The sequence below is a fragment of the Lepus europaeus genome, chromosome 11, assembly GCF_033115175.1.
Source record: "Lepus europaeus isolate LE1 chromosome 11, mLepTim1.pri, whole genome shotgun sequence".
Lineage (NCBI taxonomy): Eukaryota > Metazoa > Chordata > Mammalia > Lagomorpha > Leporidae > Lepus > Lepus europaeus.
In genome coordinates this window covers 106,686,809-106,758,355 of record NC_084837.1, presented here as the reverse complement: position 1 = coordinate 106,758,355, position 71,547 = coordinate 106,686,809, and the positions used below count along the sequence as shown (strand labels likewise).

Below are 71,547 nucleotides of genomic sequence, written 5' to 3'. Positions count from 1 at the left end.
ACTTGGGGGTGAGCCAATGGAAAAGGAAGACCTTTCTCTCTGTCTCTCTGTCTCTGTGTCTCTCTCTCTCACTGTCTAACTCTGCCTGTCAAAAAAAAATTTATTTATTTATTTGAGAGGCAGAGTTACAGACAGAGAGACAGACAGACAGAGAGAGGTCCTCCATCTGCTGGTTCACTCCCCAGATGACTGCAGTGTCCAGAGCTGGGTCAGTCCAAAGCCAGGAGCCAGGAGCTTCCTCCAGGTCTTCCATGAGGGTACAGGGGTCCAAGCACTTGGTCCATCTTCCACTGCTTTCCCAGGCCACCAGCAGGGAGCTGGATCAGAAGTGGAGCAACTGGGACTTGAACTGGCATCCATAGGGGATGCTGGCGTTGTAGGCGGAGGCTGTGCTATGCCACAGCACTGGCCCCTAAGCACATCTTCATCCACGTAGTTCATATGGCTCTGGGTAGACCTGTTCCTACTGACCATTGCACAGACCTATGCACAGCCCGTGGGTTCTGGCACATACAGTGTGAAATTCCCACTGCACAACTCTCTCAGTACTATGTCTTTGTGTCACACTCTGCTTGCCCATAAACACTTTCTCATCAGCGGCCTGTATCTCTGATCACTACGTTGCCCTCGAGGGAGGTTCGGCAGTATCTTTTTTTTTTATTTTTTTATTTTTTTATGTTTTTGATGAAGGGAACTGTTTCCAGGCTGAGAACAACTTGAAAATGTCTCCTCCACCATGCAGACATCATCAACTTTCCCAAGCTTCCTGTGGCACAGATTCCCAGGAATTTGCTGCTTAACCCTTTCACAACCACTCTGTGTGGTCAGCAGCGCTGCCGAGGATGGTCTGGAATCAGTGTGCCTCTGGCCATCCCGACTTCGCTTACATCCTCAGTGGTGCGGGACAATGACTTGCACGTCGAACAGATATTCAGTGGATGAATGAATGGAGTTGGCATCTTTTCCCTTTAATCAAATCTCCATCTCAGACACACTAGTCTTCAAGGAAATAAACTTGGGTGGAAAAGAAAACCACAACCAACAGAAATGAGGTTTCTTTGCTATGTTCCTTAACAACGGGGGTGCTGGGAAGGAGAGTGTTGAAGTGCACACTGGTTTTCTCCCCAACGAGTTGGTTCTTCAAGTCACTGGTAATGAGGTCAGTTATCTATGAATTTTCACATTCTATTTCCATCTCATCCCCAGTTCTGAGAGCGCTCTTATGCCTGCTATCCAAGCGCCTCCCTCTCTGGGAAGCCTCCTGGATCCCCTTAAACTCCCTTCCTGACAGCATCTCCTTGGCTTTCACGGCACTCTGCCCTGCGTCCCAGCCACCTGGGTGCTTGCTCCTCACTATGCCGTGAGAAAACTCCTGGGGAAGAAGCCAGGCTCTGCCTGTAGAGCTTTGCACGCAGTAGGCAGCCAGTGGACAAGCAGGAAGGAGTGGTTTCAGCGGGAGATTTCCCTGGTGCCTTCTAGTAGAAGTGATTCAGCTTGGCTCCTGGGAACATGAATTTCAATGGTTCTTACGACCTTTGGGTCTCCTTTTCCAGGTCTGAAAGCTAAGCTGTGGGAGACAAACTACATAGTTTGTCACTCTGAGAGACTTACCTTTACACAGTCATAGCTGGACTCTGTGTAATAGTCCCAAACTGGAAACCATCCAGGTACCCATCAGTAGTAGAACGGATGATAAATAAATTGTCGGATTTCACACAGCAGAATACTACAGGGCAATGAGAATGAGGGATCTACAACTATACGCAACAATTTGGATATATCACACACATGTTATGTAAAAGAATCCAGATAGAAAAGAATGTGAGTCTATTCAGGTAAAGTGCAAAACCAGGCAAAAATAAGATTCTCTTAGAGGTCAAAATAGTGGCCGCCCTTGGAATGGTAACGGCTAGAAGGCTGGAGAGGCAGTTCTGGGCTGTGGTGGTGAACTTTTTCTTTTCTTTTTTTTTTTTTTTAAAGATTTATTTAGTTGAAAGTCAGAGTTACACAGAGAGAGAAGGAGAGGCAGAGAGAGAGAGAGAGAGAGAGAGAGAGAGAGGTCTTCCATCCGCTGATTCACTCCCAATTGGCCACAACGGCCAGAACTGCACGGATCCAAAGCCAGAAGCCATGAACCTCCTCCGGGTCTCCCACGCTGGTGCAGGGGCCCAAGCACTTGGGCCATCTTCTACTGCTTTCCCAGGCCATAGTAGAGAGCTGGATCGGAATAGGAGCAGCTGGGACTAGAACTGGCACCCATAGGGGATGCCGGTACTGCAGGCGCTGGCCTCACCCACTACACCACAGTGCCAGCCCAATGAACTGTTTCTTGATTGGGTGCTGGCTACGCAAATCCTACTCAGTAAAGATGTATTGAGTGCTATGACAAAGGTCCTCCCTCTGAGGACATGTCTGTAGCATGTACTGTGTCTGTGAGACCTTGTTCTGGTTCCTTCTCTCCAGATAGGTGTCTAGAATCAACAGGTGTCAGGAATCGAACTCTGCGGAACAACAGTGGATCCCATATTCATTATCTATTGCTGTATAATAAGTTATCCCCAAATATAGTGGCTCCAAAAAGCAAACATTCATTCTCTCATAGCTTCTGTTGGTCAGGAACTTGGGAGCTGGATAATTCCAGCTCAGAATCTCTCGCGAGATTGTAGTCGAGACATTGACAGGAGCGATAGGCATCAGAAGGCTTAACAGGGCCCATGAATCCACAGCCAATAGAAGAGCTGAGTCACGGGGGACTTGGAGGGAGGCCTCCGCTGCTTGCCATATGGACCTCTCCCTGGAAGAGCCTGAGCACTCACACAGCACAGAAGCTGGCTTCCTAGAGTGAGTGAGAAGGAACACGAGGAAGAAGGCACAGGGTCTCACAGGACTCAGTCTCAGCAGAAACACAACATATTGACCTCCGTATTGTATGCCACAGAAACAAGTAACTGAGACCAGCCAGCACTCAAGGGGAGAGGAATGAGGGTCCACCTCTTAAAGGGAAAAGCATCAATAAATTGGTGGATTTATTTTTTAAATCACCAAAGTCCACCCTCTGACCACAAATTCTTTACGTGCTCCCTCCCCGTCAAAGACACTCATCACCTTCCAAGACCACCAAAGTCTCAACCAATCGAGCGCCAGCTTCAAGTCCAGAATCTCATCTTCTCCATCAAGTCTAGACATGGCTGAGGGGTGTGGTTCCCTCAGTGCAGCTCCTTGAGTATACTTCTTCCCAATGCAAAGACCTGTGACCTACAGGTATAGTTAGCTGCTCTCCCTCCACACCTACTCCCAACGTTCGCTGGTAGCACAAGCATGGCAAACCACAAAAGGTTCCTGCCCAACAACAGCTAAAAGTTTCTCTATAGCAGGAAGGAAATCTGGCTGGGTCCATGTGGGAAGCTCCTGTCCTAGGATGCAATGGGTCCTATTTCTGATCAGGATGGACTTTCCTCCACTCTTGGCTTCACCCTGTTGGCTCTTGATTCCAGCCTCCAGTTGTCCGTATTTTTCAAGGAGAGGTGACCTTTATCTGCAGTCACATATGTAGCTCAGCTTTCTTCTCACCAACAGAATTCAGAAAGACCAGAGACTTCTTTTCAGTTTGTACTGTCTTGGTCCCTTTCAGTCCTCGTGTGATTGTCAAACCAAAATGCGGTGGAGGCAAGGCCACAGCTCCTGAGACATGGATCCCTGAAGAGAATGGGCCACTGTTTCAAAGGGGCCTCTGGCCACCAACCCCAATGCACTCTCTCTCAGCTTGTCACTAACATGCCCATGAAAAGATGAGGAAGGCTTTATTTTTAAATTCACAATGCTGGAAACAAAGACCATAAAGTATAAAATGTTGGAAAAACAGATATTTATTTATTCATTTACTTATATTATTCAAGGGGAGAGAGAGAGAGATAGTGTTCCAGCCAATGGTTCACTCCCCCAATGTTTGCAACAGCTAGGCCAAAGCTGGAAGATAGGAATTCAACCTGGGTCTCCCAGGTGGGTAGCAGGGCCCCAGCCATTTAAGCTGTCACCTGCTACTCCCCAGGGTCTGCATTAGCAGGAAGATGGAATCAGAAGCAGAGCTGGGACTCAAAGCCAGACTCTCCAATATGGGATGCAGCCTCTTTAACCACCACCCCAAATGCTCCCTCCAAGGAAGAACAGACATAGAGACATAAGGTGGGCAAAGAGGAAGTTTTGTACTCTGACTTTAGTTTGCATCTCATGGCATGATCCCGCTTCACTTCTCAAAAGAGAGCCCAACAGGATAAAGAGACGAATGAAAGCTGAACTTTCCTTATTATCACCAGAGGACCAGGCAACGAGCCCTCCCCAAGTTGGGCTCTGTGCCATAAGGACACTTGTGTGTCCCCTCACCCACACACCAGGCACCGTCACCGTCTCTCTGCAGCCTCCCAGACAAGGGCCACACTGGCCGTAAGGGAGTGGACACATGATGGCACACACTGTATCCCTGGAGACGTGATCTCTACAGCTTGGCGGTGAAGATGAAAGAACCCTGTGGCAGTGCATGTTGGGAATTGCAGTTTTTGTGTTCTATAGTAATTCAGAAGTTGAAAGAGAATTAAGAGCCCAAGAGCAGGAAATTATGATGAATCCTAAACCTAGCTAAGACAGAGAAACTTTTAAATTAAATAAAATTGAATGCAAATGTGAATGCTTTGTCTTGAAGAATCTGTATCTTAAAAATAATATTGATAATCTGGATCTAAAACCCTAGACTGAATTTACAAACTGAGAGAGCAAGGAAAGGAAAATCTAAAACAACAGTTAACTATGGACCCTAGCAATGAAAACAGTGTGGGTAAAAGAAGACTTTAGGAAGACTATAACACCACTTGGAACCTGGGTATATGTGCCAGAGGAATTAATAAATGTCCAAAAACCAAGACAACGATCAAGAAGAGTAATAAGGTATAGCAGCGATTCTCAAACAATCACGCATCACATCCCAGGCTTGTTAAAACACCACTGAGTTCCACTTCCAGTTCAGAAGGTCTAGGGTGAGACCTGATAATTGGCATTTCTAACAAGTTCCCAGGTGATGAGAACGTCTGAGGGCCACATTTTGTTTTTGTTTTTGTTTTTTATTTGACAGATAGAGCTAGACAGAGAGAGAGAGAGAGAAAGGTCTTCCCTCTGTTGGTTCACCCTCCAAATAGCCGCTATGGCCGGAACTATGCCCATCAGAAGCCAGGAGCCAGGTGCTTCTTCCTGGTCTCCCACACGAGTGCAGCCGTCCAAGCACTTGGGCCATCCTCCACTGCCTTCCCAGGCCACAGCAGAGAGCTGGACTGGAAGAGCAGCAACCAGGACTAGAACCCAGCACCCATATGGGATGCCGGCGCCACAGGCAGAGGATTAACCAAGTGAGCCATGGCACCAGTTGAAGGCCACTTTTTTTTTTTTTTTTTTTTGACAGGCAGAGTGGACAATGAGAGAGAGACAGAGAGAAAGGTCTTCCTTTTGCCGTTGGTTCACCCTCCAATGGTCGCTGCGGTAGGCACGCTGTGGCTGATCCAATGGCAGGAGCCAGGTGCTTCTCCTGGTCTCCCATGGGGTGCAGGGCCCAAGGACTTGGGCCATCCTCCACTGCACTCGCTGGCCACAGCAGAGAGCTAGGAAGGCCACATTTTAAGAACCATTCTGGCACACTATTCCCCACCGGAAAATATATAATCGATGAAGGGATAAACAAAACATAGTGCATCCACACAAAAGAAAGTAGGAAAAGCAGCAAAATATCAATCCCTCCTACATGCCAATGGTGACCATGAAAACAGTGTGCCAAGTGAAAGGGGTGGCCGGGAAAGGCCATGTACTGCGTGATCTCATTGATACGGAGGATCCCACATAGGCAACTCTCTGGAGACGGAAGGCAGATTAGTGGTTTTCAAGAGCTTAGAATAAGGGAGGATGAGGAGTGATGCTAATGGATTGGGGGTTTCCTCAAGGGGTGACGCAAACGTTTGGGAAATCAGCCGGTGGTGAGGGTTGCACAAGCTTGAGTACATGCTAAAGACCACGGAATTCTACACTCTAATGCGGACAGCTTCATGGTAAATGAATTAGGTCTCCATTTTAAAAATGTAACTGTATGTATTAGCAGAAGAAAATAGTAACTGGCTCTCTCTATATTGGGGTAAGGATTAAAACTAGAAAGCAAAAGATTACAGATTTCACTCCATGTGAAATTTCATCTTAAGACAAAACTGAGAGGTGAGTAGTAAGCTACAAATCAGTATGTGCAGCAAACACGGGAACAACTGTGAACAACTGTGAGTTTACAAATTATTTTAAAAAATCAGAGCCAGTGCTGTGGTGCAGCAGTTTAAAGCCCTGGCCTGCAGCACCGGCATCCCATAGGGGCGCCAGTTCGAGACCCGGCTGCTCCACTTCCAATTCCAACTCTCTGCTATGCTTCCGATCCAGCTCTTTGCTATGGCCTGGGAAGGCAGTAGAAGATGGCCCAAGTCCTTGGGCCCCTGCACCCACATGGGAGACCATGAAGAAGCTCCTGGCTCCTGGCTCCTGGCTTTGGATAGGCTCAGCTCCGGCTGTTGCTGCCATTTGGGGAGTAACCAGCAGATAGAAGACGTCTCTCTCTCTCTCTCTCTGTCTCTACCTCTCTCTGTAACTCTGTCTTTCAAATAAATAAAACAAATCTTTAAAAAAAAGCTTTAAGAAATCAAAAAAGACTAACCACTCCATAGAAAATGCACTAAAGACCCCAACAAGTAGTTCTTACAAGCTGTACAAATTTACATGTCTGGAAAACATATTTTAAATGTTCAATGTAATGGCTACCAAAAATAAGAGTTAAATTAAGGTACCTTGTTTTTTGTTTTTGTTTTTTTTTTTTTTTTGCCTAATCAGCAAAGACAAAAATGATACTTTCAAAGGTGAGAGTTCAGATTTCCAGAAAGAAGATTTGGCACGTGAAATCCATGCATGGTTTTTGCATCATGCGCATTTTCATAAACCTTTTGAAGATCCTCTTATGTGAGACAATCGATTTATACCAGAATCAATTTAACTTTACATTTCCTTTTCCATGCACTTTTTGAAAGCCCCTCAGATAAAAGATCCAGGAGGCTGGGCGTTCACGCACCACAGAGGGTGTGTCTGGGTCAGGAGATGAGGGAGGATGGGTTGTTCTTTTTTTTTTTTAAGTTCTCTGGGTTTTTTTTTCCCCCACAAGTACGGTGCTCTTGTAATACGGAAGCAATTATTTTCCACCTTGAAAAGGAATATAACATAACAATGGGGTGGCCACTCCATTTTCTGGGATGCCACTCTGATGTACAAAAATGGAAAGCAGCCGCAGGCTACAAACCACAGAATAAACCGGGAGGGCCATGGGGGCCCCACTCCTTCGGCTGCATTCCTACAGTAATGGTCTCTAGGCTGTGCTCCTGCCATAATCGCACGTAATTCTGCTAACCCAAGGTGCTGGGCTCCGAAGGAAAACTTGTCAACTTCCAGGAAAAGATGCTTCTTAAAGAGTAACATGTGTTCTTAGAGAAAGGTTTTGTTTCCTTAAATATCTTATCTTGGATAGCATCCAGAGACCCAAAATCGGTGAGTAAAGGAGCAGGTAGCCACATCAGAGTTGGGCAGCCTCCAGGGAAGCTACTTCCACCAACAGTAACAGCGTTTACTCTTCGCCTACCACCTCCAGGCTCCGTCCCAGTCCCCGGCACTTCATGGATATTAACTCGTTCCATCCTCACCACAGCCCCGCCAGCTCCAGCTACTGTGACTATCCCCATCTTAGCATGAGAGCTCGAGACCCAGGGGAGTTAAGTCATATGGCCAAACTCACAGGACTCACACCTAAGCGTCCTGGCTGTTAGTGTCTTCGGAGGCTTCGTCAGTCTCTTTCACCACAACTCTGTGCTTCTGGCTTCAAAGAAACATCTGGCCACTGTGATTTAGGCGTTTCCTGGCCTCCTCGGGGCTAGGATGAGTCCTCCTAAGGCAAGCAGAGAGGCCCCTGGGAGACAGCCTGCATCATCTCAAATCTGTCTACTCCTGTCCCTGAAGATGAGGGGTTCCTAAGAACCCTGTCTCCTTTCCCATTTCCCAATGCCAGTGCCCCATGGGGTCACCTCCAAAGAGCAACCGTTGGGCCTAGGGCGTGATGGGCATCACGACACTGTACCCTCAGGGTGGGTGCAAGCTGAGGGTGAGGGGTCAGGGGAGAGGGTGCGCGTGTCAGAATTTGAAGATCAAGTCCCCTGTCTCTCACCGGCTGCAACACACAGGGCACATGGAGAGCCGGAACCTGCTAGAAATCCAGAGCCGATCTTGGATGTTCAGTTTTGTCTGAGCTTTCAGAAAGCTAATTCACTGTTTGACAAATGGGGTGGGGAGCCTGGGAGAACTCCACCTGGGGTGCAGGGACTTAGAGACTGCATTGTCTGCAGAGAATTTAAAAACAGAGAGCTCACTGAACCTCTATCTGCTTCTTATTATCTCCATGCAACAACAATTCTAAACAATGTCAGTGATAAAAGACTCCAACCTGGTGGATTGGACCTCTTCCACCCACCAGCACTCCCCCATCTTGCAACGCCACAGCTTCCATTCTTAGATGTCCCAATGTTCTACCATTTTCTTTATGAATGGGACCACTGACCACTCCCCCCGCCCCCAGTACTCTGTATCTCCACTGGCATTCTTGGTTCCCCAAGTGATAGGTGAAAGGCACCAGGGTCTTTCTTGGGGGAAGGGAGAAAGGGGACTGGCCTTCACAGCCTCCGCCCTCTTTCTCCCCAGAAAGGTGTCCAGGTGTCTGGCACTGGGGCAGACATTGTCCCCAGACTTGGCAGTCAGGCTCCTGCTGGGAAAGGGAGTGTCTCTGAGGCCCAGCCCTGGTGTCCCAGCTTCTGAAACTTTCCCTGTGCCCTCGGGCATCCTTAGTCACTTCCTCCCTGTGTGCCCTCAGCCCTGTGTACATACACCCCTTTGTTAAAGGGAGCCTGCACTGCAGGCTCTTAGATCACCCCACTGTCCGCGAGCCCCCTGAGGGCAGGAACTTACTGTCCTGCTTTGTTCCCTGGGTCTGACATAGCCACCGACTCCCAGCAGAGGCTCCAAAATGCTCACGTAAGTGGATATGTCCTCATCCGTTCCCCAGTGAACCCTGCCCTGCCAGCCCAGGGTAACTATGTCCCAGAGTGAGACACTTATTCACTCATTCATCTCATCCCAGTGCACTTGCTTATCCCTCTGTGAGCATCATCCCAGGAAACCGCTGTTTTTCGCTCTTCTTGATCTGAGTAATTTCATTGGCGAAAGATACTGGATTGCAAGGCAGTAGCAGTGGGGATGTTTCTAGACATCAGTTCAGACATTACAGAAGGAAAGCAGATGACATGGATTCCCTCCGTGGTGGTGCAGGAGGTCTGTGGAAGGAATGCCCGGTCACCATTGATCGGATGAGAACTGGGGTGACCTTGCGATAAGGACATGGCGGAGCCCTCGGCTCAGCGAGGCAAGGGAATTACTTAGTAATAACGGGTGGGGACGGGCTGGGAGGAAAATGGGACAGGATCCGTCCAGCCTTGTCCCGGCCACACCCAGTTTAGTCAATGACTTCTGAACCTTCAAAAACGTGCAAAGAACAGCACGGAGGCTGGGACAGAGGCAGGAAGAGAGGGAGGCTTAAAGAAATGTCAAAGGTCAGCTTGCTCCTGCAGTGACATGTAGGAATCTGTCAAAGGGTCGCGAGGAAGGCGTGCCACGAAAAAGCTCTGCGTGGATTTCAGACACCAAAAGACACGTGTCTTTGCACTGCATGCTTCCACGCCCTTTTTGAAGTCCCCTTGTACAAAAGGAAAGGGAACACCTCTCGCCTTCCTGCAGAACATCGGCTGGTTTTGCTTGCAGCGTCGGCGGTTGACCTGATCCACAGACAGAACTGGTACCATAGCTCCAGCAAGAGCCGCGGTGGGCAGCACTCACCGTGAAGACCTGCTTTGCCAAGATGAAGCCCAACCTTGGTAGGCACGTGCTGTGGCAGCGTGTCCCGCGGTATTTTCTAGGCATCTGGAGAGAAACGTCCAAACGCGTACAATAAATAAATAAAAGCCAATGAACAATAGCGCCAGGGGAGTTGCTGCTTCCGGAAGAAAGAATGGCACTGATCCCAACTGACTCATCCATGCCGGGCCCCTGGGGACAGCTAAGTCTCCGACCTCCTCCATGCCCTAGACTCTGATTCCCAAACTCAGTGCGCCTCTGAAATCATGCAAGGAAGCTTTGGAAAATGCCCGCATCTGGGTCCCACTCGCCAAGATTCTGATTTAACTCGCTTCCGAGCCAGCCTGAGCAGCAGGAGGTCCCGAAGCTCCTCCAGGTGATTCCAATGTACCAGAAAATGTGAGAACCGCGATCTTTGAGAAAGCAAGCTGGCTGAAGATCAGTGACCCTGAGCTGTGTCCCACCAGGCACTACCTGTCCAAACTGGCTTCCTCTACCTGCAGCTGGGCCCCTGACCATCAGAGGGACCACCCACCTCACCAAGGCCCCCACAGTCAGCCATCTCTGACACGCTCCTGCCCAGACTCTCCAAACCATCCCTGATGATGTGGAAGGTAAAAATGACCGCTTTTTCAAATGATGGGTTAGGGTCATTTTTCTAGAACTTGTAATTGTCGACAGGCGATTCGGTCTTGGGCACCGAGTCAATCAACATATGTTAGGCATGAGAGACTTTTCCATTTGACATAACACCACCATGGAGAAGGTGTTACTCTCCCATTTCACAGATGGGGAAAAAGTGACACCTGGTACTCTAAGGCCATAAGAGCCCCACGGGATAGACTCTGTGGCTCGGGCTACCGTTGGATTTATGGCAACAAACATTCGCCGCCTCCAGGCAGTCTGTGCAGGACTGTGCATCCCAGTAGTCCTGAGCCTTGTTCGCAGCCAGCATCTGCCCTGATTGGTCAGCGCCTCTGCCACACTCGTTGGTAAATACTTGACTCAGTAGACTTGGGCGAGCACTAGTTTTTCCCATCACCACTGTAACGACAAAGGCGATGAAGAGGTAGGTGGCCCAGGGCTTGCAGGCTCAAGCTGCCAGGAGAAACGCAATGAAATGCTTGCAACAGGATGTGGAGATGTGAGGGCACGGCACAAAGCCCCTCTCTCTCCCTCCGCAACACCGAGGAAGTCCCACCGAGCCAGAGCTATTCCCGCCTGGAGCTTGAAGGATGCGTAGGAGTTCTCCAGGCAGAAAAGGGGGTGGATGGAGTGGAGCTGTATCCCTGCACAGGGTTTGGGAAACTTGGCTTTGAGTCAGGAGAACTGCAGATTCCCTTGAAGATCAGTTTATCCTGCGGACCTACAGACCTAAAGGTTCTGAACGATCGTCATCATGTTTTCAGTGTTGGGACCGCTGCGTTCCCCAGCCGCAGGGACAGAGATCGTGACCGTGGCAACGTCCCTCATCTGTCACCCAGTGCCTCTCTGTTCAAACAGCACTCCAGCATCTGGAGCATCCTTATCTCTCGCCTAAAGTAATCTTTTCTTCTCTCTCTCACTCTGTACACTCACTGGTGCCGTTAATTAACTTACCTTGGCTGATTCCAAGGGCGGCATTATTTTCCCCAAAAAAGAATCACAGGAAGTGACAGAAACCCCAGAAAAAGGAACACAGAGTGTAACACTAATACTTTGGATATTTGTTTGAAATTGCCTGGAGATAGTTATAACTCAAGTCCTTCCTCTACACCTTAGTGTCTGTGATTCCTCTGAGCCCTGCCTGTCCCTTGCCCGGGACATCTTTTTTTGTTTGTTTGTTTGTTTGTTTTAAATGCTGTTGAATCCAGAAGTTGTGGGACTTTTAATATTCAAACTTGCCGAGTTATCTAAAGGCTCCCATTTGATCTAATTATGGCTACACCTTCCCCGGGAGTTGCACTGTCCAAGATCAGGTGAAATGTCTGTGCATGTACCCGCTCTCCGTTGTCACGTGCACGCCTTGGAGCCTGCAGCGGTGTGCATGGCTTTGATACCCTTCAATATTTTCAAGCGGGAAGGTCTGTACAAGATTAATTACAAACGTAAGGCCTCGTGCAGCTCAGCTCCTCATTATCATTAATGAGCCTCTTCTGCACTGAGAAGCGACCTGTAATTGGGTTTCTTTCTTGGAGTCGGTATAGAAGTAGCCCTCAGGAGTTTACTTTGACGGTGTGTTTTGCTCAGTAACCCTGCTAATCCATGCAGACCGGAGGACCCACTGCACGTAAATAAATCTGTGACATTAGATGCTTGGGGGAAGCCACAATGAAAACCCACCGCATCCCAACATACACTTGGTTCATTAAACCGTAAGTAGAACTTGACCTTAATTATTCATGATAATAGCCCTTCATATACTAGTTGGCTGCAGCCTATTTCGTAGCAGTAATGGGGGTCTCCATCCTTTCAGGCCCTACTGCAGGTCTCCACTGTTAACGCTTCCCTGAGAAAGAGGGGCGGGAGCCTGCCCAGGGTTTTCATGGGAATGTCATGTTGGCAGCACATCATCCTGCTTTACAGTTCTGGGGAGACTTTTATCCCGAGCATCTCAAAGCGCTTTATGAGCCTTCATTAGTGCCAGGAATACCCCGGGGGCAGCAGAGTTTTACTATCTCTGTTTAAGAGGTGAAGAAACAAGACAGGGGCTGGGCAAGTGACTTGCCCAGGGTCACATAACCAATCAGCAGGACAGGGCGCAAGGGCGCAGGCAGGTCTAGGCGGGGACTGCTTCCCTTCGGCCTCCACAGAGACGCCTCCACCGTCTGGGTGTCTTCCGAGCTGGAGGGCCCATGGCCTTGGTGGTCACTGTTCTGGTGTCCCGGGTGCCTGCTGAAGGAAGGGAAAAACGATCATGTGACCTCCACCTGGGTCCCCGACGGCCTCTCTCGCAAGTCTGTGCAGCTTGTGGGAAGCTCTCAGAAGGCTGCAAACATCCCGCTGCTATCACCCGCGCGGCTGTGCCCTCTAAACAGACTTGAGTGTTTGGGGATTTTTGTTCTTACGAAGAGCGACTTCCATCTCCTGTATTATTATGGGATTTTAATAAAGGAACTCAGCCCAAGTCAAATTCGGGTGATGTGTTGGGAAATTCTAGATAATTAAGTGGTAGTGTTCTCCTTATAAATCCAGCTCTTCTTCCCAAACCCTCAAGCTTCAAGAGAACGGAGACGGAGCTTTGGAAAAATTATTGTTCATTGCTCGCCGCGACATCTAGAACTTGGGTCCTGGGTGCGGCGGGGTGGGGGAGGGGAGGGGACCTTTCTTGTTTGTTTTGCTATCCGTGTGTGCATTTGATCCCAGCTCAGATTTACATTTAAAACATTTTAAAAGTGTGCGCGCTCCCAGTTGTATGGAATGCCAGGAAACGAGCTCATTCCGGGAGGAACCAGCTTTCAGCTCTGTCCTGCGTGACAGATTCCAGAGCGGCTCTACCTTGAGGCCGGCGGGTCACCGGGCCGCTGCGGTGACCCCCCCCCTAACCTGTACCAGGCTGCCGGCAAGCACTCCTGTCAGCTCTGTTTACTCTGGCAAGACTGATGGCATCCAGGTGGATTTCTCAACCCCCCGCGCCTCCCCCTTCCCGCCCCCACTTCTCTCCAGCCCACTAGAAAGGACAGTTGCATCGGCCAGCGCACCAGCTCCGCAGAGAGCCGCTGTGCAAAACGCCAGCGTGCGAGACCCCGGCCTTGGCTTCTAAGCGTGGGGCCTCCACCTGATCCCCTCCCCACCTCCATCCCCCACCTCCAAGCTTTGGGCAAACGCGCCTCTCGGTGCCTGCGTCTCCCTGGATGGAGTCCCTCGCCTGGGAGGGCTGTGCTGTTAGGCAGATAATCCTGTTAAGCATCTGGAGTGCCTGGCCTGGAGATGTTCTGTTCAAGAATGTTAGGAGCAGATACAAGGGCGCGGGAGGTGGGATGGGGGCAGCGCTGAGGGTAAACAGGCTGCCTCCCTGGTGCACATCAGCCTCTAGCCTGCCAGCTCCCACGGGCCGGTGATAAGCCACTGCCCACAGGACCAATCATCGGTGGGCGACTGTTCCGTGTTACGTGTTGGTAGCCCCCTGGACACAGCCCTTGGCACTAGGAACTAAGGCAAGAGTAAGCCGTGGTTCCCAGGTAATGGGGGCGTGGGAGAGGGCAGCGGGGAGGGGGCAAAGTTAAAGTCGCCAAGGAGTGAACAAGGGAGTTTGCAGGGCTGGGGAGAAGAAGGGAGGGTGGTTCCCCATAGGAGAAATTGCATAAGCAAAGGTGCCGGGCAGGAGCTAATACGCCATGCTCGGGGAACAATGATAAAGGGATATGGCTGGTGTGAGCGTTCACCCTGGGAGTAAAGGAAGAACCGATCTGGAGAGCCAGGGTGGGGTCAAGTGTAGAGGGCCTGCAGTGCCAGGCAGAGGGGTTGTTCAGCAGGCCAGAAAAAAAAAAATTCTAGAAAGATTAGCCATGAAGGTGGGAGGATGACACGATCCAGGTGGTGTTCTAAAAAAAGTGAATCTGGCATCAGCATGGTGGGAGAAAGAGACGGAAAGCAGGAAGCTGCTGGTAGGCCTCGGAGGGATGCGCAAGGCCTGGGCAGTGGCTGTTCCAGCCATGTATTGTCCCCCGGGGCTGTCAGCCCCTGCCCTCCACACGCTTCTGTGGGTAACTGCACTCAGCCCTGAGGCCTTGGCTTTACGCCACCTCCTCCGAGGAGACCCCCCTGGCTGGCCCCAGGTTAGGCAGAGTCTCCCTGCTGTATGTTCCCACAGAAGCCCCTTTTGTCATAACTCTCCACCGTGTTGTATTAGGTGTTTTTTAATTGTGGTTTAAAAAAAAAAAACCTGTATGATAAAAAAATGTATCAGCATGAGCATTTCTAAGTACACGAGTTAAATGGTAATTCATGCTCTTGTGCCACCGAACTCCAGAACTCTCAGCTTCGAGGATGTTTTCCAAAAGCTCGTGGGAAAAAGGAGTGAAAAGATAAGTTTATGTTGTTGCAAAAATTCTTAAAATCCACGCATAACATGCAATTCCACGAACATTTCGAAGTACCCTCGATTATCCGTGTAGGCCGAGTAACCAACAGCTCCACACCCCTTCCCCTCTCCCTCCCCCTGCGCCCTGGAAGCCACTCTCTCCTTTATCTCCCTGTGAATGTGACGACACTAGGGACTCACACAGTATTTGTCTCTGTGCATAGCTTGTTTCCCTAGATGTAATGTTCTCAAGATTCACCCATGGTTAACATGGTACAGATTTCTTCCCTTTTTGGGGCCAAGTAATATTCCTTTGTATGTATGTACCACATTTTTTTATCCATTCACTCATCAAAGGGTGTTTGCAGACTTAAAAAATAAAACCTCTGATAAAGTAAAATTGAATGGAATAAAATATCAGAGTGTATGGTTGTAACAGGGATAAATACTGAGAGGGAGAGTCACTTGTCAGAATTTCAGTATAATGAGGTTAGCAAAACAGCAAAGAAAATTTATACCATGTACCCAGAACTTAGGGACAGGCGCCAGATCCCCTCTCTATCCTGCGTATAGTACAAGTGTCAAGGCAGGTATTGATGCGTTTAAGTCTCTTCTCACCTTAAACCCCCAACATAGAAAACAGAAGTGAACTGCAGGGTGAGAAAGTGCTGTTCCTCCCGGCCACCTCCTCCCAGGCGTTCTCCAGTCTGTGGCATCACCTGTCTCAGAAGATGCACCGGCTGGCTGGGTAGCACAGGTCCCCTCGGCCGCGTGGACCCGGAGGACCTCAAAACCAGAACGCAGGGGTGGGTGTGTAGCTAACAGCTAAGACACCCATATCCCGTATGAGTACTCATGTTTGATACCTGGGCTCCGGCTCCCGATTCTCACTTTCTGCCAGTGTAGACCCTGGGAGGCAGCAGGTGATGACTCAAGTAGTTGAGTCCCTGCCACTCACAAGAGAGACTTGGATTGAGTTCCAGGATCCCGGCTTCAGCCGGGCCCAGCCCCAGCCATTACAGACATTTCGAGTGAACCAGCAGGTGGGTGGGCAATCTCTCTCTCTCTCTCTCTCTCTCTCTCTCTCTTTCTCTCTCTCTCGGAATGCAGCTCTCTGTGACTTGTCTTCATTGTCTGCTGGAGTTTGGAGCCAGCTCCTGACATGAGCCCAGAGTTCATTCTCCCAGCACGTCCTGTTAAACCCAGGATAATGGGGGTCTAAGGCAGCTCTCTGAAAGGTGTGTTACAACCTTGCAGTTACAAGGATGTATGGAGGAGGATACACACACACATACACAGCCTCTGGCCAAGGAAGCAATGAGAAGAGATTGTAACCATACCTTGGTGACTGTGAGAGAGAAAGGAGGGGACCTGGGTGAATGCCGCCTGCAGTCCTCCCCCTGGTCATCAGCACGGACATCATCGTCCATGTCAGACGTGTGCTTGAGGTCCTGAGCGCCCTTGGGACAGAGAGGGCCTTGATGACCTATGCCTCGACTCTCAATTGGCCCCAGGCCCCAGTACTACGCTGGGCCAGGAGCAAAGTCATCAATAAACATCTCTGCCTGAGAGACCCAACGAAATCTGTATAAACAAGAAGAACCACGGGCTGGAAGAACTTACATTGGTAGTTGTTTAATATAATGGTCACATCGCTTGACATACACCCACGGTTCCAAGATTCATAAGGCATTTAAGTTTAGATAGAAACAGCAGTTTGGAGGATAAAGTAACAAGATTGTGCTAATTTCCAATATAGGCAATAAAACAGGAATTTTACATTAAAGATTCATATCTCATGCTTGTTTTAAGTGAATTTCAAATTGTTATTAGAAATCAGAACACCTTATTGAAGTACGGAGACACTGAAGTAAGATTGATACTGAACTTCTAACATAAATCATACATTTGGAAGAAAGACTTAAAAGTCAAAAGTGAGTTCTTACTCTGAGTCCCTCTCCAATTCCATACAAACAATGACAAATAAAATGTAAAAAGGGGACACTACAAATATAAAGCCATGCTCAACAAGAAAATCAACACCTTCTTGGACTGGATGTTTCTCAGAAATACAAGCTTACAAGTGATGAGTAGAGTTGATGGGTCCAAAAGTACTGACAAGAGATGACAACCCGAAGGCACAGTTATTGTGGGACAGCAAATATCCAAATTCTGGGCAGTGGATGCTTTTCTCAGGTCCTGGGTGCAAGGTGGAGTTTCCCCTATCTCCCTGAATTTTTAAAAGAACCCTAAGTCCAGGTGGCAGGCTTAGTATTTTTTAAGCTTTATTCATGGCGGGTAGGGAGTCCCACCTTACTGTCAGAGTTACACAGTGATCATGTCTGGTCCCCACTCTTACATGAAGTTCTGAATCAACAATCAGTGGATGAACTCATTCTGCATAAAATGACAATAATACAGCACTCTGAAAACATTGAAATAACTAGTGGGCCAGCATGGGAGATCTGGAAGAAGGTCCTGGCTCCTGGCTTTGGATCAGCACAGCTCCAGCCATTGCGGCCATTTGGGGAGTGAACCAGTGGATGGAAGACCTCTCTCATTCTCTGCCTCTGCCTCTCTGTAACTCTGCCTCTCTTTAACTCTGCCTTTTAAATACATAAATATTTAAAAAAAAATAGTTTAAGGCCTTTAAAGAGATAAATGAGGGAATAACCCCTATAAAAGAAGAAAAAGTTATAAAGCAAAAGCAGGCAAAAATGAAATAATAGGGAATATGAAATTTATAATAATTTATAATAAATCTCAGAAATGAAAAATCTATTCATTGACGACAAAAGATCCTCTATACTGGACACAAAATGAAATGTAGCAAATTGGGAGATAGTGCCAGGAACCTACTCAGAATTGAGAATTGTAAGATAAAGATAAAAAACAACCGAGAGCAATTCAGAACCCCAGGTGATGGGCAGAGAGCTTGCAGCATATATCTAAGAGAAGTTTTGGAGTAAGAGGACAGGGATCACGAGGGAGAGCAGTGGTCAAAGGAATGTTGGCTGAGAAGTCCTTCTTATTTAGAAAGAACACACCAAATGCTGAACAGCATCACTGACAATAAATCATTCCTAAACATATCATTATGAAACTGCTGAAAATCAAGGATATAGAGAAAAATTAAAGCCACGTCAGAGACTAGACACGATAGATTATTGGCAACCAGTATTGATGGTTAGGCCAACAGCAGGTCAATCATCAACACTATCAGAAACCACGAGACTGATAATGGATTATCATCAGTGTGCTAAAGAAAAAACCCATCAGCTTAGAATTCTTCACACAGCCATGTTCATGCGTGAGGCCTTTTCAGATTTAGCAAATCTGAGGGCATTTGAACCTCCCTGAAAAGACTACCGAAGCATTTACTCCAGCAAGAAGAAAAATGAACCCAGAGTGATGGTATGGGATGCAAGGAAAGACACGGAATCCAAAATAGGAGAAATACATGAGTGGATTTACTACTGGCTGTAAGTTTGGGCTAGAAATTACCCGAAGAAGCGTAAGAAAAAGAGGAAATGTTGAAACATGAGCCAGTACAAAGAAATAATTGACAGCATTAGTACAAAAAGAAGTTGGTGTGCTCCAGATGCTCTTTCGTCAGCCACTCAGCAGAGGAGGGATGAGTGACCTACATCTACTGATTGATTTATGGTCCAGTCTTAGTCCAAGGAAGACTTAGCTTAGCTAACCTGCAGCTATTTATGGCCAACTCTTCAGTTTCGGATCCAGGAACTTCCTAAGGGAGCCATTGGCAGCTTTTGATTGAACCTTTGGCACTAGTCCCAGAGAGAGCTCTTGGTGTTCAGATGAATCATGGGATGTAGGTTTTCTAGGCATTCCAACCCCTCAAGTCTTCCAGACAAAAACAGTAAAGACTTTCAGAAACAATCAAACTCAAAGGAAAAGGGAACATGGAACCTATGAAAAATTTCTGCATCAGTAAAAGAATATGTAAGATTTCCTCAAAGGAAAATCTTTCTCCTGAAGTAGGTTAACTTGAAGATGAACTTGCTTTATATTTCCAATGAGACAAAAGGAATCTATCACATCAGTCGATGAGAAGGTTGCATAAAAGGAGAGCACAACAAAATTATAGCCGTGCTGGCTGAAATGGGGTCGTCATGAAAACTACAAAAAATCTATTCATCCAAATGAATGCTCAGTCAAGAGTGACAAATGCAAAAATGAGTGAATAAAATACCTAACAGCAATGAAAGAAGCCCGAAAGATATGAAGAGCAGGACATTCACACTGAACAAAGAGAAACAAATAGGGACCGGCACTATGGCATAGCAGGTGAAGCCGCCGCTGGCACTGCACCCATGTGGGTGCCAGTTCAAGTCCTGGCTGCTCCACTTCCAATCCACCTCTCTGCTATGGCCTGGGAAGGCAGCAGACGATGGCTCAAGTTCTTGGGCCCCTGCACCCAAGTGGGAGACCTTGGGGGAAGCTCCTGGCTCTTGCCTTTGGATTGGCCCAACTTCAGTTGTTACAGTCATTTGGGTGGTGGGTCAGCAGATAGAAGACTTTCTCTCTCTGCCTCTGCTTCTCTGTAACTCTGCCTTTCAAATAAATAAATAAATATTTTAAAAGAGAGAGAGAAACAAATAGTTGAGACATGTTTATCAAAACAAGTTAAGTGTGGGAGGAGGCTGGTATTGGAAACCAAGAAGACTTAACTTCATCACAGATAAGATCAACAGAAACAGTATTGCTACAAATCCTGGTGTCTATAAACCTCAAGAAAAAAAAGAGGAGAAGAGAAAAGGTCCTAGACAAGTAAGTTAAAATCCTGCTTCTGAAGCTTACCTCAAAAGAGAAATGAGAAGCATCTTCGGTTCACTAAGAGGCAGCTGTGACCCCAAGGACCTCATCCCTAGCCATGGTTGTTCCTATGTTTGTCTGAGTAGCATTCTAAGATTTGCATTAACAAGCTCGGTTCTATTTATGCAGAACTTCTTCCAGACATTCAAATTGTGGTCAGAATTAATGAAAGAACTATCAGTTGGGAAGCTTTGACTGAAAAGAAATGGTGATTGAGATCGAAATCAAGTTACAGAGGTACATCTAAATATCTATGTTAGGTTTTTACAAGCAGCAGGAAGAGTGTTATTGATGTCTAAATAACAGATATTGGACAAAAAGGAAAAAATGGTTTGAAAGAACAGAAAGAGGAGTTTTATCCTGTGGTAGGCAGCATCTGATTTCTTCCTCCCAGTGCTCAGCCTTTGTGAAATTGTCCCTGCTCTGTGGGCTGGATTCCTACTCACATCTAACACAGAAAGTACAAGTCCAGCAAGAGTGAGGGACTCATGTCTGTGATTGAGTGACCAAATGATACTGGTTTCCATCTTGCTTCTCTCTCTCTCTCTCTCTCTCTCTTCCACTGAGCACTGCCACGCTATAAGCTACCCCAAAGACAGACCCATTTGGCAAGAAACTGACATCTGTGGCAGCCAGCCAGCCAGGACCTGACGCCTGCCAACGGCCATGTGAGTGAGCTCGGACGTGGATCTTCTGAGGCTGCCAACAGCCACATGAGTGAGCTTGGGAGCAAATCCTCCCCTGGTTGAGCCTCCAGATGACCACAGTTGACACCCTGACTGCAGATCACAGGAGGCCCTGAGCCAGCGGGCCCAGCTGAGCCACGTTCTGGGAGATGACAGATGTTTGTTGCTTCAAGCTACTCAATTTTAGGAAAACTTTATACACAGCAAGATACTAATAAACATGTTATCTGCCTTATTTTAAATTTTAGGAGAATGAGGAAAGGGGAGAAAAGAAGAGGTAAGCCCCCAAAGGGCAAAAATATTTCTTGTTTCCATGAAAGTGAATCAAAAAAAAAAAAAAAGAAAGAAAAGAAGATAGATACAGGCTTTGATTAATTACAGAACAAAAATAAATTGAAAGATGTTTTAAGGAAATTATTACTAGGGTTAACAACATGGTGATTGGCTTCCAAATAGCTAAAAATAAACAATATAATTCATATGTCAGCGTGAAAATAAGAAACGGAACCCTGAGAAGGCCAGCAATGAACACTCTGAAGTCAGAACAAGGGTAGCGATTAGGCCAGATGCCATTGTAGAGAACAAGGAATGTCAGTTTCAAAAACAAGAATCCAGTATTATTGATTATTTGGTGAACAAATACCTATTGATTGCCTACTGAAATAACTTTAATGAGCAAAGCAGTCCAATCTGATGAAAAACGGATACAAACGAGCAATTATAACAAGAAGATAGTTAAGTGCAAAAGTTGATTGATATAATTTTTCTGATCATAGTACAATAGTGAAAGACCATAATAATTAAATCATTGATCAATGACTTCTTTGCCAAAGACAAATGTCAATAAATTGGAAAGCCTTATCTGATATCATGTTCAAAGGAAAATAATAATACAGTAAGTAATTTAGAAAAAAAATGATTATGAAACATCATGTAAGTAAACATAGGCAATACTAAAGAAATACTCAGTTGACTGTATGGAGTTTTGTGATTTTTTTTCTCACTTATTCAGTTCAAAGACAGTGCTCTCACTCACTGTTTTAGTCACCAAATGCCCACAACAGCCAAGGCTAAAGTCCAAAGCTGGGAACTTAATCCACATCTCCCCCATGGATAGCAGAAACCCAACTGAGTCATCACCCACTGCCTCCCAGGTTACACATTAGCAGCAAAATGCGATCAGGAGCCAAATCTGGAATGAGGAGTCAGAGCTGGATATAGAACCTGGGCACTCTGATGTGGAGTGTGGTTATCTTTTCCTAAAAAAAAAAAAAAAATTTATTTATTTGAAAAGTAGAGTGATACACAGGGAGGGAGGGAGAGAGAGAGAGAGAGAGAGAGATCGATCTTTCATCTTCTGGTTCACTCCCCAAACGGCCACAATGCTCAGGGTGGGGCCCGGCTGAAGTCAGGAGCCAGGAGCTTCATCCAGGTCTCCCACATGAGTACAGGGGCCTAAGAACTTGAACCATCCTCTGCTACTTTCCCAGGCACATTAGCAGGGAGATGGATCATAAATGGAGCAGCTGGGACTCAAGCTGTTGCCCTTACATGATGCTGGCATCGCAGGTTGTGGCTTTACCTGCTAAGGTAAATCTTAACCACTAGGCTAAGGTCAGCACCTATGAAGTGATTTTTTTGAAATGAACTCAGAGTTCCATTTAAATTTCTAGAAATAGAACACAAAATAAATCCTTAGGGAAATAAGAGTAAGGAGATAATAAAGAGGAAACTGACACTGTTGAAAGAACAAATAAACAATCTAGTGGCAACTCTAAGAAAAAAGAAAGCAAAATTAGAATTGAGACAAGGGATACAACAATGGCTATAATAGCTTACATAACTGCCCACAATTACGTGTTATTGAATTTGAAAACAGTGATTTGATGAACATTACTTCCTAAAAATAAACAAAATAACGACAAGTGGTAGAAACAGAAAACTTAGAGGAGAACAAATAGAAAAAATAGCAAAACCTCTACTCTTACTGCTGGGTATCAGAAATATGGGGGGCCGGCACCACGGCTCAATAGGCTAATCCTCTGCCTTGCGGCGCCAGCACACCGGGTTCTAGTCCCGGTCAGGGTGCCGGATTCTGTCCTGGTTGCCCCTCTTCCAGGCCAGCTCTCTGCTGTGGCCCAGGAGAGTAGTGGAGGATGGCCCAAGTGCTTGGGCTCTGTACCCCATGGGAGACCAGGAGAAGCACCTGGCTCCTGCCTTCAGATCAGCACGATGCGCCGGCCGCGGCGGCCATTGGAGGGTGAACCAACGGCCAAAAGGAAGACCTTTCTCTCTGTCTCTCTCTCTCACTGTCCACTCTGCCTGTCAAAAAAAAAAAAAAAAAGAAAGAAAGAAATATGGGGAAACGTCAAATCTTAGAGAAACAGGTAACTTCTATGTTTGATTTTGCAAATTAAACACGCCCATGGACTCCGAACTTCATTGGCTTATGTACACACACACAACAATAGGTTAATTTCCCCTATGTATAAAGATAGGGAAACCTCAGGAAGTATGGGATGCCATAGGACATTTGAAGGAGAACCTTCAAGGCAGTGCTTCGAAATCATTCCTTGAACACCCACCTATTACTTAGCGCAAATGATACAGTGAGCGGAAGGTTAAACCCTGGGTGATACTAATTTAGTAAAATGTGGTGTTTGCCGTCACGGTGCTCAGGTTCCTCCAGCGGGGAAGGGAACACGTGAGAACAAGTCAACTGTGTTGAATGCAAACGAAATTTATTCTCAGAGGACAGCCGTGGCATGGGGACATCTCACCCATCGCAGAAAGGGAAAACAGGAGCTGTCAACCAAGGCTTCTTTGAGGACAATGTGCTTGAATAAGTCTAAAGAAAGAAAAGAAATTCGCTCAAAAGATGTGTGGAGGGCAATGTTCTTCCTTAACAGGCAAGGCTGCTCAGGTAGATGACCAGAAGTGGAGGCTGGAGGCAGGAAATGGTTTGGTGTTTACAAGAAACTGTTATGCACTCGCTGATCTACAGGTCTGGGACTATACCTGATTTTTCATACAGACTAAACTGATGTCCAACACTGTGATTTAGGGATCATCAGCATATGCTTATGGGTGAAATTATAAAGCAGAAGAGATCACCCAGGCCAGCGCCGTGGATCACTTGGCTAATCCTCCACCTGCGACGCCGGCACCCCAGGTTCTAGTCCCAGTTGGGGCACCAGGTACTAGTCCCAGTTGCTCCTCTTCCAGTCCAGCTCTCTGCTGTGGCCCAGAAGGGCAATGGAGGATGGCCCAAGTGCACCCGCATGGGAGACCTGGTGCAAGCACCCGGCTCCTGGCTTCAGATCAGCGTGCAGCGCCAGCCATGGTAGCCATTAGGGAAGTGAACCATTCTCTCTGTCTCTCTCTCACTGTTTAACTCTGCCTGTGGAAAAAAATAATAATAATAATAAGAGAGATCACCCAGGCACAGTGTGAAGTTAAAAAAAAAAAAAAAAACAAACAAACAAACAAAAAACAGGTGGCTGAGAAGGAATTCCCTGAGCAACATGCCAGAGGGAAAGGAGGCCATGGAAGAAATGGAACGTATCTGGTGAGAGAGCAGTAAAAAGCAGCAGGAGCTATGAAAATCAGAGGAGGATGGGCCCACAAAGATTGCACAGCAGAGAGGGGTTGGAGGAGGAGCTTCAGGATGCCTCTGAGATAGGAAATTGGGGGATTCAGGCGGCAAGCAAAGACTACTTGGAAAAGTCTGGACAAGGAGAGGGAATGAGGTTAAAGGATTGTTCTGGTTTTTGTTGTTTTGTTTTGTTTTGTTTTGGGGGCTGTTTTAGTGTTCTGCTGCTCCATAGGAAAGTAGCCTAATTGTGACTTGAAACAAGGATTTATCATTTCCTAGGATACCATCTATCAACTCTTGATATCAGCTGCTCTTCAACTGGTCCCCACTTCGGTCACTCAGAGCTTCAGTTAGTTGGTGGGTTGTCTGGCTGGGACTCTACGCTTCTTTCTCCACGTGCTCTCAGGATCTCTTTCCCAAAGTGGTCTCTCATGTTCTAGGGCATAGTCCACGTGGCCAGTCTTTCCATCAGGACAGTCTGGAATTCCTTACTCATGGTAGCTGGGCTCCAAAAGGGAATAACCCAAGAGGGATAAGCTCAGTGTGCAAGGACTTAAACTTGTGTGTAGCGCCTCTACTTACACTGCTGATGACCTTTTAGCTAAAGTAAATGACGCAACCATGCAGGAGAGACCTACACAAGGGTGTGATACTGGGAGAACTGGAGAGGGGATTTTCTATTGATACAGTAGTCCACTGTAAGGGTGGTTTTTTTTTTTTTTCTCTCCTTAACATGGGAGAGAGTTTAAAATGTTTATAGCCTGACCAGAGCCCAACGGAACCAACTGAAAGAGAGATGCTAAAGATACAAGTTTAGTAAAGAAAGCTTATTACTAATAGGGTCCCCAAGGATGTTCTGGGTAGGTGACAGGGGAGGAAAACTATCCTCTAAAACTGGAGGAAGAGAGAAGAGAGAGAAAAATAGATTTATATGTATTTGGGTTAACAGGGATGGAACTGTCCGTGGCAATGTGGTCCTGCGGTACAGAATTGGAATTTGTGCTTCTCTGTCAACACTCAGTATGGGTGTTGATGAGGAGTAGGCTGACTGGATGTTGCTCCAGGTTTAGATTCCGTTGGTGGGTGCTGCAGAAGTAGAGCAGGAATCATGGGTAACAGGAGAGAGGAATCTGATCAAGAAAAACAGGGCTGTGAGTCCATAGATAAGAAAGACCAGAAGGGGACAGATAGAAGTCAGGAAACCGGACATCTCCCGAGGCTCAAAACACGCTGTGAATAACGATGGAGAAAGAGAGCAGGCGTTTGAAGCCAGAGGAGATCCAAGGACCACAGGGCTAAATTACTGGATGAGCGAAGTATATGAACATTAAAACTTGGAATTAATGAAGGCAAAGCTGGGGCAGAAAGTTCTGAGCCAGTTCTCAAAGGCGCAGTGAAAGATGAGAAATAACCAGGAAGTGACTGCTGGTAAGGGGCAGCTCATGAGTACAAGGACTGCGTCTGTTTTGCCCCCAGGTGCCAGAGTAGTGCACAAAGACACTCAATATCAGTAGTTATGGTTGGGAAGGCAACTTCATGGCACAGTGGGTTAGGTCACCACTTGTGACGACAGCATCCTATATCCAAATGCCAGTTTCAGTCCCTTTTGCTTTGCTTCCAATCCAATGCCTTGCTAATGTGCCTGGAAAGGCAGTGAAAGATGGTCTGAGTGCTTGGGCCCCAGCCACCCACGTGGGAAATCCAGATGGAGTTTCAGGCTCCTGGCTTCAGCCTGGACCAGCTCTAGCTACTGTGGCCACTGGGGGAATGAACCTGAGAATGGAAGATTCTCTCTCTCTCACACTCTCATAAATAAATATTTGGAAAAAAACAGTTATTTGAGGAACAAACAAATAACTTTTATCCATCTCCCTCACTTTACATATGAGAAAATGGAGGCCCCAAAAGGTCAAATGTGTTGCCCAAAGCCACAAAGCTGGTGCACAGTGAGCCTTCCTGCCTCCCAATAAAGCCACACTAAATTTGAACTTCCTTTCCACCATTCCCAGAGCCACTCACTATGGTGTTATCTCACAGCTATGTAAATGGCATTTGTCATTCTTTGGGTGCTGGGATGAAATACCCTAAAGTTGAGTGAAGAAAGGGAGCAGTTACAATCTTGAGGCCTAGAGCGATTCACTCACTTATTAGAATTATACCACATGTATTTTTTAAAATTCATTTATTTATTTGAAAGTTAGAGTTACACAGAGAGAGAAGGAAAGGCAGAGAGAGAGAGAGAGAGAGAGAGAGAGAGAGAGAGAGATGAGAGATCTCCCATTGGCTGGTTCACTTCCCAATTGGCCACAACGGCTGGAGCTGTGTGAAGCCAGGAGCCACGAGCTTCCTTTGGATCTTCCCATGTTAGTGCAGGGGCCTAAGGACTTGGGTCATCCTCTACTGCTTTCCCAGGCCAAAGCAGAGAGCTGGATCAGAAGTGGAGCAGCCAGGACTCGAACTGGCACCCATATGGGATGCCAGTACTGCAGGTGGAGGCTTTACCTGCTACACCATAGCACCAGCCCCGTCACATGTATTTTCAAAGCACATTCAAGGAAGCTGTCTTGTAAGCATATCCTAGCCCAGGTTGCCAGCATTTCGTTGTTTGCTCCTCTTCTGGTGCTGTGGTCTCATCTCAGAGAATCAGGAAGAAATACAAGTATGCATGCATCCACTCACATAGACACACACACACAGGCACACTAGCTGTCGCCCCATAGTCACCACGGCTTTGTCCACAGACTCGGGAGGATTAATAAAATTAATTGGTTTTCAGCTGACTGGTTCTGAGTCTATTAAAGCCTCACTGACTACTATCCTGAAAGAAAAATGCAAACATCTTCCCCAAAGGCGATTGTCAGGTATGGAATCCAACTTGAGAAGGAGGGTGGTGACATGCTCTTCTTTCCCCTGGACCAAAATTTCAAAGCTTGCAATGTGTGGTAAATCTAACCAAAGATAAAGATTTGCAGGTGTTTTTTGCATAAAAGCAAGAGGGGCAGATGGATCTGAAACGTGCTTCTAACCAAATGGGACATCTGCAATCCATTAGGGGTGTCCTGATGAGGGAAAGTGAGAGGAGGGGTCCAGGCACAAGGCCTGCTCTGTAGAAACGCCAGCCCGAGGGCTGCCGGGGCCTCTGGCAGGAGTGGAGGACGCCGGGCTTCTAACGAAGGTGACCTTCCCGAGGCTGAACCGACACCTCCGTCAAACAACCGGCTCCTCTTCTATTCCCGTCTCCTATCGAGTTATCTTTGAGACGTCAGTGCCTTCTCTCCACTGAGTACACCTACATGTTTTAGTGTTTAAGACTTGGCAGCCACCTCGAATAAAGAGAACACTCCCTGCTGTGAGTGTGTGGACCTTCCTTTCCCAGCTCTCAGGGAGAGCGGTCTGTGTCCTGACTCGGCTCTCTCCACTCCCACGGAACAAAGCAGAATTGTCACCACGGGCATTACCTGCAGGTTACTCACTGTCTGTTATGCGCCCTGTTTTGGACTCCCAAGAAAACCACTAACTTTTATGAACGCGTTTGTAACAAAGGCTATTGCGAAATCCCCACGGCTGGGAAAATGACTCTGAGGGTATGAGTCCCAGGATGGGCACCCCGAAGGCCACTCGAGTTTGCTCACACACCGGCTCTATCATCAGAGCTTGTGTCTCACCTCCCTTTTGCAAGTCTTAGGCTGAGCTGCTTAGATTCAGGGATCGGGGCTGAATTCAGCATAGTGCGTACTCGTGGTGCTCCTTAAATGAGTTCTTTCAGTAAGCATACCAGGTCTACGTCCTGTATAATGTCTCTTCCTTGCTTACCAGTCTTTTGATAAACCATTAGTGCTGGAGCATTTTGTTAATTACTAAACTCCCGGTGACAGACAAAACTGGCCTGTTAAAACTTGCGTTGTAATTTGAGGATTAAAAGCCACACCTCTGGGAAACTTCGGTATCAAAACTGATTCCATGGTGGAGACAGGGTGTTAGAAGCCACTGTTTGACAAAGTGGATTTCCAAGTGCAGTTAGCAATTACATTTTTAGAAGTCTGCCATTAAACCATTTGCAAAAAGGTACTTCCAAGGGGCTACAAGTGAGGAATATGTGTTTAAATCTCTTCATTTATACATGTATAGGTAAAGCCCATATTTATGAGGTCCCTACTGCATACAGAAGTGCCCTGTGGTAGATATAGTAAAAAAAAAAAAAAAAAATCAACAGTTTTTACCCTCCAGGATTTCAAAGTCCAATGAAGAAAAATGTCTTCAAAAAATTAAAGTATGCAGCCAATGCACTTCTGGAAAATATTCTACTTAAGATCAAAGAGAAAATAACAAGGACACATCAACATGCTTCAATTGGAAGAATCTCCTCACTTGGTCCAGGATTTGTAAGCTGTGGGCTTGTGCTAGGAGATTTGCTCCTAATCCTGTATCACCAATATCATCTGAAGCTGCAAAAAGCAAATAAAGATTGCTATGACAAGGGACACCCCGATAATTCATTTCTCCTTCATCCCAGAATAACCTGGGAGAAATGGTGGATGTCAGTTTCTATATCGAGCTGCTTTCTATTGAAAATAATGGGGCAAAATCACAAGGAAGCCGGTGTTGTGGCACAGTGGCTTAAGCTGCCACATGCAACATCCGCGTCCCATATCAGAGTGCCAGTTTGAGTCCCAGCTGCTCTGTTCCTGACCCAGCTGGTCCAGCTCCCTGCTGATGCACCTGGGAAAGCAGTGGATGATGGCTCAAGTACTTGAGCCCCTGCCACTCATGTGGGAGAGCTGGATGGAACTCCTGGCCCTGGCTGTTGGGGAGTGAACCAGCAGATGGTAGAATCACTCTCTCTCTCTCTCTCTCTCTCTCTCCCTCTCTCTCCCTCCCCCTCCCTCTCTCTCTCTCTCTCTGTGTGTGTGTGTGCGCGTGTGTGTCACTCTGCCTTTCAAATAAACAAGTCTCTAAAACAAGCCAAAACAAAAAAAAAGCTACAATAATGAAAAGTGATTTAATTTTTCACAGACCTAAAAAGGTCAAGGACTCCGGGCGTGGATTAACCAGAACTGCAGCTGAATTTCTTTTCCATTCTCTCAGGTCTTCGCAGCTCCATGCATCAGCTTTGTTCCCATTGTTTTTCCCCTTTTTCCCAACCCATTAAACAAAAAGTCCTGAGATTTAAGCTGATTGGACCACCTGGAACCACTCATGCAGCCAGGAAAGTACCTGGGTGCTGATTGGGTTAAGCCTGGGTTACCTGAGCCAATCAGGGGTGGATTTGGGGTTCTGTAACTGTGTGGAGGACATGGCTGCTACACAGAGGGGGAGGAATGAAATGAAGGGTGAGGAGGTAATCCCAGCACAGTGGCTACCACAACCCTTTCAATGCAAAGAGTCTGGATTGCTAATTAATTTTTATTTAATATCCAAAATAGACTCAGCTGAGTGTATTTCCTTTAAACTTGCTAAGTGAGACATTTAAAGGTTTTATTTAAAAAAACACACACTCACATAAAACCAAAATGGGGCCGGCGCCGTGGCTTAACAGGCTAATCCTCCACCTTGTGGCGCCGGCACACCAGGTTCTAGTCCCAGTTGGGGCGCCAGATTCTATCCCAGTTGCCCCTCTTCCAGGCCAGCTCTCTGCTATGGCCCGGGAAGGCAGTGGAGGATGGCGCAAGTGCTTGGGCCCTGCACCCCATGGGAGACCAGGAGAAGCACCTGGCTCCTGGCTTCAGATCAGCGCGATGTGCCGGCCGCAGCGGCCATTGGAAGGTGAACCAACGGCAAAGGAAGGCCTTTCTCTCTCTCTCTCTCTCACTGTCCACTCTGCCTGTCAAAAAAAAAAAAAAAAAATGGGAAACTTTTTTAAAAACAGGTGTATTGGGGTATATATATATATAGTATTATAAAATTCACCCATGTTAGGCACACATTCATGAGTGTAGTACATTTACAGAATTGTGTATTACTATCATCATAATCTAGTCTGAGTTCATTTTCCACCTTGAAAGACCATTTTTGGCTATCCTGGCTAGCACTACAATGAACATTTATATATAAATCTTTGTGTGAACATTTCTTTTCTTTGGGTTTCATTCCTTTATTGTATACTTTCATGGGGGTATACTGTGATAAACTGATAACATGTATTCAATGTGTGCTGATCAAATCAGTTTAGCTTCCATCTCCTTAAACTTTTCAAGATTTATTCCATTTATTTGAAAGGCAGAGTGACCAAAAGAGATAGGGAGAAAAATACAGAGAAAGAGATCTTCTACATGCTGGTTCACTCCTCAAATGGCTGCCATGGCCAGGGCTGGGCCAGGCTGAAACCAGGAGCCTGGAACTCCATCTGTGACTCCCATGTGAGTGGCAGAGACCCAAGGACTTGGGCCAACTTCTGCTGCTTTCCCAGGTGCATTAGCAGGGAACAGGATTGGAACCAGGACTAGAACCAGCACTCTGCCATAGGATGCTGTCCCACTGCACCACAATGTCCACCCACCTTAAACATTTTTAAGAATATTTTTAAGAGGAGGCCAGCGCTGTGGTGCAGTGGGTTAAAGCCCCAGCCTGCAGTGCCAGCATCCCACATGGGCGCCGGTTTGAGTCTCGGCTGCTCTTCCAATCCAACTCTCTGCTATGGCCTGGGAAAACAGAAGATAGCCCAAGACCTTGGGTCCCTGCACCTGTGTAGAGACCCAGAAGAAGCTCCTGACTCCTGATCAGCTCAGCTCTGGTTATTGGGTCATTTGGGAGCGAAACAATAGAATGGAACACTTTCTCTCTCTCTCTCTCTCTCTCTCTCTCTCTCTCTCTCTCTCTCTGGCTCTACCTCTCTCTGTAACTCTTTCAAATAAATAAAATTAATCCTTAAAAAAATATATACTGAAACCCCCATAGAAATGATGTTAAGTTTGACATTAATAAATAATTGATTTAAAATCTGTCCTATGGCCCATAGCCCCTAACCCTTTCCTCCTAATTTCCAAATGTAGTATGAATTTTCAGTTCTGTTAACCCCAAATTTTCTCCCTCACCCTGGATAATGGATCATTAAATTTACAGAAGATGTCATGTCCCAAGGCATAATGAATCTTTTTGATGCATATTCACCAGCCTCAAGAAGTATCTGTTCTGTCTCATAAAATTCATTCCAGGGGGCTGGCTTTGTAGTACAGCAGGTTAAGCCGCCAGTTTGAGGTCTGGCTGCTCTGCTTCTAACCCAACTCCCTGCTAATGCACCTGGGAAGGCAGTGGTAGTATTTGAGCCCCTGCCATCCATGTGGGAGATCCTGGCTTCTGCCTGACCCAGCTCCAACTTACACAGCCATCTGGGGAGTAAATCAGCAGATGGAAGATCTGTTCCTCTCTCTCCCTCTCTCTGTCACTCTGCCTTTTAAATAAACTTTAAAAAAAATCGCCCAAATTCATCAACTCAACCTGTAAAGTGCCAGTCCAAGGGCTTTTCCACAACTAAGTGGTTCTTCCACACTTTAATTAGAAAGAACTGGAGCTCTTTGAGTTCAGAGATGTAATTGTGGTACCAAATAAAGTGTCCAAGAAGTAGTCCACCTTTGGTATTATCCTCCCACTCCCTTGGTCATGCGAGAATGAGCTGTTTGGAAGGCAGGCCACAGCCTTTATGTGACTGTTGCCAATTACTCGAAGGCCACGGAGGACATACCGAATGCGAAGCTAACTTCACACACCCCAGGTTTCCCAAAACAAGGGTAAGCCCAACTTGTAATACTTCTTCCAGGGATTACAACTGAAAAAGTCACCATAAGCCTTCAGCTTGTCCGTGTGGGAAAACAGTGATGTTTTTTCTCGCTGTGGTGGGCGCCCACTGAGGCTCACAGGTTGCATCACTGGCAGACAATGTCCAGGGAACCAGCTACAATCAGGCCCGGGTTTGTTTCCACTTTGGAATTTACTATTGTGTTTATCACTCACCCTCACTGGCAACCCCCTCCCTCCACCTCTCTGAGATTTGGCAATCCTGGCTACCAGAACCCAAAATGCCAGACACAGCCCGTCTGCCTGCCTGTGGCAGGACCTGCAGGGCAGTTTGAGCCCCTCAACCCAGACGTCGTGCGAGACCAGAAGGGACAGGAACAATTCTCCACCACCAACACCCTGCACAGCTGCCTTCAGCACGGACCCATCTCCTCTCCCACAGCAGGGAGCAGTCCTGGGGCTGGAGGAGGGAGGTTGCGACAGCTGTGCCAGGCCTGGGGCAGGCCGGCCTGCGGCCCCAGCAGGCAACTGCGTGGGGGGGCCAGCTTGGCCCAAGTGCTGCTTAGTCAGGCTCCAGTGCGGAGAGGAGCTACAGATGTGCCCAGACCTGCCCCCACCAGGTGTCTGTGTCTGGGCCGGGAGGTGACGGCACAAATGGGGCTCTTGCCTCCTGGTGCTTCCCGACACTGTCCTTGGAGGAACACAGAGGACTGGCGAGAGGCCACTGCAGAGGGCCACTGACCGGGCTGGAGCGCTCTGCCCACCCCGCTCTGTTGAAAGCCTTTGCCTGCTTGCCCCTTTGGCCTCCGCCCACTCTCCCTGCCAACAGCCCCAGGGCTGGCTCCTCCTCCCGGGCCACTGGTGGGCTCAGGTGAGAGGCGGCTACCTCTCTAACCTCAGGCAGGTTAGCTGCCTGCCTGCCACTGTAATATAATGTTCCCATCGTTACTGCCCAGACCTCCACAGCCAAAAGGTGGGGTTTTTTTCCTTCCTTTTTAATACAGCGGTTCCCAGGGTTAAAAATATTATTTAAAAAAAAAAAAAAAAAAAAACGTTTTAAGTTCCTAGATTTCCCACTGGGGAAAAACTGCACTTGACAGAATTATTAACAACTGAAAGGGGTCTGCTAGGGTGTAAATACTGGAAATATTTTCAGAGCCCATTCGTGGACTCTGAACCCAACACATAAACGTTGCGTCTGATCTCAGTGTGGCTTTGGAGAATTCTGTTTAAAATGCAGGCAGGCAAGTATTTATTGCACATTTACTGTTACGAGAGCAGCCTCACAGACACACCACTATACAGCCAAGAGTACACATCAACAGCACACTGGCCAGATTCAGCTCGCAAACATTTTGCCTGACGCACACTATATTTATGAAAAATTGGAATTCCCTGCCAGCTTTTAAATACCAGGATATTTTCAACTTCTCTTGAAAACTGGCAGGGAATCTGGCAAAACGGAGCCCCCATCCCCGGCTGATGATAAGCAGATTAACAACGGCCCACTTCGGGCAGGCACGAGCTCTCATTACACCCATCTCCTCCTGCCCTGCCTCCCGGCCTCTATCTGCCCGCCCCTCGGCATAGGGTCACAGCAAACCCACCCTAGGTTAAGGCCTCAGGCCGGGGCAGAGCAACCCAACCAAGCCCAGAGTCTTCGAAGGGCCGATTTTTGCCTCTTTAATATCAAACCACTGTGATTTTCTTCTTTGGTGTCTTCTCAATTTTTCTCTATTTAATAAAGGGAATTTTTTTGGGGGGGAGGACAGATATTTGGCCTGGTAGTTAGGATGCAGATTGGGGGACACTCACATCACTGCTTGGGTTCGGGTCCCAGCTCCACGCCAAATTCCAGCTTCCTGATAATCCATACCCTGGGTAGGTGCAGGTGATGGCCCAAATGTTGGATTCCTCCACCCATATGGGAAATCAGGAGTGAAATCCCCACTTCTGGCTTTGGCCGTGCCACACCCTGGCTGTGGTGGGCATCTGGGGAGTGAACCAATGGATGGGAACTCTTTCTCCTCAAATAAATAAAGCTCAACTAAATATAATTCACGTGCAACAAGCAAAGCTAATGACCAGAATCTTTAACTGGACAGATTAAATTTATTTATTTAGGCGAGCCATTGCTTGGGACTTAGACATTCTGGTGTATTTGTAATAAGCCTATATGGTCATTCAATAATATCGACACCAAGGGTTCCCCTCGTAACAGTTCGAAGTAATCCGAAAATCAGTTTTCGGTGCAGCAGAAGAAAGGAGAGGAGGAGAGCAGCATTTGTAGAACAGAGACTGTTTTATGTGGCCCTGCCAACTTGGCCTGAGACAGGGTTTCATACCTGATTTTATAGATGAAGATAGGGAGGCCAAGAAAGCTGAATTTCCCCAGCCAGTTTCCAGTCTCTGGGGAGCGGGCTATGCCTGGGTCAACCTAACGGCAGAAACCGGAGCTTCGTGGGTGACTCACGGCACAGAAGCCACCAGCTTGAGACGGGACCGATCACGACAGGTTGCAATAAGCAGAAACAAGTGCTTGGGGGGGGGGGGGCAGAGGAAAGCAAAAAAGCGCCCAAAGTGGCGGCGAAGGGGGTGAGGTTGGAGAGCATTCTGGGACGGTGCATTGTGTGACAACGGGCAAAGAGAGCAGGAATGAGAGAAAAGGCAGAAACCTCGGGGCTCCGAGGGAAGCAAAGCTTCATGACGAAGTGGCAAGCAGGACCCACCCCCACGAGGCCAGGTGACTGGCTGGCTGCAGAGCTGGGACACTCGTCTGGCCCACATGCCAGCCACGTGGGCCCAGCCTGTGGCAAGACAGCCATGGAGCAACCTAGACACCCCGGCTTGCTTCCTCCTGCACCCCGACGCCTCCTACCCCTCAGAGGCCTGTGTCTGCCTGTGCCTTCCAGGTCGGGAGCCAGGCCTTTGTTGTCCCAGCAGCAAGGCAGGTGGAGGGAACTGTTGGGGAGGGGGGCTCCCCTTGGCTCGCCCGCAGAGCCCCCTTCGAGGGAGCTGGCAAGGGGAGGAGAGAGCCGGCCCGATCCGCCGCTGCCGCAGGTTCTGGCCTCCGGGCTGCCCCGGGTCCGGCAGCTGCGGGCCATCTCGGTCGGCTCCCCAGGGGGCTGACCCCCTCCTCTGGCCTCAGGCCCCACCGAGCCGCTTCTGGGCAGACCCCTCCTCCACCTGCCCGGAGTGGGGAGGGGGGAGCCCGGTTCCGGTCCGGTTCCCCCCTCCCCACCATCCCCTGCCTCTAACAGGAGCCGCAAAACTTGCAATCCCGTTTTACAACGGAAGCAACCGGGGCTCCGGGGGCCACTTGGTCCCCGCGGGGCTTTAACTCCTCACACCAGGGGGCGACCCCCTCTTCTTCCACACCCACACCCAGCACACACGGACGGCCGCCACGCGGGGCCGGCGGGCACCCCGGCCGGACGCGAGCCAGGAACTTCAGAGCGCTCGCCCTTCCCCGGGAGCGGCGAACGCCGACACGTCCGCGCCTCTCCCCAACAAGTGCCTTCAAGCCCGGCCGCCGGGCAGACAGCTCCGCGCTCTGCGGGGGCCGCGGGCTCGCGTCAGCTGCGGGGACTTAGCGCGCTCGCCCGCGGCCCGGGGCCCGGGGGGCGTCGCCCGGGGCGGGGCGGGGGCGCGCGGGGGTGGGGGCGGGGGAGGCGGCGCCCCCCGGGGCGCAGGGGGCCGGGCGAGCGGGCACACGCGGCGGCGCGGCCGGGGCGCCCGCGGAGCCGCCCACTTGGCCGCGGCGCGGGCCCCGACGGCCGGAGCGTGGATGCGGCGGCGGCCGCCGAGGCGGGGCGGACGCGCGGCGGCCCGGGCCGGGGAGAGGCGCCGGGAGCCCCGGCACGGCGGCGGCGGCGGCCGCGGCAGGATGGCTGAGGTAAGCGGGGCGCGCGCTGTCGCCCGGAGAGTGGGGCACCCTCGCGGGGGGCCCCGGGGGAGCCGGCGTTCCCGGCGCGGGCCGTTGGGGCGCCCTGCACGCCCCCCGGGTTGCACCCCGCTTTTACCTCAGAGACGGCCTTGTTCGTGCCTCGCGTGTTTCTCTCGGGGACACTCAGTGTTGCAACGCTCAGGCCGTCTGAGGAGCGTCGCGGAGACGGGCAAGTGGCTGTGGTCCCCCCGGGGGCAACGACTCTTTTGTTTAAATTAAAAAAAAAAAAAATTTTTTTTTAAAAAACTCCTGCACTTTGACGTCCGGCCGGTCGCGTCCCAAAGCCTGGCGGGGATGCGGGCGGCTGTCGCCCGCGCCACTGCTGACCTTGGGACGGTTCGGCGCGGCGTCCCCGCACCCACCGGGAGGCCGTGTCCCGCCGCCTCGAGGTGGCTCAGCTGTCGGGGGTCCCCCCGGCCCCCTGAGAGCCTCCGCTTGGGGACCCCGCGAGCGCAGCGCCCCGTCGGCTCCAGGGCGCGCGCGGAAGGGGCGGCCCGCGGGGGTCCCCGCTGCCCGGCGGGCGGACCCCGAGCCCCCGCGGCGCCCCGGCTTGGCCTGTGTGAGCTCCGAAGGATTTGTCAGCCAGATGTGACAAGATCGCGGCGAGGCAGAGTGCAGGAGGAGATCTGATGTTAATCAGCGCATAGCTCCGAGCCAAACTTTCTCAACTGCGGTGCCGCAACATGTTCTTCTCATTTAAGGCATCTCCGCGGGGCTGCGGGGCTGCCACCGGTGGCCGTTTGACAGTTAAATGGAGAATGCCAGCCAGCAGCCCTAATTGTGGGCGGCGGGGGGCTGGGGGGAGGGGAGCAGCCCCTCGGCCCCGTGTCCCCCCGGTTTTATGGCCGGGCCGCGCTCACCGCAGCTCTCTGAAGACCAGGACATTTAAATGGGGCCAGACGCCTGGTCGCAGCCAGGCCTCTGCTGTTAACACTTAAGGGGCCTACAAGAGGCCCCGCTGGTGTCCTGGGAATCCCTGTCAGCGGAGATGTGTGTGTGTGTGCGTGCGTGTGCGTGTGTGAGAAAACATGTGTTCCTGCACGGGACCCCGCAGCAGATGTCGCCAGAGTTTTTTTCCCAGTTATAGTCTTCTCATCAAAGCGCCAGGAGTTTGGCTTGACAATGAGTGGATTGAAAAACAGCATTTGGCAGATCTGTCTTTTGGTGTGTGTGGTTTTGAATGTTTGGGTATTTTTTTTTTTTTAATGTCCTCTTGGCTTGTTCATTGTGTTCATTTGCTGTTACATTTCTCCGTGATGGTTTCGTAAGATTTCGTAGATTCTGGGCTTTTCAAATAGCAGTGTTGGTGCGTCTAGACTGTTGTTCAATGCTTTCTCAACTGTCCCCTCCTAGATTTCGTTTTGATAAGCACTGTTAAAACCCCATTAAAATTGTAGATGTCAAAATACAATTTTGGTACATCTCAGAAAAGGACATTACTGCACATGTTACAAGTTGTGCCCCATTTAATTTTTGCTTTAAACAGGTGAGGGAAGATATCTACCCCCGTGGCTATGATGAGCTTTGATAAATAACTTTATTCTTTTTGGCATGCTTTCCGAGTTAAAAAGAGTAAGATATGAGTCATTTGATTTCTCATCTAATAAGTTTGCTAGCCTTAATTTCACCAAGAAACTACTTGTAGTTCCACTCAACTGTCGGTCGAAAATATTCCTGTTATAGTTAAATGCTGAGTGAGAAGAGGTGGTGAAGTCTTCAGTTAGCACACATGCTGCGCGTGCTTTGGAACTCATAATTACGTTCAGACATCTGTGCGACTTGAGTTATCATCTGTACCTATGGAGACCCTTTGGACTAGTAAGGATTCCGTGACCAGCCCCCATCCGTGGGAGAGAAAGTGGTAGGTTTAAGTTATTAAATGGCGATTGATAGCCACCAGGATGGGAAACATCCTGTTTGTTATTATTAAAATGCACGTTAGAAATATTATCCAACATGCAGTAGTTGCCTTGGAAGCCTAAGTTTTACATAGAGGGTTATTTGATTTTATTTTTTAATCTGCGTTCCCCCCATGCAACCGTTAGGCCTGCGTCCCAGGCCTGTGCCCACAATCTGTACCTCCGGATCATCAGCTTGGAAAGACATCCAAACCAGTGGCTGAGAAAAGCCAGATAGGTCGCCCCATAGAGAAAATAATAATTGTCCCTTAAGCACATACTTGTCGTTTATGAATGCCTAAGGATAAATATAAACAGGGGAGAGTTTTACAAAAAATTTCAGTGTTTCGGTAAAATTCAGCTGCAGCCTATGGGGCGGAGTGGGGGGGCAGAAGTGGTTCAGCTTGTGTATGTGGCTGTAGAAGCTATTTTGACGGTAGCCATTAAAAGAGTTGCCCTGGAGGTTCCACAAGGTAAATTGCTTGCAGGAGGAGCGTGCTTCTTCCCAGGGTGAGTTTTCTCCTCTACAGATGTTAGAGATGTTAAATAACCTGAGTTACTTTTGTCAGAAACAGCCCTTTGTGGAAAGAACGAGAAGTGCCCTAGCCAAGGTGGAATCCCAATACTGTGCCACTTACTTTTTGATATCTAAGATACATTTAGGAAGTCAGAGCGTTTTTGTAATTACCTTGTTCCAAGCGTCCTGGAGAGTTTTATTTATTTCTTTTATATCTTTGTGATGAGTTACCTGAAAGATGTGGGAAGATAACAGGGTTCTGTACAGAAGGAGTGTCTGGAAAGGTGGGGCTTTCTTTTTGTTCTTTTTTTTTTTTTTTTTTCCTTTTAAATTGATTTCCACCTGAAATCCTTATTTTGCTTATCTTGTCATTCTTTGAAGTTCTTTTATCTAATTCTGGAAATTCCAGGGTTCTGGTGTGGCACCAGTCTCCACACATAAGTAGCCAAAGAGGGTGGGTATAAACAGCAGATGTGCTAATCAAGGGTCCGGTGTGGAGCCTTCTCAAACTTCTCCGTCATGGGCAAGCAGGCGATCACTGTTCCTGTCCACATATGGGCTCCTTCTTATAAACTGGCTGAACGAATCACAGGAATACTCTGCCTTGGGGGATATAATTTTTACTCAGCTAATGTAAAGTTAAAAACAAACAAAGTGTTGTAAAGGCCAGGTTCAGACAGACCTGTGTGGAGGGAAGTGCTTGTCTTGGATAAATCAGATTCGGGCTTCTAACTTTTTTGTTCATACTGGTATTAGTTGGACTTTCTCCTCCTACAGATTATATGTGTGCGCCTACCACATATTCAAACAGATATCAAAATTACTTTCCAGTTCTACACCAGCTTCCAGAAGTATTGTGTATGTTCTTGTCTTCTGTTTCTTGCATTATTCATTAGGAAGGTAAAGTTTTTGTACCATCAACTAACATTTCATGAAAACATCAAGCTGAATTTTAAACAGGGTGATCAGTATGGCATAATTAAGAGGATTTTCTTTTTTAAAAACTTAGTTTTAAATATCTCATTCTCATTAACTTCCTTAAAGAAATCTTTATGAAGTTTTACTTAGAGAAGTGTCCGTGATTTCGTCTTTATTTTTGCAGAAGCAGTAAAGTTGCTTTGCTTGTGTAACTGGCCACCTTAGTAAAGTAATCCTAAAGTTAAGTGTCTGGTCTGCTTTGATTTTTCTGTTCTTTTCCCCAGTCTAATTCAGCTATGTTCAGAAGTTCTCATGCATGAAGTTACAATACAAAGCCCAGAGAAATTGTTAAGTTTCTGAAGATTATCTCTGAGGTCTCCCAAATTTGGCTTAGATAGAAAAAATATCTGTCCATATCATTTATGTCTCTATAGTTTTTTTTTTAAGAAGAACTGTTTGGTTTCTAAGGTAATATTTGCATGTCTTTCTACTATTTTTTGTATTTCCAGTCTTCAGAACTAATAATTTTAAGAAAAAAGCACAGATGTTAAATTATTTTGGCACAGGGTTTATACTTTGATTTATAGACATCAAAAGAACAAGTATTTTCCCCATCACCCTCTTTGAACTAAGCAGCAAGAGAACACCGCAAGTGTGTCACGCATGCTTTCTACTCACAGGTAGACAGCCCAACATCTGTCACCTGAAGGGGCTTTCCCTCCCACCTGCGCTGTTCTCTGCCAGACCCCTCCCCATACCTGCTGTCTCCATTTACTGGCCTCTCCTTTCATCTCCGTGTTTGCAGTGAACAACCAGATTCTGTCATTTCTCCTTCAGCATAATTTGTATATTGCAAATGCTGTCTGCCCGGTCTCTGCAGCTTCCCCCAGTCCCTCTCAACTGTGATCGTGGTAAAGTGTCCCCCAGTTGTGCAGAATGCTAATGGTCCTATGAACCCCAGCCCCCACCCCATACTACCTTTCATGGTTGACTGTCACTGCCCATCATAGAGACCTGTGCCCCTGGGCCTAATGGTGTGGTGAACCTGTCTTTGTGCCTGGGCCTGCAGTATTTCCTGAGTGCACTGATGAGAGCTTGCCCTGTCCCTCTCTGTTGTTGCTCTCAAATTATGGCAAAAGTACAAGTTTTATTTTTTCACTTTTTATTGTAGAAAATTTCAAACAATTAGAATTGTTTGATAAAGTTTGTAATAACATATGCTTGGGGTCCCAGCAGTTACCAACATTGGACCAGTCATTTCGTTTATATTCCCTACCCATTCTCTCCACTGAATTACTTTTAAGCAAATCCTAGGTATCATATAATTTAGTCATAAATATTTTAATATATAGCTCTAAAATATAGAAAAGCATTTTTTAAAACAAAAGCAGCATAACACAGAGCACCTAAAAGTTAGCAATAACTTGTTAGTGTCGTTACAGACAGTGGACAGATTTCCTTGATTATCTCTTCAACTTTCTATTATCATTAATTTGCCCAAATTGATATCCAAGTAAGGTCCATACATTGTGTTTTGTAGTCAGTAGGTTTATACTTTTTTTTTTTTTTCTTGCAGTTCTTCTGTTGAAATGGGTCATATCTCCTGTAAGGTGCTCCCCTGCCTGGATGTGGATGGCTCCTTTGTGGGATCATTTTAATATTCCTTTGTTCACTATAGAGTATTTTCTTAAATTGGAGTTGATCAAGAGCCTTGATCTGATTCAGGTTTGAACTTTTTTTTTTTAAGCTTTGTTTATTTATTTGAAAGGCAGAGCAACAGAAAGTGTGAGGGAGAGATGGGAGGGGAAGAAGGAGAGAGATCAATCTTCCATCTGCTGGTTCACTTCCCAGGTGGCTGCCAGCAGCCAGCACTGGGCCAGACCAAAGCCAGGAGCCTGAAACTCATCAGGGCTCCACATGGGCGGCAGGGACCCAAGCACTGGAGCCGTTATCTGATGCCTCCCAAGGTCAGCATTAGCAGGCAGCTGATTGGAAGTGGAGCATCCGTGACTTGAACGAGCGCTCCAGTATGGGAGGCTGGCTTCACAAGCAGCAGCTTACCTGCCATGCCCCAGTGGTGGCCCCGGGTTTGAACTTCTTTGGCAAGAGCACCTAATGTCTGGTTTCATGTGACCTTCCATCCTCAGCAGATGACCTGTGTTGTCTTTTTCAGGAGTTGTAGGATAATATTCTGGTTCTTCATTTATCTGATTCACATTCAGAGGGAATTTCTGTATCATTCATGATTTGGTTACCCGGAAATAGATTGTGTAGAAAAGGATACATTTTTAATGCTTTTCCTGTTTACCGGTTTTCAAAATAATAGTTGGTTTCCCAGTAGTCTCTAAAAGGTAGCCAATGAGTTTTGTGCTTGATTCATTTTTTAATTAAATTTTTTCAAATTTATTAGCAATTGCACATGAGCTTCCATCCTCTCGTTGACTCCTCAGATATTCACAACAGCACAGCCAGGGCCAAAGCTGGGAGCTGGGGACTGAATCTGCATCTCCCGCCTGGGTGGTGTGGACCCAATTACTTGTGCCATCATCTGTTGGCTCCCAGGGTCCGAAGTATCAGGAAGCCAGGTTCAGGAGTCAGAGCTGGGGGAGCTGGTGCTGTGGCACAGTAGGTTAATCCTCCAACTGTGGTGCCAGCATCTCATATGGGCGCAGGCTCTAGTCTCGGCTGCTCCTCTTCCAGTCCAGCTCTCTGCTATGGCCTGGGAAAGCAGTGAAATATGGCCCAAGTGCTTGGGCCCCTGCACCCACATGGGAGACCAGGAAGAAGCACTTGGCTCCTGACTTTGGATAGGCACAGCTCCAGCTGTTGCGGCCATTTGGGGAGTGAACCATTGGAAGGAAGACCTCTCTCTCTTTCTCTCCCTCTCACTCTCTAGCTCTACCTCTCAAATAAATAAATAAACCTTAAAAAAAAAAATCACAGCTGGGCATTAAACTTAAGCACTTTGATGTAAAGTATAGACATCCTAACTGGAGTTTTAACTGCTTAGGCCAAACACCTTGTTTTTCTTTGTAGTATATTTGGAATTTTAACATAGTTGATGACTCAGGCTAATTTTTGACAAATCACGTTCTCTGCTTTTCTTGACCAGCCCAGCTGTATGCCTGTTCTTCCCAATGAAGTTGTGTGCTCCCCTTGTGCAGTGCCATAAGTTCCTCATCTTCTAGCCCTGTGAGCCCCCCGCCATGGTACATGCTACATGATAGATGATTTAACAGCAAACAGAAAACAACTTAGTGAATAATTGGTTATCCTTTGTTAAGCTCTGAACAGAAGATGGCAGTGTTACAAGCATCTTGTCTGCGTGTGTTTCCCCAGGTGGGCTGCAGCCCTGTGCTGTCAGCCACAAATAAGCCACTGTGCACAGAAACACCTCATGAGGTTCTTCTCTGCTGTTCCTGACACATGCTAATACTGTTTTTGGAGGTCTGGTTGTACCTCTGTGGGTTTGCATGTGTGAGAAAAATAGTGGCAATTTTAAAAATAAACCATGAAAGGAGTGAGTGCAAAATGAGAGGAGGGAAGATGGGGAACAAAACAAAATGCAGTTCTATTAAGAAAAATGAGAAATACAGAATGTGTGTAAGAGGCAGAGCAAATACAAAAAGCAGAGAACTCCCAGGCGTGAGTGATGCAGCTTCCTGAACCAGGAAGACTGGCTCTGTAGTACCAGGGAGAAGGAAAATGACATTTGTGCTGCAGGTGAATAGAAATCAGACCCTCTCCCTACATGCTGAAGGTGACCCAGCTGCTTTAAAAACTAACCTGTAGTGTGTGCTCTGATTGGCGTGAGTCCACATAGTAACAGCAGCTGTCTATATTCCGTTTTTGTTCCAAAGTGTTGGTGATTTTTAAAAAGTGATTGTGGGGGCCCACGCTGTGGCGTAGTGGGTAAAGCCATCGCCTGCAGCACCGACATCCCATATGGGCGCCGGTTCGAGTCCCAGCAGCTCCACTTCCGATCCAGCTCTCTGCTATGGCCTGGGAAGCAGTAGAAGATGTCCCAACTCCTTGGACCCCTGTGCCCATATGGAGACTCAGAGGAAGCTCCTGGCTCCTGGCTTCGGATCGGTGCAGTTCCGGCCATTGCGGCCAATTGGGAACTGAACCAGCGATGGAAGACCTCTGTCTCACGCTGCCTCTCTTTCTCTGTGTAACTCTGACTTTCAAATAAATAAATCTTTTTTTAAACAAAAAACAGTGACTGTGGTTCTGCAGACTACGTCCTTTGATTCCAGGTTGGGGGACTTAAGATTTTTACCACTGAGAATCTGGGACCACCTCGTAACTTCACAAGTTAAAGACCACAGTCTCTAAACTTGGACACATAATCTCTACTAGTGAGCCGTTTTCCACGTGGATTTTGGCAGCACTCTCCACGGTCAGCAGGAAGATCCGTGTGTAAACCAGAGGCTGCTAGTTAAAGAGCAACTGGTTAACAGTGGCCATCCCTCTCAGCCATCCTCAGGCCACAAAATAGCCTCTGAACTTCAGCCATCGTCTTCATGTTCCAAGAAGGAAGAAGAGAAAAGGCCAACGAATCTCAGCTGAGAGCAGCTCCCACATATAAGCAGCTTTCTCTGGGGGCCGGTGCTGTGGCATAGTAGGTTAAGCCTCTGCCTACGGTACCAGTTCAGGTCCCAGCTGTGCCTCTTCTGATCCAGCTCTCTGCTAATGGCCTGGGAATGCAGTAGAGGATGGCCCAACTGCTTGGCCCCTGCATCGCGTGGCAGCTCCTGGCTCCTGCCTTGGGATTTGCCCAGCTCCTGCTGTTGTGACCATTTGGGGAGTGAACCAGTGGGTGGAAGACCTCTCTCTCTCTCTGTCTCTCCCTCTCTCTGTCTCTAACTCTGCTTCTCAAATAAATACATAAATAAATATTTTTTAAAAAGCAGCTTTCTATGATACTCCAGGCGACACCTTCAGCTGTATACCATTGGCCAGGACTTCATCACCTGGCCACCAGTGGAGACTTGGAAATTAAAGTTCTTTTACCGAGGAGCTCCAAGATGGTGGAATAGGGAGGGAGTGCATTGATAGTCCAGGAAAAGTTAGTTTAATAAAAGTGGAGAATCTGTAGTCTCAGGGAAGAGTTAGGGAAAAAACTGCAGAGGAAACTCTTCCAGAACTAGTGGGACACGGTGGACCTATGTGGAGGGCACGGGTGCCCACGGCTTGGGACCCCAGCCGCCGAGTCTACACACCAGCACTGGAAAGGGAGATAATTGAAGATGAATCTTGATGTGAATGGGATGAGAGAGGGAGCGGGAGATGGGATGGTTGCAGGTAGGAGGGAGGTTATGGGGGGAAAAAGCCACTGTAATCCAAAAGCTGTACTTTGGAAATTTATATTTATTAAATAAAAGTTTAAAACAAATGTTCTTTTACCAAGGCAGATTAGGGAAAAGGATAATGGGTGGACATCTGTGATCGGTGAGCGTGGTGCAGCACTGATCAGCAAGCCAGTCAGATGATACCAACGAACAGTTTACCACATGTCAGGCCCAGGGCTAGCTGGTAAGGATTGCTTTGGAGTTTTAGTTTACTACATCTTTCAGAAATGATTCATTGTCGATCAACCTTCACAAAGGATTTTTCCTAATATATATATTTTAAAGGAATTTTGAAAGATTTTTTTATTTATTTGAAAGAGTTAAAGAAAGGCAAAGAGACAGAGGTCTTCCATCCACTGGTTCACTCCACAAATGGCCACACCGCCATAGGTGAGCTGAGCCGATTCAAAGCCAGAGGTCTCCCACTCAGGTGCAGGGGCCCAAGGACCCAGGCTGTCTTCTAATGCTTTCCCAGGCCTTAGCAGAGAGCTGATTGGAAGTGGAACCGCTGGGACTCAAACTGGTACCCTTATGGGATACCGGCACTGCAGGCAGCAGCTTTACCAGCTGCGCCACAGTGCCGGGCCCATCCACAAACTTTTTAAAGTACCCTCATATAACTCTGAAAGCTGTTGTGGCCATTATATTAAACCACACATGTGGGGCAGGCCTTGTAGCTCAGCAGAGCAGGTTAAGCCACCACTTAGGGCACCTGCATCCCATATTGGAGTGCCTGGTATGGACTCTCACCTCCACTTCAGATTCAGCTCCCTACCATGTCCACCTGGGGAAGCAGCAGACTGTGGCTCTAGTACCTGGGTCCCTGTACCCACAAGGGAGACCCAGATTGAGTTACAGGCTCCTGGCTTCCATCTGGCCCAGCACTGGCTGTGGTGGACATTTGGGGAGTGAACCAGTAGAGGGAAGATATTCTCTCTGTTGTGTGTGTGTGTCTATGTGTTGCTCTGCCTTTCAAATAAATAAAAATAAACTTTAAACCATACATGTAACTGCAGTTAGCCCCAAATATCTCATCATATAATCCAGATTTGAAACTACCCTAATAGCCTGTAATCTCCTCAGCTTCCTCATCTATAAAATGGGTGTGTAGTAAAACCTACCTCCCTAGTTGGTTGTGAGAAAGAAATAACATACATACTCTGCTCAGTATAATGTGTCACACATAGTGATACATAGTAAATGGTCAGTAACACTCACCAACTGCGTGACCCTGGGCAAGTTACAGATATTCTATAAATTGAAGTCTCCTGAGGTTAATTCCCTCCTCATGGTAACGTTGGAGGATTAAGTGGGATCACCATTTAATTTAACATGAACATTACCATGTCAAAGGGCAAGTAGCTGATCTCACCATTGAACTCCGCACTAACCAGTAGAATTTTCTATGATGATGGAAATGTTCTTCATCTTGGCTAGCCAATACAGTAGCCACTACTTGCATACAGTTTCTGAGCACTGGGAATGTGACCAAGGAACTGAATTTTAAATTGTATTTGACTTAATTATGTCAAGATAGCCACATGAGGCTAGTGACTACCGTATGGACAGCGCAGACTAAGTAACTGGAGCCTGCCATGCTGCCTGGGCGGTCTGCAGTTCAGTGCTGTGCCTTAGTCAGGTCACAAATGACTGCTCTCCAAGGGCCAGGGCTGCGAATCTGAGAACCCAGGCATCCCTGCTTCTGTGTAGTCCCTCAAGAATAGCCCCCTGAATTTAGCTTCAGCGACGTGAGCTAGAGGTGTAAACAGCTTTTATTCTTGAGCCCAATCATTCACATCCCACCAGAGACCTTCAGGGTCCAGCGCTGGATGTCTGTGCATCCACCCACTGGGAGCCTGGGCCAGCTGCTGCCAAGAATTCACATCTGTGTCTCCTCTTCTGATGGCGGTAGAGAGGTGTCTGGGAAGCGAGGGTCTCAGAAACCTACCTGAGACTAGGTTGTAACTTTCTATCCCACGACTGCAAATAACCAGATCATCCATCACATACGAGGTGTGTCAGTGGTTTTCGGATGCATGAATGAGCAAATGATAGTTACGAAAACAAATCAGAACTTTGAATGTTGATTTGTAGTGCATTAAAGTGACTAATAATAATTCCGGAAATAGTCTGATTACGATGAGTGCATAAAAAGCAATAATCATGTCTTGATGGGTCCAGAATGTTGTGAACATCTGCTTTATGTTTCTGAAGGGTGGATTAAGTATTAAGATTCCAAAGGAAAGGATATAAATTTGAAATTTTCCGTTGTGATTTACATGAGTACTTTTTGTCCCGTAATTAGAATTTTTGGGTTTGATTTCATTTTAAAAGTTTTAATTTATTTTTAGATAATGCTGCTATGATTTTACTACATTGTGAAATTCTGAGATGGGTGGAAAAAGGCAAGGGTCTTGATATTGGAAGTTTGCTTAGACACTGTAATTAGCTTAGTTCATAAATAATTCTTCTGAGAATTATTTCCAGAGATGTTTAATGAACTTTATTAAGCCTAATATATTCAAATCGGTTCATGTAGAACCACATGAATGTTTCTTATAAAACAGCATTTGTACATTGAAATTACAGATTAAATTGCTTAAAAATTCTATGTTCAAACGGGAAGTTGCTAAAGTTGAACAGCCAAGGTATGTTAGTGATCTCAAATGACAGCTTTGGTTGACACAATTGGGGAATGGTGTATTAGGGGTATCTTGGTGAGTAGAGCCCGGAAGTGCTACCACGCACTGTGCAGTGTACAGGATAGCCCCTGCCATAAAGAATTAGCCCTCCCATAATGTCAGTCGTGCCAAAGCTGAGAAATTCTGAATCAAGTGATGAGAGATGCAGAAAATAAGGTTCAGTTGCCTGCTAGGAAATGTTGCCTGTGTGATGGCCTTGCTCTGCTGAGCCTTGTTACACAGTCACCTGGTGTTTCCTAGGACTTAGTGTGAGCCGAGCCTTTGCAGCAATCTTCAGAGAGTGAAGAAAGTGTGTGCTAAAAGCCATCTTTGTCTGTCTCTGGCTAAAGTAGATTTTATTTTCTGAATGAATGAAATATGAGATAACTTCTGTAGTTCCAACATTATGCTTTTAAAGAGTAAATGTCAACTTGAGGGATACAATTCAAAATAAGAACTTCTCTCCCTTAAAAAAAAAAAAATGTTCTTGTACTCCTGCCTCAGAATCAGCCCTTAAGGCATTCAGATCTGGCTGGAGAGCCCATGAGAGTATTTTAGGCATGGAAAGCCAAGACACTCTGGCAAAAAAAACCAAACAGACCTAAATGAAAGATCTCTGCGAGTGAGATCCCAGTGGAAAGAATGGACCATCAAAAGAAGGAGGTACCTTTCTCTGAAGGGAGGAGAGAACTTCCACTTTGACTATGACCTTGTCTAAATAAGATCGGAGTTGGCGAACTCAAAAGGCTTCCATAGCCTTGGCAACTCATAACAAGAGCCTAGGGTGATTACTGACGCTATAAACAAGAGTGTCAATTGTTAAGTCAACAACAGTAGTCACTGTGCACTTACTCCTCATGAAGGATCTCTGTCCTTAATGTGTTGTACAATGTGAATTAATGCTATAACTAGTACTCAAACAGTATTTTACACTTTGTGCTTCTGTGTGGGTGCAAACTGTTGAAATCTTTACTTAATATATACTAAATTGATCTTCTGTATATAAAGATAATTGAAAATGAATCTTGATGTGAATGGAATGGGAGAGGGAGCGGGAGATGGGAGGGTTGCGGGTGGGAGGGAAGTTATGGGGGGGGGGAGCCACTGTAATCCAAAAGCTATACTTTGGAAATTTATATTTGTTAAATAAAAGTTAATCAATCAATCAAATGTTCTTTAAAACAGTCATAGTTTTAGAATCCCGACTGTGAAGTATTTCAGAGGTTTACTACTGGGTATACTGGTAGGTATTCAAAATAGGTGATTGGTTTATCTGTGAACTGATGTTCAGAGGATCCTAGCCAACATATGTTAGACAGCGTAACGACAGCTGCTCTACAAACTAAGGGTGCCTTTTAAAGCTTTTGTTTTGACAGAGTGTGTAAAGTAAATCAAACCCACTCACTTTTATCCTGTAACTTCCATTCAAGGCAACTATATAATTATGTAGGTAAGGTATAGATGTATATGTTCCTGCCTGTAATACATTTGTATACCTATATACAAATGGAAACTGTGTAACCAAAAAATAAAACAATTTCTAGCATTGGGATGGTGTTTCTCAGTCTTTCTTCTTCCCTCCCCATGCTTAAGGAGATATTTTTTTTCCTAATTGTTGTTTACCAAATAGCATCACACCATATGCTGTAGATTTGTTTATGTATATATACTTGTGCTTTATACAGGAAGTGAGCAATCTATGTTTACCCCTTCCCCAGTAACTTTCACTCCTTTGGAGACAATATCACCCCTCATAAGGATACACGCGTTATTCTGGTAAAACAGTGTTGGGATCACGCAGCACATCACGTGACTTTACCAAGAGCCAGATCCGCTCTCCTGTGTTTCCTGTTTTTCGCAGCCTGTCACTGTGTCTGCACACCTTGGTGAACAGCCCTCTCCCTTTGTCTGAAACCGCCTAGGTGCAGCTCTGTTCAGGTTTATCCTAAAGCGAAAGACATCCCAGAAGACAGTGGAATCATAGAAGTTTAACTTGTATGTAAGCAGGGTCACTAATTTTTAACCAACATTTTTATTAAAATACAACACACAGCCATCACTATTGTGCAATTGTAGAATACTTTCATCACCTCAGAAAGAAACCCTGGTCAAAACAGAAACTCTGTGCTTCAAAGGACATCATTAAGAAAGTGAGGATGTGGGGCTGGCACTGTGGTGTAGTGGGTTAGCTGACGCCTGCAGTGCCGCTGTTCTCTATATGGGTGCCTTTCAAGTCTTAGCTGTTCTGCTTCTGATCCAGCTCCCTGCTAATGCACCTGGGGAAGTAGCAGAAGATGGCCCAAGTGCTTGGGTCCCTTCCACCCATGTTGGAGACCTGGATGAAGCCCTTGGCTTCTAGCTTCAGCCTGGCCCAGCCCCAGCCCTTGCAGCCACTTGGGGAGTGAACCAGCAGATGGAAGACCCCCCACTCCCCTTCCATCCCTCTCTCTATCTCTCTAACTCTAACTCGGCCTTTCAAAAATAAATAAATAAATCTTTTTTTTAAAAAAAAAAAGTGAAACTGGAATCTAAGGATGGGAGAAAATATTTGCAAATCATATATCTGATAATGGACTTGTGCCAGACTATATAAAGAATTCTTACAACTTAATACTAAAAAGGCAAACAACCCAATTAACAAAGAGGCAAAAGATCTGTGTAGATACATCTCCAGAGAAGATATATAAATGGCCAATACGCACATGAAAAGATGCTGAACACCATGAGCCATCAGGGAAGTACGAGGCGAAACCACAGTGAGATACTACTTCACACCCATTAGGATGGCTATAATAAAAAAAAAACAAAAAACGGACAATAACCGTTATTGGCAAGGATGTGGAAAAGTTGGAGCCTTTGTGCATTGCCAGTGGGAATATACAGTGATGCAGCTGCTCCAGTTTAACAGTTCCTTGAGTTAAACATAGAATTACTGTATGACCTGGGGCCGACACTGTGGCGCAGCGGGTTAAAGCCCTGGCCTGAAGCGCCGGCATCCCACATGGGCACCGATTCTAGTCCTGGCTGCTCCTCTTCCAATTCAGCTCTCTGCTATGGCCTGGAAAGGCAGCAGAAGATGGCCCAGGTCCTTGGGCCCCTGTACCCACGTGGGAGACCCAGAAGAAGCTCCTGGCTCCTGGCTTTGGATCAGCGCAGCTCTGGCCGTTGTGGCCATCTGGGGAGTGAACCAGCAGATGGAGGACCTCTCTCTCTGTCTCTACCTCTCTCTCTGTAACTCTTTCAAATAAATTAATTAAATCTTAAAAAAAAAAAAAAAAAGAATTTCTGTATGACCCAACAGTGCTGCTCATAGATTAAATCCAACAGAAATGAAGATACATGTCTACTATAAACTTGTATAGGAGGGTCTTTGAGGGGATAATGAGAATGTTCTAAAATTAGATTGTGACTAATGGTTGCACACTTCAGTGAAGATACTAAAAATTTATTAAAAGATTTTTTTTGTTGTTTAAAAGGCAGGGTTTGAGGGAGAGACAGAGACATCTTTCATCCACTGGTTCACTCCCCAAATGACTGCACCAGCAGGGGCTTGTTCAGGCTAAAGCCAGCAGCCCAGAACTCCAGTTAAGTCTCCCACACAGGTTGCAGAGGTCAAAGCATTTGGGCCATCTTCCACTGCTTTCCCAGATGCATTAGCAGGGAGCTGGATCAGAAATGGAGCAGCCAGGACTTTAACCTGCATCATATGCGGTGGTTTAACCCACTGTGCCAGAACGTCAGCTTCACTAAAAAGAATTTAATTGGCTACTTGAATTGGGTGGATTCTGTGATACATAAATTACATCACAATAAAGCTGTGTTTTTAAGAAAAGACGGAAAGAAGAAAAAAACATGAGCCCTTCCCATTAGCAGTCACATTTCTTCTGTGTCTTGCTTCCACGGCCTCTGAGAACTGCTGATCTTTTTGCCTATATGGACTGACCTTTTCTTGACATTGCATGTTAAATGGAACCCTGTAGCATGTGACTTTTTATACTTAGCTCCCTTCACTTAACATAATGTTTCCACGTTGTGGCATTATCGGTATTTCATTCCTTTTTATTAACAAATAATATTCCACTCTATGGCTGTACCACAGGTTTACCACATTCTGCTATGGCGGATGTCAGGGTTGTTTCCACTTCTGAGCTCCCGTGGATAATGCTGCTCGGAACAATTTTGTGGACATGTTTTCAGTGCTCTGTGTATGTATCTGGAGTGAATTTCTGGGTCATACAGCAACTTGATATTTGGCTTTTTGAAGAACAGCCAAACTGTTTTCCAAAGTGGTGGTACCATTTTAGAATCTCACTAGCTGCATATTCTAGTGCCCTGTTTGGTGTGGGCTACACTAAAATAAGAGGGTTCTTCAAAAAAGTGGAGAATAGAATTAAATTAATTTTTATGCAAATAAATTTCAAAATCCATGTTTTTTCATAATATGCATTTTCAGGAACTTTTTGAAGACCTCTTCCTATGCATGGATTTCATTTTTTTGTGCCAAAATACTTATGTTTTAATTCCAGTTTTCCACAAACTTTTTGAAGTACTTATATATAGTTGAAACAGAAAACAGATGGACATGCCCAACAAAGCTCTAGATGTTAAGAACAAAGCATCACATAGTTTGTTTGTTTGTTTGTTTGTTTGTTTGACAGGCAGAGTGGACAGTGAGAGAGACAGGGAGAAAGGTCTTCCTTTTTGCCGTTGGTTCACCCTCCAATGGCCGCTGCGGTCAGCGCGCTGCGGCCGGTGCACTGCTGATCCGAAGCCAGGAGCCAGGTGCTTCTCCTGGTCTCCCATGCGGGTGCAGGGCCCAAGGACGTGGGCCATCCTCCACTGCACTCCTGGGCCATAGCAGAGGCCTGGAAGAGGGGCAACTGGGACAGAATCTAGTGCCTTGACCGGGACTAGAACCCAGTGTGCCAGCGCCGCAGGCGGAAGATTAGCCTGTTGAGCTGCGGCGCCGGCCCATCACACGGATTTTTAAACATGAGTTCTTCAAAAAAAGAGACTTGAAGAAAATTATCAACTATTAAAGAACATGCAGCTGGGGCATTAATGCAGGACTTGTCCAGCGGATGTGTGAGTCCGACAGCCACACAGCCCAGTGAGTAAAGGCAGGGAATCATCTTTGCACTCTCAGCCATTACATTTACCAAGCCTAGAGTTTCAGTCTCTACTGTATTACCCTGGGTGTGAGGAGGATAACAAATTCTAGACGTGAATTATACTCAGTTCAGGTTACGAGATGGCCTCCGTACACCTTTCAAGGTTGCAGCTCTGATCAATATAGAGACGCGGTAAACACGTGCCACTTGGCCTTTTCTGTACCCTTAGTAATGGAGCAAGAGGGAGTATCTAACCTGTAATCTTTTCCAGTAAAACATCCTGCTGTGTGTAGCCCATTCTCATGCCTACTGTCTGGGTAGGATGTCCACATGCTGCACACCTCTGGGCCTGGCTCTGGGTAGGCATTCATTGCTCAATGAACACTGCCAGATGGAGGAATATGCTTTGTTTGTCAGTGCAACGTATGTTCCACACATCACTCACGTGTCTCGCGTACCTGTGCTCTTTTTTGCAGGCTATCGGCTGTACTCTGAACTGTAGTTGCCAAAGTTTCAAACCTGGGAAAATAAACCACCGTCAGTGTGAGCAGTGCAGGCATGGATGGGTGGCCCATGGTAATTTTATTTTCCTACCTCTAAACACCTTACTCAGGAACTGATTTCATATCTAAGACTGTCAGCTAACGAGACTTCTGTATGTTATTTCTTTGGATCTTAACCTGTAGGATAAGTGTCCTACAGAAGGACTCCCTTCTGAAGGTGTAAAAACTGGTGCTTCGACACTATCGTTCCACAATGATGGAAATGTTCCATGCTATCCAGTACAGTGGCCTCTAGCCAAGGGTTGCCAGATAAAATAGAGAATGCTCAGCTAAATTCAAATCTCAGATAAACTGTGAATAGTGTTTGGCCTACTTATGTCCCAATGAATATTTGAGGTATAAGTATATCCCACTCATTTTTTATCTAAAATTTATATTCAGATTGAACTGGGGGGGTCCTGTGTATATATTTCCCAAATCTGACAATCCTACACTAGCCACCCATGGATTCTGGGTAATTGAAGTGTGGCTAGTGTGACTGAAAAGTTGAGTTTCTAATTCTATTTAATAACTTCTTCTATGCAAATTTAAGTCACCATATGTGGCTGGTGCCTGTTGCATTGGCAGCTGGAATGGTTTAATTTGTCAGTCCCCACAGTCAGAACACAAAAGCCAAGGACTCAAACCCAGATCTGCCTGATTCCCAGGTCCAGGCTCTTCACCCCCAGACTCTGCTTTCTGATTGCTCATCCCCTTGATATGCAGCTGCCACTTCTGTTTCCACCCCTTTTCCTTGCTCCTTCCCTGTTTCTGAATGTTTGACTCCTAGGGATGCCACAGGAAAAGGAGAAAAGTCTCAGGCCCATCCAGTTATGATTTAGAAGTTCCCATGAGTAACATGAAGCCTGATAGTGTTTAGGGCCCTTCGACACCTCTGTATTTATGATCCATCCCTCACCCCGTAGAACCGAAAACTGAGCATTACCTCTGATGTGCTTTCTGAATGATGTTTCTCTTAAAATTAGAACTTTTCAAAAATGATATTTCTCCCAATTGATTTTTCAGCCCTGAGTAAGCTGAGGATCCCTCCCGTGTATCCAACAAGCCAGGTGGAGATTGTTCAGTCCAATGTAGTGTTTGATATTAGCAGCCTCATGCTGTATGGGACCCAGGCCATTCCAGTTCGCCTGAAAATCTTGCTGGACCGTCTCTTCAGCGTGTTGAAGCAGGATGAGGTTCTCCAGATCCTGCATGCCTTGGACTGGACCCTTCAGGATTACATCCGCGGATACGTGCTGCAGGTACACAGGAACCGTGGACCCTATTCTGCCTTTTGTCTCCTAAAATCTGTGCCTATCTGACCGGTGTCACTCGGCTGCTTGAAGGTCACTGGTGGCCATCCTTCCCTTTAATGTTTTTTTTTTTTTCTAGTAACCTAAGCCCCTGCCTCGTGTTCTCGTGGGAGTCCAGAGCTTTCCCCCAAAATATCCATTGAAACTTCACAGTGTGGGAGCATTCCATGTGAGGGGTCTTCTGTTAGGCAAAAATCCATACGTGAATTTCAAAAACAGTTTTGTACCAGAATAAGCTAATGTTTTCATTCCATTCCCCGTGACCTTTTTGATGTGCCCTTGGATTCTGTGATGTGGGCTTTACAAAGCTACTTCTTCTACAGGAAGCCATTTGTCCCATCTTCAGTGCTGCCTCCATTTCTTTTATTGTCCCCAGTCTACCTCCTGACACAAGACACTGTCTATATCAGGCTGTACTGAGAGTTTGGAGGTGAGAAAGGGAACTTAGGTTACAGACCCACACTTCCTGTTCTTTAAAGCTCTCCGCCATCCCATGCTGGACTTCCTTCCTGGTCTCCATTTCTTGAACTATTCCTGTGTTCATGTACTTGCTCCTCTCCCCGCTGTTCTCTTTGGGCAACCTCCTCTGCTCGCCCTTGTTCTGTGGTCTTCATCTCTTCTGTCTTTATTTTGCAGTCATTTACCTCTTCCCAGGTCATGATATGGCCACAGGCCTCATGTTTCATAGCCAGAGAAGCCATCAAGGTGGGTTTTTTTTTAATTTTTTTTTTAATTTTTTTTGACAGGCAGAGTGGACAGAGAGAGAGAGAGAGAGAGAGAGACAGAGAGAAAGGTCTTCCTTTTTGCCGTTGGTTCACCCTCCAATGGCCACTGTGGCCGGCACGCTGCGGCCGGCGCATCGCGCTGATCCAAAGCCAGGAGCCAGGTGCTTCTCCTGGTCTCCCATGTGGGCGCAGGGCCCAAGCACTTGGGCCATCCTCCACTGCCCTCCCGGGCCACAGCAGAGAGCTGGCCTGGAAGAGGGGCAACCGGGACAGAATCCAGCACCCCGACCAGGACTAGAACCCGGTGTGCTGGCGCCGCAGGCGGAGGATTAGCCTATTGAGCCGTGGTGCTGGCATCCGCATAGGAGACCAGGAGGAAGCACCTGGCTCCTGGCTTCGGAGCAGCCATTTAGGGGGTGAACCAATGGAAGGAAGACCTTTCTCTCTGTCTCTCTCTCTTTCTCACTGTCTAACTCTGCCTGTCAAAGAAAAATAAAAAAGTCATTGGCTAGTATGTGGCAGACCCATCATTTGAACTCACTTCCGTGCAACTATGGAGCCTGGATTCTTCCCCTGGAATCACATTTGTTCACCTCTGTGCAGGACCCCCAGCCAGCTAGAGGCAGCCATTTATGGAGAGTAGCATTATGATCTTACATAATGACACAGATCAATATTTAATGATCCTAATAATCTTGCTTTCTAGTGTTAGGATTAAAAATATGGAATCAATTACCTTGAACCTCTAGTGCATGAAAAATTGATGATGTTACATCCCTCATCATCTTCAAAACTCTTACATGCACTGTGAAAAATCTCAGTAGGCCATCAAATACACGTTCTGTGATAAAATATTTATTGTAGTTTTGGGAAAAGTTAGGCCTTGCTAGAGTTTGAAAGATCTCCAACACTCCAGTGTAATTACAGCTCTGCTCTGTGAGCACGGGCAATAGATCAATACAGGTTCATTTGTTTTCTGATGTTAGTTGCTTGAGAAGATCATTAACCTCACAGTAAATGAATGCTTGATCCATATCTAGGCCTGACTGCTCCATCTATACTCTTTAGATAGAGATGATACTATTGTTCAAATGAGACACACTTTAAGTTTAGTGGGGGAAATTATTATGCCTAACGCAGATAACCAGTTCATTTGAAATAAGATGAAAATAATCACCCAATTTCCCTAGCTTTAGTGTGAGTCATATAATTTTCCTTCTCTCTTCTAAACCATCTGTATAACGACTGCCTACATGTAGGCAGTTTATGTTTCACCCAGAGATTCTGGCCTGACAGAGTGGAGCAAGCAGGACTGAACTCCCTAAGACCTGTTCTCATCCAGGAGGGGTCGAGGGGACACCTTTTGTAAAAAATATTTATTTATTTGAGAGAGTTACAAAGAGGCGGGGGGCGGGGGGAGGGTCTCCCATCTGCTGGTTCATTCTACAAATGACTGCAAAGACTGGAGCTGCACTGATCCAAAGCCAGGAGCCAGAAGATTCTTTCAGGTCTCCCATGTGGGTGCAGGGGCCCAAGCACTTGAGCCATCTTCTACTGTTTTTCCAGGCCATAGCAGAGAGCTGGATCGGAAGTGGAGAAGCTGGGACTCGAACCAGCACCCATATGGGATGCCAGCACTGCAGGTGTTGGCTTTACTCTCTATGCCACACTGCCGGCCCGGCATCTTCTCTGATATACTCAGAGCTGAACCCTAGAGTCTGGTGATGGTCCTAACCAAATGGCTACTTTGCTAGAGAAAAAAATTAAGGAGTGATAAATTGATCTCATGCTTTGTTGATATACAGAGAGCAGATCACGTGTATTTCATAGGCACAGTTCTCATAAGTTAACCATAGTTCGCTCCCTCCCCTTCTCAGACATTTAAATTCTCGTTTGGCTTTAGGACGCATCCGGAAAGGTGTTGGATCACTGGAGCATCATGACCAGTGAGGAGGAGGTGGCCACCCTGCAGCAGTTCCTTCGCTTTGGAGAGACCAAGTCCATAGTGGAGCTCATGGCGATTCAGGAGAAAGAGGAGCAATCGGTTGTCATGCCGCCCGCCACCGCCGATCTCAGGGCTTTCATCGAGAGCTGCGGCCACAGGAGCTCCAGCCTCCCCCCTGCTGTGGACAGGGGAAACCCCAGCAGTATGCACCCCTTTGAGAGCCTCATAAACAACATGACCTTCATGCTGCCTTTCCAGTTCTTCAACCCTCTGCCTCCTGCCCTGATAGGGTCGCTGCCTGAACAGTATATGCTGGAGCAGGCTCCGGACCAAAGCCAGGACCCCAAACAGGAAATCCACGGGCCATTTGCCAACAGCAGCTTCTTGACTTCCAGCTCCACACCATTTCAGATCGAAAAGGAACAGTGCTTAAACTGTCCGGATGATGTTGCCAAAAAGGAAGACTGTGCCCATTTAAGTGACTCCAGCTCCTACAGCCTCGTCGCTAAGCTTGAGAGGACACAGCTGTCCCCTGAAGCCAAAGTGAAGCCCGAGAGGAACAGCCTGGGCACAAAGAAGGGCCGGGTGTTCTGCACGGCGTGCGAGAAGACCTTCTATGACAAAGGCACCCTCAAGATCCACTACAACGCCGTTCACCTGAAGATCAAGCACAAGTGCACCATCGAAGGCTGCAACATGGTGTTCAGCTCCCTGAGGAGCCGGAACCGCCACAGCGCCAACCCCAACCCTCGCCTGCACATGCCGATGAACAGAAATAACCGGGACAAGGATCTCAGGAACAGCCTGAGCCTGGCCAGCTCTGAGAACTACCAGCACCCAGCTTTCACCGTGGGAGCTCCAGACTGCAGGCCCCTCCCCGGCTACATTGGTTCAGGGGAGGATTCCAAAGGCCAGCCGCCAGCCTTCCCAAGCATTGGGCAAAACGGCGTGCTCTTTCCCAACCTTAAGACTGTCCAGCCAGTCCTGCCTTTCTACCGCAGCCCGGCCACTCCCGCTGAGCTGGCCAACACGCCTGGGATGCTGCCTTCTCTCCCTCTGCTGTCCTCTTCAATCCCACAGCAGCTGGTTTCTAGCGAAATGTCATTCGATGCTCTTCCCAAGAAAAAATCCCGGAAGTCCAGCATGCCTATCAAAATAGAGAAGGAAGCTGTGGAAATAGCTAACGAGAAGAGGAGCAACCTTAGCTCAGATGAAGACGTGCCCCTGCAGGTGGTCAGCGAAGATGAGCCAGAGGCCTGCAGTCCTCAGTCGGACAGGGCCCCTGAGGAGCAGCCAACGCAGGCAGGAAGATTAGGGAAACCGTTCCCTGAAGGGGAGAGGCCCTGCCATCTCGAATCCATGATGGAGTGCAGTGGAGCCATCAGCCGAACCCCCGAGCAGGCCACACACACCTCGGAGAGGGAGAGTGAGGAGAAGCTAGCGCTGACCATGTTGCCGAGGGAGGTCAAGGACGGCGGCCGTGAGCACCACTTCGCAGCTGGGGTGGAGCCCCGGGTTCCTTTTCCTGACTACGTGGAACTTCAGCAGCACTTGCTAGCCGGAGGCCTCTTCAGCGCTCTGTCCAGCAGGGGCCTGCCTTTCCCTTGTCTTGAAGATTCCAAAGAACTGGAACACTTGGGTCAGCACGCGTTAGCAAGGCAAAAGGAAGAGAATCGCTTCCAGTGTGACATCTGCAAGAAGACCTTCAAAAACGCATGCAGTGTGAAAATGCACCACAAGAACATGCACTCCAAGGAGACGCACGCGTGCACGGTGGAGGGCTGTAAGGCCACCTTCCCTTCCCGCAGGAGCAGAGACCGGTAAGGCGTCTGCTGGCAGTCGTTCCTCGCTCAGTCGCTCTTACATTCCAACCCCCCTCAGAATCCCCCGGAGGGTGGTTGGAACACAGGCCTCTGGGCCCCACCCCTAGAATTTCTGCTTCAGCAGATCTGGGAGAAGACCCAGGGGCTTGCATCTATGACAAGGTCCCCTGTGATAATGATGTTGCTGCCCTGGGTTGAAAAAGGCTGTTTGGTGGATTTTCATATTTCCACATTCATAGATTTTCAATTCCAAAAACATAAACTCATTTGACTGCAAAACCTGACCTGAAATGATGGGAGGCTATTTGTATTTTTTTTTAAGATTTTATTTATTTAAGAGACAGAGAAACAGAGAGAAAGGTCTTCCATCCACTGGTTCACTCCCGAAATGGCCACAATGGCTGGAACTGAGCTGATCTGAAACCATGCAGGTGCAGGGGCCCAAGGACTTGGGCCATCTTCCACTGCTTTCCCAGGCCATAGCAGAGAGCTGTAGGGAAGTGGAGCAGCCAGGATGCAGACCGGCACCCGTATGGAATGCTGGTGTCGCAGGCAGAGGCTTAGCCTACTACGCCACAGAGCTGGCCCCGTTTTTGTTTATTTTTTTTTAATCTCCCTTTTATATAGGTCCATTATTCAGCTCAGAATATTAATAGATTTGTTATAGGAACATTAACGTGATATTTCAGCGTATGGGTCATTCTGCCTTTTTGAAGTGTGAGAAATCCTGAATTCAGCAACACATCTGGCCCTGAGGGGGTGGAATAACAAACTGTGAACTAGGCCTCAGGTTGGCAGCTGGGGTGGAAGATAGCTCAGAGAGGAGGAAGGAGGGGATGTTGTAAATTATCACCGCAGTTTCCCAAAACTTGTCTGATTTCCATTTCATAATAGTCCTTGGAAGGAAGAATTTCCTCTGCTTCCTAGCTGCATTTGAAAGGAAAAATAACTACCTGATTGAAGATTTTTTCCAAAATATTAAGATATTGAAGAATAGAGTCAACTGGCAGGTTGTTTCAGGGGCTGTGAGGTACAACTGAAAGGTGCTGAGTTTCCATCTCCCTCCCGCCTTCCCTCCCCCTCTCCCCCCCTCCCCCCCCCCACACACACAAGTCAATCTTTACAGAGAGCCCACCTGCAGAACATGTCTCTTCACTCTGGGGACTGCACTGGCCTTGCCATTGGCTTGTGCTTTCCTTCAAGAACTGGAGTCACTGGGCACTTCAGGTCACCCTCCTCCCCAGCTATGAAAGTCTAGACAGCACGCATAGCAAAAGATGACCCCAGAAGGCTTAAGGAAAGAGCCAGCCGTCTGATGGCTGTCGAGTGGGCCACAGAACAGCAAGACGCTGCATTCGATGGAGCAAGCTTGACTCGCAGCCGCTCAACACCACCACTACCTGAATCCAAACTGTAATGCCTCGCTTGTTATGAGGGTGAAAATGTACAGACTCCCACACACATTCCTGGGGAGGGCTCATAAGAACACTCTCATTGTCTTTAGCAGAGAGATAGAGCACAGGAGAAATTAAAACTCCTGTTTCTGTTGCTAGGATGTTAAACCAAATCACTGGGGTACCCTAATTAGTGAGCCAGCCCTCCTGTTTGTTCATGAATAAGCTGTTGTTACGAACAAGAGGGAGTCCTATCAGATTATCCTTGACAGTTAGGATACTGTTCTAGCCCACAGTAACTGCTCAATTAGGAGGCATGTACAAGATACTCTTTCATTGGATATTTATTTAATCATCTAATATTTTCTAATGTTCTGACTCATTTGTAGATACTGTAGCTCCCTACCACTACCACAACAGGAAACGGTCTTTCATGCTGAATTACAGCTACAAATTCCAGTAGTCTACAGCTTGGAATGCATGTGCCTAGATCTGATAAGAATGATGCCATTTTAAGGACAGGCACTTAGCCTAGAAGGAAGACCCCAGTTAGGACCCCTGTATCCCATGTCAAAGTACTGGGGTTCGATCTCATTTCTGGCTCTGCCTCCAGCTTCCTGCTAAATGCAGACATGGAAGGCAGCAGTGATGGGTCAGGTGTTTGGGTTCTTGATACCCCGTGTGGGAGAACTGGATTGAGTGAGTTCACAGCTCCTGGCTCTTGGCTGTTGCCGACATTTGAGGAATGAAAGAGGAGGTAGGAGCACTCACTGTTTTGCTTGTCCTCTCTCTCTCTGTCTTCCCCGTCCTCTCTTCTCTCTTTCACTCTACATCTCAAATAAAAATTGTAAAAGAACAAAATGACACCATTTAGAATAGGATTTTGGAGACAGGCCCAGGCCCACCACCATTTCTCTGATCCAAGGTTAAAGTGTGTTGCTGTAAGGGCAACTCATATCCACTCCACTGCCACCACCAGCAGAAGTTACAGGGCCCATCATGCACGTGTTGGGATTGTACCCACAAATATTTAAAGGGACTTTCTGTGTGAGGTGCTGGGGACACAGTGCCTACCCACAAAAGCCTCCAGTGTAGTAGGGGAGATGGACCAGGAAACAGAAGCCTGTGGCTCAGCGCACAGACCTTTGGGGCAGAGCTGTCGTTGAGAAGAGCTGGTTTGCAGGAGCATAATTCTCTGATTGTGCCCAGAAAAAAAACATGTAAGGGGATAGAAGAGAGGAGTCGAAGAGTAAATTTTATGCATTTTATGAAATATAGGGGAGGTGTAGACTGCTCTGGGCAGATGGGATGCAGACTCCTTGAGAAGTTAGGGATGGCTTCCTGGAAGAAGGGTGGAGATCTAAAGTTCTCAAATCTGTGGTCTCACAGCCAACCCCTTTACAAACATTAAGGACTCTGAAGAGCTTTTCTCTGTTTGGGTTATAGCTATCAATATTTTCCATATTAGAAATTTAAAAACTAATGAAATATTGTATCACTTAATAACAATAAAGGTATTATAATCTAATTAAACATTTTTGTGAGCAATACTCCATTTGCCAGAGTAAAAATTTAGTGGGATGAGAACACTTTTGCAAAGCTCTGTGAAGTCTGGCTTAGCATAAACCAGCCAGGCTGTCCTGTCTGCTTCTGCCTTCAGTCTATTGCAGTGTCACACCCGGCAGCCTCTAGAAAACTCCACTGTACACTCATGAGGGAATGAAAGTGAAAAAACAAATAATATCTTAGTGTCATGAAGTTCTGTTTGGAAACCCCCTAAAACTATCCCAGGGACTGCTGGGAACACTCAGACCACACTTTGAGAACTGCGAGTCTCAACTAATCAAAATTGTAAGAAGCCAAGGGAGAGGGGTCTGAGGGGGTGGTAGAGGTCAAAGGGAAGAAGTAGAAAGACATGAGCAGTGGGCACAGGATTAGCAAAACCCTGGGAGCAGAAAGCCCAGTGCGGAGTTTTAGGGGACATAGTACCACAGGAAATAGCATAACTAGTAAATATCTAACCCCCGTCAGCTTGAGAGGAGGTAGAGGAGCCCACAAGTTAGCTCTTGGTATCCATGGAACACTCTGGAGTTGGCCAGGAGGCCTAGCGATTTCCTTTGTTGCAGTGCAAGGCTCCAGGAACTTTGTTTGTCTGACTTTTTTTTTTTAACTACCTCTGTGTACTGGAACTTGTATGTCAATCTTGTGTCTGGTTTTCTGCTGACACATACCAGCCCCTTCAGCCCAGAACACTGACATAATCACAGGGCAGAGTTGTAGTTGAGAGGAGCTTCTTGCAAAGTGGGACCGTAATTCTGATTATGTCAAAAAAAAATGTAAGGAGATAAAAGAAATTGAGCAGTAAATTTTATACATTTTAAAAAATACTATTAACCCTCCCGTAAACACATGTCTTTGGAGATTTGGAAGATAAAATCCAGTTCTTAGTTTGGTAAGGTTATCTTTCCCAACTTGACCCTGGGCATACATTCTGATCCATATTGAGGAAGGTATTGTCTCTGCTTGGGAATACTATCCTGTCAACTTTAAGATTGTACTCCTTGATAAGGGGTGGTTTTGCCTGTCAGAGGTTAGCAGGGAATCTCCAAGCAAGAACAACATTGATTTACAAGTTACATCAAAATGATAACACGTAAGGAAAAGGCGCGTTTTATAATGGTTGTTCATTATCTGCCCTTCAGGAGTAATCACTGGGTAGGTGATTGGCGCTGTGCTGACACTGCTGCACTTGCAGAACTTCTGTCTGGCATATAGTGAAACGCTGCCAATATGTTCTAAACTACACACACACCTATCCACGCGCAGAATTTCCTACACCTGTAAAGTGTGTGTGAATGCTCTAGACAACATGATCCAATAGAAATACAATTCAAGCCACATAGAAAAAGAATGTTTAAAGATTGGTTAATTGATCGATTAAAAGAGTGGCAGAGAAAGAGAAAGCTTCCATTCAGTAGTTCACTCCCCAACTGGCCACGACAGCCAGAGCTGGGCCGGACTGAAGCAAGGAGCCTGAACTCCCTCTGAATCTCCCATGTGGATAGCAGGGGCCCAAGTCTTTGGTCCGCCTTCCACTGCCTTCCCAGGCGCATTAGCAGGGAGCTGGATCAGAAGCAGAGTAGCTAGGATGCAAACCAACACCCCTATATGGGATACAGGTGTTACACGAGATGGCTTAACCTACTGATCACAATGCCCACCCCCAGAAATTTTTAATGTTCTAATAGCCACAATAAAAAAGTAAAACAGGGCCGGCGCCGTGGCTCAACAGGCTAATCCTCCGCCTTGCGGCGCCGGCACACCGGGTTCTAGTCCCGATCGGGGCACCGATCCTGTCCCGGTTGCCCCTCTTCCAGGCCAGCTCTCTGCTGTGGCCCGGGAGTGCAGTGGAGGATGGCCCAAGTGTTTGGGCTCTGCACCCCATGGGAGACCAGGATAAGCACCTGGCTCCTGCCATCGGAACAGCGCGGTGCGCCGGCCGCAGCGCGCTACCGCGGCGGCCATTAGAGGGTGAACCAACGGCAAAAGGAAGACCTTTCTCTCTGTCTCTCTCTCTCTCTCACTGTCCACTCTGCCTGTCAAAAATAAAATAAAAAAAAAAAGTAAAACAGGTGAAATAAGCTTTAGTAACATATAATTCAATATATCCAAAAGAATATTTCCATCTATGAACCCAGCTGTATTTCAGATGCTCCATAGCCTTGTACTGCTAGTGAGTATCATATTGGAGAATGCAGCTCTAGAAAATATTTCCTAGTTTCATTAAAACAAAGTCCTCTGGGGGGCCAGCACTGTGGCATAGTGGGCTAAGCCTCCACCTGCAGTGCTGGCATCCCATGGGGGTGCCAGTTCATGTCCCAGCTGCTCCTCTTCAGATCTGGTTCTCTGCATATGGCCTGGAAAAGCAGCAGAGGATGGCCCAAGTGCTTGGGCCCCTGCACCCATGTGGGAGACCTGGAAGAAGCTCCTGGCTTCAGATGGGCCCAGTTCCAGCCATTGCCACCATTTGGGGAGTGACCCAGCGGATGGAAGACCCTTCTCTCTGTTTCTCCCTCTCTGTCTGTTACTCTGCCTCTTAAAAAAAAAAAAAAAAAGTCCTTTGGTAGCTCCTGGTCCCAGTGTCCCAGTTAAACTGGCCTGGTTGAAGTAGTCTCGCCATTCCCAGTAGGTGAGGTACAGGAAGTTCCATGTCTATCGGATTGTGGAACTAGAGTAGAACTATATATTCCCAGTGTCCAGATTGTTCATTTCCCAGTGAATGCTAAGTTCACACAAGTGATGAACAGCAGCACTGCATCTTACAGTGGCCTGACCCCACACCATCACTTCTCCCAGGCCGTAGGTTTCTTTTTTTTTCTTTTTTTTTTTTTTAAAGGCAGAGTGGACAGTGAGAGAGACAGAGACAAAGGTCTTCCTTTGCCGTTGGTTCACCCTCCAATGGCCGCTGCGGCCGGCGCGCTGCAGCCGGTGCACCACGCTGATCTGAAGCCAGGAACCAGGTGCTTATCCTGGTCTCCCATGGGGTGCAGGGCCCAAGTACTTGGGCCATCCTCCACTGCCTTCCCGGGCCACAGCAGAGAGCTGGCCTGGAAGAGGGGCAACCAGGACAGAATCCGGCGCCCCGACCGGGACTAGAACCCGGTGTGCCGGCGCCGCAAGGCAGAGGATTAGCCTGTTGAGCCACAGCGTCGGCCCGAGCTATGTTTCTTTAGGTCTTCATATTCCAAGTGCGGCTTTATTGATGCAATAGATGTGACTTCTAGTTAAGTTTACGAGGTCAGTCCCTGTGGGCGCCTGTGGGCGGAGGATTAGCTTAGTGAGCCGCGGCGCCAACCCCGTCGGTTTCTGATACCTACCAATTCTCTCTACTCAGAATGGTGACCATCTAAAGCAACAGCCAGATCCCTTTCTAACGCTCTTTTCACTCTCACAGACACAGTTCAAACCTAAGCCTCCACCAGAAAGTCCTGGACCAGGAAGCAATGGAGAGCCCTGAAGACCACTTTCGAACAGCGTACCTTCTGAAAGACGTGGCCAAGGAGGCCTATCAGGATGTGGCTTTCGCACAGCAAGCCTCCCAGACGTCCGTCATCTTCAAGGGAACAAGTCGAATGGGCAGTCTGGTTTATCCAATAACCCAAGTCCACAGTGCCAACCTGGAGAGCTACAGCGCCGGCCCCCTGAGTGAGGGCACCATCCTGGATCTGAGCACTACCTCGAGCATGAAGTCAGAGAGCAGCAGCCACTCCTCTTGGGACTCTGAAGGGGCGAGTGAGGAAGGCACCGCGCTTATGGAAGACAGCGACGGGAACTGTGAAGGGTCCGGCCTTGTCCCCGGCGAAGATGAGTACCCCATCTGTGTCCTGATGGACAGTGCCGACCAGAGCCTCGCCAGCCTGCCTTCCGGCCTGCCCATCACCTGTCACCTCTGCCAAAAGACGTACAGTAACAAAGGGACCTTTAGGGCCCACTACAAAACCGTGCACCTCCGCCAGCTGCACAAATGCAAAGTGCCGGGCTGCAACACCATGTTCTCATCCGTTCGCAGTCGGAACAGGCACAGCCAGAACCCCAACCTGCACAAAAGCCTGGCCTCGCCGCCAAGTCCCCTCCAGTAAGAAGGCAGACCAAGATGGCTCAGAGAGGCATCGGCCGTAATTCAGGAAAAGTGTAGTCCAAAGAAACATTTCTGACTGTTTAATACCGTTTGGGACAAGCCAGGCAAAAAGGACTTGACTTGACTTTCCAGTTTTCTGCAGCAGGACGAGCAAAGGACAAGCCCTGCGGGAAGCTGACGTTGGGGCAGCCCTCCCCGTTAGATTGTTTCTCAGCCAGAGAGGTTTGTCACTGACATGAGGAAAACTCGCAGAGACGCGGTTTTTCCCGATCTGTTTACACGTTCCCCGAGAGCACTCCAGGTCTGCAGATCAACAGTGGGGGCCCAGGCCCCGGGAGCAGCTTCTAGTGTGGCTCGCAGTGTTAGAGGTCAAGGAAGTGTTCGAGAGAAGGCGACTGCAAACAAGCAAAGAGCCCATTTTCAGTTTCTTCTTCCGATGAGTATGCAATCCAGACTGGAATTTGGGAAGATGACTCTGAGACCATCCCTCCCTCCATTGTTACCGTGGCCTCGGCCCCTGCCCCCCATAGGCCTCATGTGGTGTTCCAGGGAGTTCTGGGAGGAAGAGATGGGCCTCCAACACGTTCCTTATTAATCTTAGATTGATCTGTAACATGCATTCAAGCTAGGGGAAAGTACTTCATGCACTTAAAAATAGTGGTATTCAGTTTAATTTAAAGTGACTTTGAAAATATTTAATTTGTGTTTGTTATGTGAGTATCTGTGTGAGTGCAGACATGTCAGTGTCACCTCCGGATCTCTGTTTAGAAACAGAATAGGTGACCACTCAAACTTCAGAAACACTGCCCGTTTGCTCTAGGTGCACTTCAGAGTCATTCCATCTGGATCCTCGGTGAATGAGTGGGGGCACGATCCTGCCAGGGCCGCTTGTGCAGTCCGCCGGAGCGTGTGTTTGGACAATGTGGTTCTGGTGGTGGCTCTGTGGCGTCGGCATCACTGGACCCCTTAGCCTCGGTTCTTTTATAAACGTGTAAGATTAGGATGAACTTCGGAATTTACTCGGTAGGAAAACAAGTAGGACATTATCGCCATACTGTATGTCTCAATATTTAACTTATTCTGAAATATAGTCCACACCACTGTACACATTTTCCATTGTAGAAATTCGGAAGCTTAATCAGCCCCGTGGAATCAGATTGTCTCCTGGACTTCAGCATTCACAGTCTTCTAAAAGCCTGTGTAGGTAAAAAGTTGATTTTCTGTTCATCTTTTAAACTCCATGGTTGATTTAAGTAATAAAATAAATTCCTAAAATTGAGGATTATAAAAGATATTACTCCTCTGGCCTGAGGTGAAAAAAGCCAAAACTGTTACTGATTATTTCAGCGGTTTTTGTTTTTCGTTTTTTTGTTTTTTTAAATAAATGTGACAACTCAAAACTTGTCTCTCCTTAAAATGAGATGTATCTTTCAACTGTTTTGTTACCCAGCTGTTTAATAATACAGTTTCTCCAGAGTGGAAAAATTTGTATACAAATGTTTTCTATGATTTAATAAAAATATATGGCACATCTTTTGTTTAAAAACGCAAACGTTTGTGAGGACATTTTTATCATGACCACCTTTTGTGTGTGTGATTGTGTACGCCCAGAGACACCCAGGGAATCGGCAGAGCTGAAAGCCCAGGGCCGGTGGGTGGCCGAGGAATGGTAGTGGTAACTCCTGCCGTGTGGACATGGGAACTGCACAGTCACCAGTTTGAAAAGGAACGGAGCTGTTACTTCACGGAGAGGAGGAGCTAAGGACTCCTTGATTCAAGGAAAATACAAAGTCAGGTGATTTTTTTACAAATACAGTGCTATCAGAGATATGTCTTAGAACCAACGCTCCAAATAGAATGCAATAAAAGAGGGAAGCCTCTTGCAAAATAGGCAAAGGCTTCTTTTTCTTTTAGAAAACTTAATTTTTGTAACTTTTAATGCCCTCACACTTTTCGCTCTTTCCAGTATGTGTAGATGGGAAAGCATGCTCCCATCCCCCCACCCAGTGCTGCCCTGGCTTCTTAGTCCACCTGGAGGAAAGAAAGCATCGCCAGCCAGCGTCTGCCGTTCCCCACCCGCTCCACTCCGTCTCTCTCCTCTAACAGCCTAACTGGGCTCTTGTTTATTCCTACATCCTTCCGCAGCCAAAGTGGGCCCTCTAAGGTGGACATCAGGTCATGTGGCCCAGCTCAAAACCCTGCACAATTAGTATAAAATCCAAAGGCCACAGGCCAGTGTGTATGACACTGTTACCCCATGAGCACCTGTTCGAGACCAAGCTACTCCACCTTCAATGCAGCTTCCTGTTGTGCCCAGGAAAGCATCAGAAGATGGCCCATGTGCTTGGGCCCCTGCTACCCACATGGGAGCTCCTGGCTTCTGTGTGGCCCAGCACTAGACATTGTGGCCATTTGGGGAGTGGACCAGCAGATACAAGATCTCTCCCTCAAACTCTGCCATGTTTTTTAAAATTTCAGGTTCTCCCAAGGCCTACAAAGCCCTACAAGATCTTCCCACCCGTGCCAGTTCTACACCCTCTTCCAGAGCCGCCTCTGATTTCGTCCGTTGTCAGCCTCCTCTTCCTTTCTCCGTAGGAGCGCTTCCAAAATTCCACGTCGTGTTCTCAGTGGCAGACCTCACTTCCTACTCTCAGATACTAGAGTTTGGAACCCTTCAGCTTCTCCCTCCATTCCCAGAGCCCCTTATCTGTGTGAATTCATACCCATCCTCGTGTGGTCTCCACCGTGTGCCTGGTGGGCAGTCACACTGAGCTACAAACCTGTGAGAAGGTGACCAGGATCCACAACCACCCATCTTGCTGTAACACTCAGACCCCTCCTGGTCTCCTTGAGCTCAACCCCTTTCACAGGAAGGTGAGCTATAGCCTTTGATTGCATCCCCCTGTGCCTATAGGTAGCTAAGTTAGTCTGGGGTCTCCGTTAACCAGACACCAACAGGACTAAATTTTTTATTATAAGAAACATTTTAGGAGTGGGTGTTTAGCCAGCTGTTTAAAAAAAAAAAAAAAAAAAAAAAAAAAACCCTGCATCCCACATGAGAGTACTTGCGTTCAGTTCCTAGACCTGATTCTAGCTTCTTGCCAATGCATACCTGGGAGATAGCAGTGATGGCTCAAGTAATTGGGTTCTTAACACCCACATGAGAGACCCGGATTGTATTCCCAGCACCCAACTTTGGCACCTGCCCAGGCCCGACCATCGTAGGTGTTTGGGGGGGGGGGGGGGGTTGACCCAATGGATGGGAGTGTTCTCTGTCTCCCTCTCCTTGTCCCAAACAAATGAAAGGTTTAGGGGTGAGTGCAGCAGTTAAGTCACCACCGAGGACAGCCACGCCCCATAACAGTTCGTGACCACTGTCCTGCTTCAGGCTAAGGCATCAAGTGACAGCTCTAGTAGTTGGATTCCAGCCACCAACGTGGGAGGCCCAGGTTAGGTCCCAGGCTCCTGGCTTCAGCCTGGCCCAGCTCTGGCTGCTGCAGGCATTTGGGTACCTGTCTCTGTTTTTCTGCCCTTCAACTAAAATGGAAAAAAAAAAAAAAACATTAACAATAGGGATCTTTTGTTTTAGAAAAAGAGTCCATTGCAGTGAAATAGAATGGGAGCTAGGAAACATGGAGTGGCACATGCACAGGGCAGTTCTGATCCCCAGTGAAGGGGGGAGAAGTGAGGTTGAGAATACGCAAGACCAACACACAGCCTTAGGAAAGTTCAGCAAGGCCATGGCAAGGCCTTGAGACGAGGTCAACTCGCAGAGCAGTCCCACGTCATCCAAGAATAGGTCCCCTGGGAACCGTATCGTGCCATTGAGGCATTGGCTTTGCAGTGTGTGGAAAGGGTGCCTCCATGCAAACATAGCAGTGGATTTCAAAGCAATGTAGCTGGAGGTCTCCTATGCAGGTGCAGGGGCCCAAGGACCTGGGCCATCTTCTGCTTTTCCAGGCCAGAGCAGAGAGCTGGATTGGAAGTGGAGCAGCGGGGACTTGAACCAGCATCCATATGGGATGCCGGCGCTGCAGGCAGTGGCTTTACCTGCTACACCGCAGTGCCGGCCCCAAGTATTTGTATTCTTTGTGAAGGTTGATTCCCTGGCCCCACTCCTGCAGCTGCCTCCAGGGTTTCACTCCGTCACATTTTCCTCTCCCACCCTCCACACTGAGAGGTGAACCCATCTCACCTGTAATGTTTGCAGATCTCTCTCGGTGATGAGCAGGAAGAAGACATCACCCTTGCGGACCCTGGTCTCTTCTCCTTCTGCACGGAGCTCCCTAGAATAGCAGCCAGTTTTCTAACCACTGCCCTCTTGCTTCCTCCCTTACCCTAATAAGGGCCCCACTGCCGCCACGGTTCCCATACCTTCCTGATGCCCACACCTGAGGACGTGTTCGGTTCTTTTGCGTCCCCTGGTGCTCTTTGACCTCTTCTGTCGCTCTCATGCTGGTTGTCCCGTTCGTTTCTGTGGCTTTGACTACTGACTGTAGGCTCAGGCCTCCCATGCACTCGTCTCCCAGCAGACTCGTCTCTCGAACTGATTCGCATAAGCCCATGGGGTATCACAGAGAAACCCACAGCATCTCCAGCTCAACCTGTCCAAAACTCGGCATTTCCTCGCCAATCCACCATCTTCCTCCTCTTTCCCCCGACTGAGAGAGTGGTACCATTACCCACCCAGCCAACCCATGCTAAAAGCCTGGGGGCAGCATCAGGTCCAGCATCTTCAAGTCCAGCTGCCCAAGGTCAAACCTTGACCACCCCACACAGTAACTGAATGAATGTGGCCAAGGAACAGTTCCATCATCCGTGTAATGAGGATAAAAATAGTCCTGGCTCCTGGCTCCTGGCTTCCACCTGGCCCAACCCCAGCTGCTATAGACGTTTATGGAGTAAACCAGTGAATGGAAGGTCTCTGTCCTTCTGTCTCTCTCTATCACAGCCTTTCAAATAAATAAAATGAATCTTTAAAAACACAGCACAGACCTGCCTGTCTTCGTCCTCCGCAAGTGGCTTCCCACCACCATCAGTGTGGAGTTCCAGCAAGGCCAGGCTCAGGGCTTCCCTGAGCCCCCAGGACAAGTCAGCCTCCTAGGGCCCTACATACGATGCCGTCTATACACTCAGCGTGGAGTTCCAGCAAGGCCAGGCTCAGGGCTTCCCTGAGCCCCCAGGACCAGTCAGCCTCCTAGGGCCCTACATACGATGCCGTCTATACACTCAGCGCTCAGGTGTCACCACTTCCAGGAAGCCCCTTGCCTCTCGCTGCTTCCCTGGTTCTCTGCACCCATTGCACCGTGAGGCCAAGCTCCGCTCACAGACTGGCCTCAGCATCCCCCCCGCCCTTTGGCAGCCTTGCATTCACCCCTCACCGAGGGGCTTAACCCGGGGGCCTCCAGTTGTCAATCAACAAAGATGCACTGAGAAGCCACCTACTGTGTGCCAAGCACTACTAAACACGCAGTGGGAAATACAATAGACACAGCACCTGCCCTTGTGGAATTTGGAATCCAGCAAGAGAAGCGAACATTACACAAAAAATAGCAGTAACCAGATGATACAAGCTGGATCCCCAGGAGAGGGAGCCCTGTTTGTAACTTCTCTTGATAGGAACCCGCCCTGCTAAACCCATTAGCGAGCGTCTGAGGGCATGGGGTCATGACCTCCCCATGACCTTTTCTCCTCCAGGTTAGGCACTCAGGCTCTGTCGCCAGACATGGGGCTGCACAATGTAACTTCGGTCGTCCCTAGCCATCCCGCCTCGTGTGGTTACCTTTCTGGCTGTATTCAAATTCAGTCACCCGCGCCTCCATGCTACACGTTGGGAAAGTTGATCTCACCAGCTACTTTCTCTGCACAAGCCTCCCAG

The 71,547-nt window shown here is 47.5% G+C and overlaps 1 protein-coding gene across 1 annotated transcript; it reads left to right on the top strand.

Moving 5' to 3' along the window:
- Nucleotides 1-35,651: 35,651 nt before the first annotated feature.
- On the top strand, nucleotides 35,652-65,670 carry BNC1 (basonuclin zinc finger protein 1). Its single transcript, XM_062206675.1, has 8 exons — nucleotides 35,652-35,759; nucleotides 35,892-35,979; nucleotides 36,095-36,369; nucleotides 36,458-36,556; nucleotides 52,766-52,865; nucleotides 53,858-54,093; nucleotides 56,773-58,634; nucleotides 64,986-65,670. The coding sequence occupies exons 1-8, from the start codon at nucleotides 35,652-35,654 to the stop codon at nucleotides 65,668-65,670; spliced, it is 3,453 nt and encodes a 1,150-aa protein (XP_062062659.1).
- Nucleotides 65,671-71,547: the final 5,877 nt, after the last annotated feature.

Bases quoted from the DNA above. Each gene is read 5' to 3' on its own strand.
- BNC1 (XM_062206675.1), top strand. From the start codon at position 35,652: ATGCGGCGGCGGCCGCCGAGGCGGGGCGGACGCGCGGCGGCCCGGGCC. The intron at 35,760-35,891 runs GTAAGCGGGGCG...CTTTTACCTCAG, and splicing joins GCCGCGGCAGGATGGCTGAG to AGACGGCCTTGTTCGTGCCT. The intron at 36,557-52,765 runs GTTAAATGGAGA...TCTTTTTTGCAG, and splicing joins CCACCGGTGGCCGTTTGACA to GCTATCGGCTGTACTCTGAA.